Genomic DNA, 66,277 nt, shown 5'->3' with positions numbered 1-66,277 from the left:
TTCTGTCCCAATCTGGCACCAAGCAGAATACAGGCATCAACAGTGTCAGCAAGCTCAGCCTCAGTCTGCTGAAAGAACTGTATTTTCCACGAGCCACAAATTCTGCTCTCAGAAAAACTAGGTAATAAAACAGTGTGCCTCAGTCCCTATATGCAGTGGGATCAAAAAATCTAAAAAGCAAGATTGGCTGCAGATCAAAGGAAGGCAGGATTTAGGTGGTAACGTGTAAGTCTTTGCCAGACATACACACTCTTGCAGTATGAGGATTCCTTTTGTTCAAATTCCCCAGAGCAAGCGTTGCTCTGAGTGGCTGGAGAGAGCCACAGTAAGAGCAGGAGACTGAACTTGAGCTGAAATATTGCCTGAGCTTGAGAAAGATCATAAAGAACCAAAGGAACGACTTGCAGCGTGTACAGACTGCTGGAGGGAGCTCCTCAATGAGGTACATGACAGCTCAGTTGTACAGCAGGCTATAACTAAACACAAAGCAGACCAGCACAAAAAAATGCTCGTGCAAGGTGAGATACCCTGGGAGGCTGTGCTGTTCAAATTGAGCCAAAAAAATTCCCCACATTCAGGAGAAACTGTGCACTTCCACAAGAGCAGGACTACACTTCAGAGCAGGAACATGCAGCCAGGACCTCCCTTAGAAAACACTACTCTTCTGATGTGCTGGTCATGCATAATACCAGTAAAATGCTGCTCTAAACCCCAAGGTCAAAGCAGCCCCAATGTCTTGAATGTCTTCAGGGTCAAAAAATATGACTGGGTCATTTAAATTAGCAAGTTACCTTTTGTTTATTCTTCTCTTCTTATGAATAGCTTTAATTATAGCCTTCAGCACAAGCCTCAGTTACCCTGGGAGGTTCCACGCAGCATTTGCTGCCCACAGCTCGCTCCTGGGGCTCCTGCCAGCTCAGTGAAGCAGCACGGTGCCAGTCCTGCCTCCCAAACTCCCAGGCAGTGCCATGGCAGCGCTGCAGTGCTGCACACTTCCCTTTGAACTGCACCTCTGTCCGTGCAGTGATGTGCAGTTGCATGGGAATTTTCCTGAGGCTGAACATCTCCTCATCACTCCCTCTCTGCAGCACATGATTTAAGGAACTGGAGGCTCCTGACCAGTGGTACCTGTGCTGCACTAGCCCACTGCCCCATTTATTTTTTGGCATGCATTTGCCCTCAGGGACTAACAGTGGTTGTGCATCAGGGCAGTGGGAGCTGCGAGGTCCTGGCACACACAGCTCTGTGCTTGCTGCTCAGCCTCCCACCACTGTCTGCCTGCTCCTTGGAAAAGGCAAGCAACAAGGGAGAAATATTGACTGCCTCACATGCTACCAGCTGCCCTGGTTCAATAACTAGGTCAGCTAAAGGTTAAACCAGCTGAGGCATAATCAGCAAGTTTAAATTTAACAAAAATTAAAAAAAAAGAGAGAAGGGAGAAACAAAACCAAAGCGGGGGACTGGCAATCCACATCACAGCCATTCACACTGAGCCATCTCATGTCTAGGGGGCTAAATGCACCTTAGACACAAATCAGTGGCATTAAACCAGCAATGAAATCAGCCTGTTTCCTTGATGTACCCTGCTGTGATATATTAATAACTTTTTGCTTTCTGTAGTAAATTCTGTCAGAAATCATAGTCCAATTCCAAATTATACCATTTACCAAGCCTAATGCAACTTTAAGGACATTACACAGTATTTTGTCTAAGTATTTTAAATCAATCATGGTTTAACATGCACATGCACATTTTTTAATTTTCCTGGTGGTGTGTAATTGCATTTGAAGCTTAGGATTTTGCTGCTTTGGTGGGAAAGACACATCTAGCTTTCCACATTCATGTAGGGCATACATACTTTGGAGATAGTGTAATGTGAAATTCCTCCACTGAGAAAATCAGAATGACATCTAAGGAAACTGCCTGTAGATTTCAGAGCCAGGTTTAAGCACTGGAAAGATATTTTCTAGGCTAACACTGCCACCCATAGAAAAATAAGAGACACAGTCATTGTATGTCCCTGTTTTTATCTCTTCTTCCCTGGTATGCTGCAGTGTTTTCATGGATATATTCTCATTAATAAAGTCATGTTATCAGGTGAAAATTGTAAATAAATTAAACCTAAGTGGTAGGTCAAATATAGCTATAAACCAGAAGATAAATTCTCTCTAGAACAAAATCAGTGATGTACAGAAGTCTCCCTGTGAATGGTGACAGGGAGCAGCTAAACCCCTAGCACAAAAACATGACAAGTAAAACCATATACATCATCAAAGCCCTGATCCAACAGAATGCCACCAGCTGGGCTCTTCCTTCCACCCTGGGAGAGCTGCACTTGTCCTTTGTTAGAGGGAGACTCTCCCTCTGACCTCTTGCTATTATCTCTGTGTTCTTATACCTGTTTTATCTCCTGCCTCACTAATATTAAAATCAAACCACACGATTGCTTTTTGCTTAACATGGTTCCTTACCTTGTGGTGGAGTGGTGGTTTCCCCTTGATGCAACCTATAGTTGTTTCCTTGCCTGGGCTGTGGGAGGTTTCCTTATCTTCAAGTGTCCCTGGTTTCACAACTTCTTCCCCGAATCATGCTTTTACCATTTCCTCTCACAAATTATTAACATCTATATCATACAACAGCCATTAGCAGTGAAACTCTTGAATCATGCAACTTTACAATAAATTCCCTTGCACAAAGATTTGATTTTCGTTATTATTTCTTGCATTTCCCAAGAGCTACCCCTGCACCTACAGTAGCAGGAACTAAATTTTGTTCAGGAAACCAGCTGCTCTCTCTTTCCCTAACTCACCTTTTGCTGTGCAGTCCTGCTTCCACTCTCAGCTTTTGGTCAAAGTTATTCTTGTTAGTAAAGCCAGCATGAGGTACATGAGGGATGTAAAGGCTGTCCTTGGATCAACAAAAAGACCCAAGGAGACCTTTCTATGAACTTTGCAAATATGGATTAAAATGTTTTTAAAAGACAAACTGTCATACAATACTTTAAAACAACGCTCCTTCTCTTTTCCAATTAGCAAGGTTATTAGCAAAAACTCAATCTTGCTTATGACAAAAGTAGTAAATCACTTTTTTTAACACTTATAACTTTGTTTTCTTGAAAGTGAAATTAATTATGCTTTTCTATTGAGAAACATAATCATATAAATTAAGGTTTTGTGTGCTATATGAACCCAGGGTTTTATTAAGTGACTGCATCTCCTCTGCAAGTAGAGATGAAAAACTTACCAGGATGGCACAGATGGAAAGGTCATTAACAGAGGTAGAGAAATCCATCTGCAAATCTCACTCTGTAAAGGGTTTTATGTAATAGCTCAATCTCACTGAGATGTTATTGAATAACAGGCAGCATGCTGGAAATCTTCTAATGCTTCACACAGCCCGGATTTATTGACAGGGGGTTAAATCATTGTATTGCTTATTGTCTGAAGGATGAAGAATGAAGAGTTCTGGACTGGTGATTTATTAAATATGGATGCTGTTATGATTCTTTCAAAATGAAAAAAAAAGGCAGCTAAAATAATGATTTATTCTTCATTTAACACGGTCTCAGAAATGAGCAAGTCTCCAGAAGCTCTTGAAAAATTTAAGGATTAACCATTTTTCAGTTAAATAGCAACAGAAAAAAGTGAGATGACAAAGGCAATAAGAAACTGTTTGGGTAACTAAAGTTAGCTCTGTTTCAGTTAAATAGCAACAGAAAAAAGTGAGATGACAAAGGCAATAAAATACTGTTTGTGTAACCAGAGAGTTAGCCCTGGACAGCTTTAGTTAGGACTTCCCATGCAATATTTTTACCTTCATAAGAGAGTATGAACTGTTTCACAAGACAAAAGTTTATGAGCTGTGTAACCAGTGTCAGTTATCCAGTTCCCCAGCTGATGGAAAGTTCCTCCAAGTCCAATGCTCTCTGTTGTTTTATGATCTGAGGTTGCAGAACTTCTTTCCAGTTCTTACCACAGTTCTGGCAAATCTAAGATGCTTAGCGGCCACTTTTTACTCCTTAGCTGGATTCACTTATTCTCTCAGGTTATCTAAATTTTCACCTTATTTACTAATTTTGCTAAATACATGGTAAAGGAAAGAACTGCAGCAATCTGACCACTAAACTTGAGCAGCACAAAATCAGAAAATCTCAATGGGCAACAGCAAAAACTTACACAACTTCACTGCTGGATTTCACTGTATTTGAGAAACCTCTGTGCAAGCACAATTATCTTTGCTTTGATTAGGCTTCACACAATTGTTACTGTTTGCAACTGAAATTCTCCTTAAGATACAAGAATTGCAACATTGTTTTCCTACACATCTTGATGCGAAGTTGATCATTCTTAATGATTTGCATTCTCCCATTCTTCCCTTACTGCCCTACAGAGATGTACATTAATTTTTCTATGTAATTTTGTATGCAAGGTTATTGGAAAAATGGTGCTTCCAGGACTTAGGGTGAAAAACTAAGACAAAAATTTAAATAAAAAATTTTAATTACTTGGAGGAATGAAAACAGTCTCCTGGTTATGTCCTATTAGGCCAACCTCCTAACACCTCACTTAAATTTGCATACCCTCCCCAGTTTATTGTCAGCAGATCAATTTATAATACAAAATCCTTCTCACCACAGGCAAAGGTGTTTTGTCTACTTGTAAAATATTATTCCATCTATTCCTCAAACAGCCATGGACCTCACTCTAATGCAAATTGCCAATTTAAATTCTGTGCAGCACCTGCCACGGAAGTACATAGGTATTTTGAAATACTCCCAAACAATGTTTATAAAAATATTTGAATAACTGCTGAAGTGCAGGGATCAAATATGCTTGAGCCTGGGACTTCAGAGCTACAGAGAGAAATGAAGGTGTGTGCCACCCCTTGTGTGCAGGAAAAATAAAAATTATGGACTTAGCCACATGAATCCCTAGAGGACAGATGTGGTTTCGAATACATGTAGCTTCTACTCCTAACTCAAGTAACCAGAAACTTTTAGCAGATTTTAGCAAGATTGGATTTCTGGTATCTCATTAATAGATGGTCAATAAAGCAAAAACTATTTATAATAATTAACTTATAATAAGTTAATTCCCAAGAATAGTGCTGATAAATCAAAAATGCATCTCCAGCAACTCCATATACAAGGAAACTTAGCAGCAGAAGCTAATTTAACAAGGAATAATATAAATTTCCTTGTTAAATTTAAAGATTTTCAGAACAGTCTGGATTGTTGTCCCAAATTTACACAATTATTCCAACATCAAAGAGAATCCAGGTACACAGCAGCAATGGCATTTCTCTTTTCTTTTGCTTTTTCACTGGCCAGAAGAAACCAATAATTTGAAAATACTGAACAGAAGGATTCTTCATTAGGACTAGAAAGCAGCTGAAAATACTGGCAAGGACTTCTCCCCATAGCTGGATGCCCAGAACCATTCTGTGCATGTACTTGAGTGCAGGGGTAAGAAATTGCAACTTATCCATTGCTTGGACATTTAAATAAAGCTATAAAAGCTGAGAAGTTGACCTGCCATTTCATGTGTCTGCTTTTGAAGTGAAAGTGCTCTGTTTATGCAGAACACTTATTCTGTTTACTCTGTGCCCTCAAAACAACAGACAGACTCACAATCTGTGAAAACCGTGGACTGAATGAGGAGAAACTGAGTAGTAACTGACTTTTTTCTTGCCTCAGGCCACACTCCTGCACAAGGCAATTACTAAAGGATTATTAAACAGAAGCAGGCACAGACAGTTTTATTTCCTGTCATCTCTACTCTTGTCTTAACATGCCTTAAGTTTCACAACAGCCCAAATAAGAAAACCGGGTCATGCTCAGGAGGAGTCATATTTGAGAACATATTCATCACTAGATGTGGGGGGCTGACCTTGGCTGGGTGCCAGGTGCCCACCAAGCCACTCCATGCTTCCCCTTCCCACAGGGACAGGCGAGATAAAATAAGACACAAAAGAACTTGCAGGTTAAGATAAAGCCGTTTACTAAAACAAAAGCAAAAGTTTGTGTGTGCATAAACAAAATTAAAAAAAGAGAAATTTTATTCTGTACTTCCCATGAGCGGGCAATGCCCAGCCATTCCTGGGAAGCAGGGCTTCAGCATGGAAGTGATTGCTTGGGAAGGCAAACACTATAAAACTGAATGCAACACCTTCCTCCTCCTTTTCTTATCTTTGATATCCCAGCTGATGTCCCTTTGGTCAATTTGTGCCAGCTGGCTTGGCTGTGTCCCCTGCCAGGACCTTGCCCACCCCCAGCCTGCTCAGGGCAGGTGGGATGATGGAGGAGACAGGGCTGCTGCTGGGCTGCACCAAAACACTGCTGGGCTCTCAGCAGTGCAAAGCACAGCTCTGTGAGGGCTGCTGGGGGCAATGAACCCCAGCTCACACACCCGGTACACCAGAGTAATAACCTTTCACACTCATTTCAGATAGTCCTGTTCAAATGCATTACTTTGCCCTGAATGCATATATTTGAAACAACAGAATGTGAACACCAAGGCAAAACTACCAAAGAGGAATACCCAGGAAAATATCAGTATCTCCTTATTAGGCTTAGGTTATTATTAATATTGAATATAGAAGCACTCCTCGTTTTTAGGAATCAAAGTACTATTATAGTAGTTATAAATAACTACTATAATTAGTTACTTTAAAATTACAGAGTTCTTGGGAAAAAAAAGGTTGCTATATATTTCTGTATATGATATTATTGATCTGTACAGATAAAGAATCCTTATTTGAATACTACAAATTATTTCACCATATAAAACAAATAGTAGAAAAGACCATAAAGCTTTTAGCTTACAGAAATGTAACTATAACATGTACATTTCTCATATTCTTACTGGAGGGCTGCAATTCATTGGAAAGTTGGGAGATTCATGTTCTTCTTCCTTCCATAGAGAACATCTAGATTTCATTACCAAACTCCTGCTTGCTGATGCTCACTTACCACTACGCTCAAAAAACATGAAGTCCTAAGGGGACAAAAAAAAGGCAAACCAAACAAATAATTACAATTCTTAAACGTGGTTCTTAGTTCCGAGATCCCCTGGCTGCATTGCACCTGATGTATACCTTCCTCTAAAAACCTGAATGAGTGAGAAGAAGGTGGAAGCACATTTGCCATGCCCTCACCACCTGGGTCTCTCAGAATGGGACATCCACAGAGACAGAAAGATAGTGAAAGATCAATAGGGGAACTTTTAATTTATCACTAGCCAAAGCTATGCTTCCTTTACTCGGGATTTCTGCCCTGATTTTGTTCAACCTGACTTATTCCCTCTCATTTTACCTGGAGCCCATCACAATAATGGCTATCTTGAGTTTACTGGTGGGGGCTCCATTTCTGTGCCCGAAAGCCCAGGTTGCTCCCACCTGCTAATGCTGCACTTAATGCACTTGGTAGCACAGGAACACACACAGCTAAACAAAACCCTGTTCTTGCTCAGGGCTCTCAGAGGTTGGAGGGACCTTTCCAAACTCAAGGTGCTTCACATGCCCCTTTCCTGCCCCTCAGCAGCCCAGCCAGCACAGAAGCAGTGCATGTTCTGAAATGGTGCCTTGATGCAGAATTGTACTGTTAGCTGCAAACTGGAGCATGTTCCACCCTTTTTTCAAAGAGGACAGTGAGCTGCACTGCATTATTGACTGTTGCTGAGAAGTGCTCTGACAAGTTCACGAGCTTAGCCTGCACACTAGTCGCTCCATTTGGAAATTACTGCTCTGAGAGCATTAATCCTGCTCAGTTCAGTGTTTCACGTGCTTCCAAAGAGGGTTGGGAGCCAGTGGCTGCAGCATTCAGCTGTCCACCAGCCCAGCAGGCTGCTCGGGCTTTGGATGGGTCTCTTGGCTATTGCTAATCTGTATTTTTCTGGTTTCACCACCCATAAATTTGCTTTCCTCTGCTAATGAGTCTGTAAGAAGTCTTCCCTTTCCCTTTTTTCAGTCCCACCAAATATGAAACTCTTATTAAATACAACTAGCTCTGCATGTAGTCTAGAATAAGCTTATTGTCTAAAATAATTCTGTGTTTCCTTTTGTGGTCAGCTTTACACACAGAAGTTCACAAGCTGTCACCCACTTGAAGGAGCTCAAAATTAACTCCTTTACCATTACAATTTAAACATGGAGATGAAAAAGTTAATGTTCATGTATTAGTGAATAACTTACGATCAGGAAGCAAGCACCAATCATGACAGCTTTCATTTTCACATCAAGGTCCATTGGGAATGAGATTCCAAAGTTATCTGAATCTGTAAACATCTCCCGCACAAGACCAGTCCACTGCTTAGAAATCCTCCCAACAGGACAAGTCTCATCCAGAGACTTCACCTATAGTTTAATATAAAATTTTAAAAAGCATCATCAAACCTGTCATTCATAATATTCCCAAATCCATTTTGGAATAGATCCATTTAAAAGCTTCAGACTGTTATTTTAATTAATACAGTTATTGAGTGCAAGGGTTTGTACCAAAAGGCAATCAGACTATCAAAAAGTTGGTCTAAAGTATTAGAGGCATGAACTTGATTCTGAATCTGACAGGGAAGTTAATTCCTTGATGGTGCTGGGGTACACACTCTGCTGGAAGTGGTGTCTTTTAGCCAAGACAGTGAATTAGTTTCTCCTGTCATGCATCAGAAACCACCCAAGTGAAAATTAAACAAATTACATTCTTCTGTTCAAAAGCAAAGGTTAGCCCTCTGGCAACATTACGTTTTCTAAAGATAGAGCCAGTCTTCTAGGTCATGTGAAAGATTAGTTTCCAAAATATAATTATAGAAATTTGCTGTAGTAACTATTTGCAACATAATTTTAAACATTAAATTGTAGCCTTATATCTTAATGTGCACAAAAATAATGTTGCTTTAAACAATATTATTTTAAAAGGAAAGTTGTAACTCTTCATTCAACTCTATATTTCAAGTCTAAATTATTTTAACTTACTAATTCATTGAATGATTATTAGATGATTAAATAAGTGGTTGAAGGAAGTCATTTTAAGAAACACCTGATACAGCTTACTATATTTTTCTTAGAGCCTGACATAACAGATTCAAAATTATTTTGCTGCTAAATATATCAATTAAGTAATTTGTGTGCAGCCACAGGGAATTCTCAGTGATCATTGATGAGTGGCTTTAACATGTAACTTCTAGAAGTTTTTCTGGTTTATCTAGAGTAATTTAAGTATCTAGAGAAGTAATTTGATTATACCAGCATTAAAAGATGATGTAGAACTTAATATATACTACAGTTCAATTGGTAGGTAGTGAATTGAGCAACAAACTAATACCAAACTACTATCTGAAAACAGGTACGTGCAAACAATTTTTACATTGCATACCTCAAAATGAATGTCCTCACAACACCGGCACACAACACATGGGCCAGTAATTTTCAGAATATCCTTTCTTTTCTCATCTTGAATGGTAAACTTTGGCAGGCAGACATGCCAGTTCTGGACAACATAACCAACTGTTGTTCCTGGAGGCGCCTGGACTTCCAGCTTCACAGGGAAGAGAAAATCTCCAGGTGAATGATCATGCTTTCCTTTGCTAGTGAGACAAAACCCACACCAGCACACAAATGAAAAACAACCTATTTTTCCTCAACAATCTGGCCTTACAAAGCATTTTGCTGTGAGTGTTTTCAGAAGACCACTCAGAGTGCAGACCTCTTATTCAGCTTTTGCCTTCAAGAAAACAGTAAGAGACTACTCAGGCTTTGGAGCACACAAGCTATGCATCTACAATATAAAGACCAAAGTCCAGTGAAAGAAAGGCAGTGAATATCCCAAAAGCATTCCGTGAAGGCATTACAGGGTGCAGCTACTATAAATGCCTCAGAGGAGCTCTGAGTAGGCTTGGATTTAGAGTTTCAGAAGTTGTATCATTCCAGAATTATGTTAATATTTAAAAAACCTCATACTCTTCTATGTTGAATGCCATTATAGCTTTCAGAGCTGTAAGATGAAAACTGTAGCTGTTATTCTATGAAAGCTGTTGCCTTACTCTTCCATTCCAAGTCCATCCCCAGTGCAGATTTCAGCACCAGCCACAAGTTCCCCGCCATGCTGCTCAATCAGATTTTTCATTACCACAATCAGAACCGCCCAGTGAGTCCAAGAAGCACTTCCTTCCTCCCAGACCAAGAACCCCACGCACAAATCCCACACGTCTCTCTTCCCACACCATGCTGGTGAACACTGGCTCATTTCACCTCACCTTGTGATTGGAGACAAGGCCACCTTAGAGCTGTGGCGGCAGAAGGCAGGGAGGGAGAGCAGGACTCACCTCCTGCAGGCAGCAGGGGCAGCAGCAGTCGCTGCAGCGGAGGGGCCTCTGCAGCGTTATCACCTCGCGGCCCAGGTTGTCGATGATCCTCATGGTGAAGGGCCGTGAGGGCCCGCAGCAGTTCCTGGTCAGGCAGTCAGTGTCCTCTGCTGCAAAGTACACCCTCTGTCCCAGCGCGTTCTTCAGCTCGTACTTGTTGTTTTCTTCAAAGCCAGTCACAACTGAAAAATGGGAAGAAACACGCTAAGTTCCTAAGAGTGTCTAGTGAGAAAATCCCCGCTCTTTGGGAAGGCAAAGCCCCTCTCAAAGTCTGTCAGAAGCATCTCCTGGCAAAGGGAAATGATGGGAAGGACCCTCAAGCAGTGAAGCCTGATGGAGAAGCTCAAAGGAAAAACCCACCATGAGCAAGGACATGTGGAAAGAAACTGAAATTCCCATCTGTCCCCAGTTCCCCCCTGGCCACAGGCACCAGAATAAGCACCACCATTACCAGAAATCCAACAGGGAAGGTTCTGAGGGGAGAATTGAGTGGATAAGAGTAAAAGAGAGTTGTGAATTTGGGGGTGAAGCCAGAAAAGGGCACAAATATGTTCAGAATAAGAAAGCCACAAAAAACCCTCTCAGTCAAGATTTACAGCAAAACATATCAAAAGCAACAAGAGGCAGGACAGAAATTTTAATTAATTTCTATAACAAATGAGAGCACTCTTAAAAGTTTTAGAAAGAACCATAAAGAAAAATGCAGCAGCAGCATTAGGGGTTATCTGGGATGTATGGTCCATTTTATTCCTTCTATTTGAAAGACACTGATAATACAACTTGGATATTTTTAAAGCACAGACTGAGGAGAGAAGAAGAAAACCATTCAGTTTGCTAAAACTTCAGGATTGCCTGTAAAAGGGATCAAAGCCAAATGCCAATCAATGAATTAGGTGGGATATGACAGGAGAGAAAACAAGATCTTTAAGTAAGGAAGAGAGAAGAGTAGACATCATTAACAAGCAATACTGGAAATGTGTGACTTCATCTATAACTAGCTATATATCAATTATAGCATTTATAACCAAGATTATTCAGTTGCATTGCTGTGTATCTTTTGAGATATGGAACCTGCTGAAAACCTTCTTCCCTCCTATTTTTCCTTCCTCTCCTCCACTTCTTCAGGACTTCTGCAGGAATTGAGACAGGTAATACAAGAAAAACAAAGGTGGTAATAACCTTAAAAACAGTGTCAAAAAAAGCCTAAACTTCACTGTTCTTGAGATTATTAGATTTAAATACTTTGTACTTACTTTCAAGAATTTCAAGTTGCTGATGAATTAGTATCTGGTCAATCTGCTCATGGTTGAAAAATTAAACAGAATAAACAGTTAACAAGTTGCAATTAAGAAAAACTGTAGTTTTAAGAACCACTAAGGTTTCTTTTTAGAATGAAAATGTATCGATCAATACATAGTGTAGAGGCAGATTATCTCCCAGTTAAGCTATGGAATAGCTTGCTCACCTCCTTGGCCTCTCCTCTGCCAGGTTAGCAGAAGAGTGTTCCATGGCACTGGAGCTGATGGGGGAGCTGAACCCAAACTGGTCTGGTGACAAGCACACAGGGCTAACACACCTGTGCTCCTTCCAGGACTCAGAGCCTGAGAGAGCTCTGACATCATGTTCCAGAGACTCCACACAGACAAAACCATGAAATGGGGGTATTTTGGAGTAGAAGCCCAGCTACTGCTCAGCTCTATGGAAAATTCAGGGGGAAATCAGCCTCTCCTCACCAGTGCTTTTTTTATTTTGCCTTTTTTTTTTTTTTAGCTTTGCAGAACTGGTAACAATACATCAGCATTAATCTTTCCAGTGCTGAGATGAACGGTGTGTTACAGCACAAAGACATATTCAGTAATGAGGAAACAATTATTATTTTGCTATTAGCATTCTCTATGCTGTGAAGTCTGACTGACAGCTCTACTAACAATATTAAGAGGTGTGAAGAAAGTATCATATGGAAAATTAAGTGCTTCTAATGTGCGAGAGTTGCCCATATTATAGGTATTTATATGCACCTTTCCAAAGGACATTACATCTCACAAAGAGTAACTTCAGAAATGGGAAGGATGTATGACAGCCCCCTGTCTCTCATCCTTTAGCACCCTACTTGGCAGGAAGGTACTCCATGAAGAAGTGCTACATCTCCAACAGGTACTTCTGCATTCAGACAATACAAAAGGCCTCATTTAGCAGCCCACAAGCAGCAACCCATGCCACTGCAACATAGCCAGATGCTTTATTTAGCTATTTCATGGATGCAGGCTGCTTCCCAGAGCAGAATGCCTCATCTCTGAGGAAGGAGGAAGGGTGCAGGTACCTGTGTGAGGTACTCCAGTCCAGGAGGGCAGTTGGGAATAGAAGGAGGGATAGGCATCCAGATTGTCCCATCCATGGTGGGCTGGCTCTGGATAGGTGGAGCAGCAAATCCTCCTGGGAACCCCATGGGCTGTGCCTGGAATCCATAGTTCCCTGTGACATTTGGCATGGTAGGAGAGACACGGTTATGAAAGTCTGGTTATCAGTAAGAACCTGCTGCACACTAACTTCAATCAGTAACACCTGGCAAACCTCCCTAGCAAACTCCCCAGAATGACCACTGAGGAACACCTGACATTTTTAACTCTTATCACTGTTGGTACTGCTCAGCACATACTAATGTGTAGAACCACAAAGGAAAGAAATTACTTTTCAGCAAAACAGAAGTTAAAAGAAACTCTATAGAATTAATAGCAGAAAAGCAAATTGGAGATGATCACCCTTTTACAGCCCCATATTCCCCATGCTTATTTCCTAATGGTCTCACAGCTCTGTAACCAAGCCACCCACCTTGGTAGGTCCCAGGGACCTGCTGAGGGGAGCCATAGGGCATTCCAGGTGCTGTGGCAGGTGGAGGTCCTGGAAAAATGAAAATATGAAAAATGAAAATATGGATCATTTCCTCCTGCCCTGGGTGAAACATCCCCAGCACTGACTCCTTTTCCAGAGCACACATAGAACAAAATCTAGGCAGCTGTTTTCTGTATAGCAGAAATACACATCAAGATCATATTTATGAGCAATGCATGCATCAACAAAACTTAGTGGAGTTCTGGTCCTTAAAGCACAGAAAAAAGACAGGTATGGCACAGGATGTCATCAAGATGTCACAGAATCACAAAATTGTTTAGCTTGGAAGGATCCCCTGAGATCAACTAATCCAAGCCCTGCTCAAGCAGGGTCAGTTCACTCTGCCCGGAGCAAAGATGCTTTTGTTCATTGACATTTAGGAAGAGGCTTGATTTCAAAGCATTGCCAGGAAATGACAGGCTGCCTTCCAGTACAGAACATAGCAGTGAGCCACTCCCCTCTGTGTAAAACCTTTTCTCCCAGCTTCTTCAAGTTCAGACTATACTAATGCCCCACCAGCAGATGGAGAGTGTTATGGATTTAAAAACATTTACCAGCTTGGGTTTGTAAGTACAAATAACTTGGATTTCAAGATTACTAAATTATTTATTATTTTTACTTAACTTCAGAAATCAAGACCTGAAAATGTAAGCTCTACATTTTGTAAAGTATTCCATTTTAAAATGTAAATAATTTCAGGTTAAAACATTCATACATATTTCATATAATTAGAAGGTAAGCTAATAGCTAAGCTAATATTGCTTGAATGTGCTGTCTTTGATGTTAGCAAAAGTTGACATTTTGGTTATATTTTACTCACCTTGCATTGTCGTAGATCTGCTTATAGTTCTGCAAAAGAACATTTTTGTCTCATGATTTTTTAAATATTTAATTTCACACAAGAGCTATTCAGAGTTCTATATTATTGATATTTGCCTTTCTCAATTGTCTGCAAAAGAACATTTTTGTCTCATGATTTTTTAAATATATAATTTCACACAAGAGCTATTCAGTCCTCTATTATTGATAAAACATATCTGCCTTTCTCAATCGTATGGGAAAGCGAAATTACAAATACAAGCAAAAATCAACTTAAATATCTCAGCTTCCTTCTAGGCTATGTCTCAACTACTACTCAAGTCTGACTTTTCTATGCCCACAGTGATGCTTTGAGTATCCTGAAATCATCCCCAACTCAGAAAAGCATTGGGATGTGCAAGACTCCACTGTGCAGCCATTCAGAAATATCCTGTATTTCATATTAACAATTTACTGCAGTAATTTAAGGGCAGCTGGTTCAGTGTATTGATGTTGACCACAAAACCTGCTCAGGTAAACCCTGGAGCAGCCATGCTTCCAACTACTCTGTTCTTTAAGCTATTCCATTTCTCTAGTGGTACTACTAAATAACATATATCGAGGACTTGCCTTCACAGGATAACAAAGTGTGGTTACCAAGAGGAATAAAAAAAAACAAAAACCAATGAAACAACACAGCCCACAGCAAAAAAAAAAACCCAAAAAAACAAAAACACACAAAACAATCTAACCCAAAACAAAACAAAATAAAACTACACACAAAAAACCCCACTTACTGATACCAGCTTAAACCTTGAGAGTTATCTCTTTCTCTGGGGTAATGAATGAAGCAAGACAACAGCAGCAACTGCTATTACAGACAGATCCAAGACAGTAGGAAATCCAAACATGTAACTCTAAAAAATAATGGAAAGATTTAAAATTTAAAAAAAAAAAATTAGTTCTTCTCTAAAAATAATCCAATTCAAGTTAAACCATGAATATAATTTGTCTGTCATGATTCTTCTAATTACTTCATTTCAATGAAGACGGTTGGTCAAAGCTGGGAATTGAAACTGAAAGCAATTTCTTCCTGTTTTTCACTCCCTAAGTAAAAGCAGATTTCACAGGGCAATGACTGATGCTTCTGGAATGTCATGCAGATTCAGTTGCTCTTAAACCATCCCTTTTTAATACACTTTTTCTTCTACTTTACTAACTCCTCTTTACTAACAAAACCACCATCCTGTTACACACACTTTAATTGGGTTCTGGTCATAGAGTAGATTAGAATGTAGTCACTGTATGAATGTAAGAATATCACAAATTATAGAATAAAACTAGAAAAGATCAGTTTATGCTGTGAGATGTTCCAGCTACATGAACTTCAATGAAATACTGAGAATTACAACTAAACTCCCTGGTAAAGGGAGAGTAGAGACATAATCACATGATTTATTTAAAAGAAAGGCTTTGTAGTCTTCCAGAATCTTTCATTGTCCCTACAACCACACACATGGGCCACTTTACAATCTAGGATTTAGAAAAGGTCAATATGCTCTGTAGTAGGAAGCAATAAAGATTTTACAAAGCTCAGCCCTCATTTTATCCCTAGATCCTTTTTTATGAATGTCCACGTTTCTTTTCAGTCACTTTCTCATTTTCAGAACTACATAAACCAGCTACATGTCCCTTAGCCTCATGCATGTCACTAGATATGCTGCAAGTAATTCAGACATGTCATAATTATGTTAACTATAGGGCTTCTGCTCTTTATCAGAAAAACAGAATACTAGTATGACAAGTAGTTTCATTTTTTCTCCACTCACTAAAATATTGCAAAGAGCACATTAATGTAATGAAAGCTCACAAGCACAAACATGCTTAATTGTATAACAAGCCACATCCTTTCCAAGATTTCTAAGAAGCTGTAATATTAAAAAATAGGAAGCTGAATAGCCAGGAGGCATGCAGTAGTTTTCTTTTTGAGGCTATTTTTTTTTTTAAGTTACATTATATTAAACTGTTCAGCCCCTGGATTTGAACCCTTATCACTGGAGAAACAGCATGCTTAAAAATCATTGGTCTAATTCAAGGAGTTGCTTTGTCCAGTGTTAACAAAATGTTATTCAGAGAAGGAATTAATCTCTTTTTTTGTTCTGATGGAGCAGGATAGGTCTCTCTAAGGGGAGAGGGTTTCTCCCAGAGCTGGCAGTGCCAGCCCCGGCAGCCGCAGCCGCTCACCGCCCGGGCTCAGCCGCGCTGCTCCGAGCGCGCATCGCCGGGCACAGCAGCGGGACCAGCCCGGGCAGCAGCACCTGCCCTTAACGCAGCCCTTGCGAGCCAGATCCTCTTCTAAAGGATCCGTTCTAACCCAGCCCGCACTGCCCAGCCGGACGAACGCGGCTCCCCCCCGCCAGGGCCCTGCCCCAGCCCCGCGGATCCCCTGAGGAAAGCCCCGGGATACCTGACGGGAGCGCCTGCTGGGAGCCCCGCTCGGTGAGGGCGCTCCGCGGTGCCGTGTCCCGCTGTCCCGCTGTCCCGTGTCCCGCTGTCCCGCCGTGCCCGTCCCGTGCCGCCCGGGAACTCCCAGCGCTGCGGGGCGGGGAGCGAGGGCAGGGCTGGGCTCCGGGCAGGAAACTGCTGCCATCCCTGCCGAGAAACGCCGCTATCCCAACAGCTTCGCTGCTCGTGACATTCGCTTGTTCCATTTCTATCAGCAGCAATGCCGATTCAGTCCTCTTAAAATGAATTAATTATTAATTAACTTAATTTCTGCCTTTTAGTCAGGTTGCATACAGGTGATAACGCCAAGATCTATGTCCTCCCTGAAAGCAGAACAAATGTATTTGGAACAATTTCACCTTGCTTATAAGGCCGGACCTCAGGAGGAAAAATGTATTTATGTGCACTTCATAGTTACAGGAAGAAGAACATACAATACTGAATTGTTTGGGAAACAAGGGACTTGGAGAAAGTTGGCTCACGCCCTGATTAACAGCTCTGATGAACAGATCTTCTGCATCCTCTTGTGTACATTCATGTACGTCAGATTGGAGCTGCTGGTGTCCACATATGCCAAGGGAAAGTTTCTTCAAAGAAACCTGTATTTTATGTAAACCACATAAATCTGATCACAGTAATAGGTGCATGCATAAAACCCAAGACTGGGGATTCAATAAGTGCAGGTCACCTTCTACATCCTCGGTAGTCTTTGTCTTCTACCTCCCAAAATACGGTCTCCATTTCAATATTGAACTTTTTCCATTAAAAATATCAAACCAAAAAAAACCCCACCAAACTATTGTTCTAGCCCTGCACTGGATTTCACCTAAACACCAAATTTGACAGGGATTTGGGGATTTTATTTTGCTTGTTTCCTCAGGTACAGAAGAATCTAATCTAAAGCTGACTAGCATTTTCCCACACATCTGCACTGAGTCCACTAAGAGGATTAATAGCAGACACCAAGAAATAGGTTTTTAACATCTCTTAAGAAACAGGTATAGAATTATTTTGACATGGTTGGGAAATTAGAAATACATGGTATCTTTTGATACTACCCTTCTTTTTTACAGAAATATAGCATAGTTATATTTAGCTTGGTTCAGATTTATACACTGAAATTCAAATTGTATTGCCATGCAAACATGACTTTTTGACATAGAGATGAACTCTACTTCTTAGATGATTATATCATTGTCCTATCAGAGAGAACAAATCTAGCAGCAAATCTCTTCCTTTCACATGTCTGTAAGTAGGGAAAACCTTATTCACCTGCAGTGACAGAAAAAAAGATGCCATGATTTACAAAATACAAAGTAATTTATCAGTCTTTCCCAGATCAAATATTGTCTTTTTTTAATCTAACTAGGATCATTGATGTAACTGAGAGTCAGTGTTTTTCTGTTAGATCAGGGGGTTGATATGGTCAGTACCTTTTAATTTTGTCCAGTGTGCAGATTTAATCAGCAGGAGAATGCCTAGAACATTAAGAAAGAAAGTTGCAATTGTTTCAGGAGAAATAAGAAAATGACCATGCTCCTAGTAATTTAGTCTTTTAGGTTTAAGCATGGTTACCTGAAAAGAAATATTCTTTGTAGGTTCTTGACCCCGATTTCTAGGATTTCTATGTCGCTTATGGTCTGGATATTTCTACTGCTTTAAATTCTGATGCTCCTGATGTTGGGACTCATCTGATCCTCTGGTGCCCAACACCAGAAGTGGGACCAGTTCCTCCACCTGCTTCTCATGCAGAGGTCTCCAGTAACCTGGAGTTGGGTTGATGAAAGCAGCTCTCATCCTTCTTGCTAACATCCCCTAAGCAGCTCTCAGTGCTCAGGCAGGACATCTGTGTGGGGGGACACAGGAGGAAGTTCACTCAGGGCTCTATATGAGAGCAAACCACCTTTGTGCAGCTCAAACTCTGTTTCACCTCATTTAACCTCAGGCATGGCATTGTTTGCATTGCTAAAGGAAATAAAAGTGGTTACCATGGGGCTTGCCTTCCATGCCTGTGGACACAATCCCACAGAAAACTCCCTTCTCCGGTGTTTATAATCTGGAAAGCAAACCTGGAACAGCAACAGACATGGGAAATGAAGAGGAAGATAAGCTGAGAGTAGTTGTCTTTATAGAAAAGACACAGGATGTGAGGTTTGAGGCACAAAATTGAGTGGGCTACCAGGAAATAAATTAAAAGAAAGAACAAAAGAAAAACAAGGAATAGAGGGGAAAGAAAGAGGGGACAAAGAAAAAGAAAGAAGAAAACAAGATTCCTCTCAGTGGCAAGCCAGGAAAAGCTCCTGAGCTGCACTGGCTGGAGCACCAGCCTTGGGGTGCAATTTCTTTTTTCTGCTGTTTGCCATCCTTCTCTTGTGCGCATTTTGGGAAAACCTTTAATTGTAACAAACAGTGATAAGTCCTTTATCTTCAGCTTACAGTGCTTAGGCCTGTACTCATGTGTGCAAGTGGTTATCTTAGCTTTGGAAACTGTGGGCCTCAGCAACACTGCTGGAAGGTGATTTAAACATGCAGAAGAATTGGCAGGAACATTTAGCACATCTGTGTGAGTTTGGGGAGATGTAATGAGTCTGAATCAGTTAAATAGATTTAAACTCTGTTCTCTAGCTGTGGTGTGGGGGTTAGGCAGAGAGATCTCCCTCATGCCTTGTGCTGAAAATAAAAGTGATTCAACTTTCTGAGACTGAGATTACAGCATTAGTTTTATTCCTGACTTTTGATGACAAAGTGATAATGACCTGATACAATTTTCACAATATTTAGAACTTGCTTGGACAGTTTAGATTTTAAAAGACTGCCTCCCACCTAACTATTCATATTTAAGGAACCTTCTCCAGAATCAGTAAGTTATTTTCCTTCTTTCCATTTATAGTACATGTTACATCCAAACTAGTAGTGGTTTTGAAAGCAGGTAGGCAAATAACGTAATGCTTCAATAGGCAAAATCTACATTTTGATACAGCATGATGAGTCTAGCATGAGCACACCACCAGTGTAGCAGACATGATCTACATGAAGTAAAAGGCAGTTTAAACCCAAGCATTTTAAGAAGAACATAAATTTAGGTAGGCAAATAACGTAATGCTTCAATAGGCCAAATCTACATTTTGATACAGCATGATGAGTCTAGCACGAGCACACCACCATTGTGGCAGACATGATGTACACAAGTAAAAGGAAGTTTAAATCCAAGCATTTTAAGAAGAACATAAATTGCTATTCTTGGTATTACTATCACTATTTCTTTGATATGGAACGGAAATGGATTCAATCCTGCTAACATTTGACAGGCATCTGACATCCCCTGAATCTCAGCGTAGTTCTCCTTTTGTCTTGGTAGAAAGGCCTTCACTAATTTAATAGAATATGCATTCATGATGCCAGAAGAATCATCTCTGTATTAAAGATTTCTAATAGTGAAATTGTAAACAGGCCTGTTCACTTATTTGATTTCATTCAACAATGTCAAGTCAGTCATCAAGCCTGCAGTCCAACAAATGAGGGTTAGGTTTTCCTTGAGAGGGAAACTGGGTGAAAATGGGTTTAGTGTTGTAATGTCTTAGTGAATTCAGCATCCAGATAACATCAGTGGACAGTTATGAGTTCCAAACCACATAAAGTAGCATCCCTTATATTTTTATGTAACCTGGGGAGCAACATGTTCCCCTGTGCTGTCACTAACAATCGTAACAATCACTCACAGAGCAAAAGCAATTCCCGCAGAGAGCTGTCAGCCATCACCATCAGTCCCTCCTCAAGATACTCCAACACAAGGGGAAAACAACAACTGAACAACAATGGAAGCAATACCACACATTTGGTTTTGCTACTAAATGTTTTTGTGCCACAGCAATTTCTTTCTCAGACTGAGAAGGGAGCTAAATAAAGTTTTACTGCTGCCAGTCATGCAAGGTTTTGAATGTCATTGCTCTGGATGAACCAGCATAAGCTGCTTTGCAGTCAGAAAATGGGATATTGGGAGGAAAAGAGCAACTCAACATAAAGAAATAGGCCATTACAGTTTACAGCATGTAGGATTAACTGTGGTACCAACAGTTTAAAATGCAGCTTGTGTAAATCCTGTTTTCTGCTAAAGGGATATTGCTACTGCAAACAGGTACTTACAGGGAACATTTTCCTAGGCATGGTTTTGTTCCTAAAATAATTAAAATAATACCAGCCTAATTAATGAAATACACCAAAAAATCAAGTCAGGACAATCCCATCCTGGGCAGACATCCAGCTCTGTATGTCAAAGCTGGCACTCTGAACTCCCAGGCTGCTCAGTTATCTTTGTGTTTTTTGAGGGAGAAGGGAAGCCAAGTTCGTTCATTTAAGCACTGAAGTTGAATGTTGAATCACAGTGGGCCTTGAACTCTCCCTCCCTCCTTCCCTCCAATGCCTTTTCTCACAAGCACACACCATGTGTGGGTGGATTCACCGATCAAACTGCTCTAGACCAACATTGCTGCACCGCTGTGGATTTGGAATCATAAAAAGCATTTATGGCAGGACATCACAGGCCTTGAACTGACACTCCCCTTTGAAAATGAACATAAAACAAGCCTGTAAGCAGCAGCCCTTTGCCATGGTGCACAGGGTGCCTCTGGCTCGAGGGCAGGAGTGCCCTCTGCTCCCTTTGCCCATCCTCTGGAACCCCTGCTCACCAGTCACACCTCTCTGATCACAGCAAAGGATGTACTGCAGCACCCAGCCCAAGCACTTTTATCAGCATGAGGACAATTGGAGCAATGCTGATACACAGAACCAGGCTGAGCAGAGGATGTTTTTAAAACCAGTGAAGTCCAAGTTAACATGTTTCATAACAGACTCATCTGATAAAAATGTACTGGGTCCTTGAGGCTTCTGTTAATTAAGAAGATAATTAAAAAGTTGTAAATGTAGGACCACTAGATCTGTAAGAGTTTATGAGGTGAATTTACAGCTCAATTAAGAATGAAAATTGAGGAAGCCCAGCACTAGGCACTGCTTCTTACACAGACAGCTGGGGGCTTTCAGGAGGTTTGGAAGCTGGAGAGGAGAAAACATAGGAAAAGGAAAATGTAAAATATTTACATCAGATATAAATCCTGTTCACTATTAAGACTTAGTCACCCATGTCAGGTACTGTAAACTCTTTCCTCACACTGATTACCTGGGATGTGGAATAATCACACATGAAGAAATTGCTCATCAAGGCAGTGGCCCTCATGCTCAAACCAGAGCCATTTCCCAGAAATCCTGAGCACAGCTTTCAGGAGGTTCACATTTAGTCCTATTATTTCCTAAATCAAGTTTGCCAGATTTGTTACTCCCAGCCCAGAAGGTTTTTCTCCCGGGTTGCTGTATCATGAAGCATTATAAATTGTATTTGCCATCCAATCTCTGATTCAATTTTTTAGTGTAATTGAGCTGCTGGCTGTTACTGATCAGGTAGTTACAGATGCCCTCTCCTCCCTTCTCCTCTCCCTTTAACCATGTCTCTGCTGGCAAGGCACCAGCAGCACATCCATGCTGCCTGTGCTGATGGGAGGGAGCTCCTGGCCAGGCTGGCAGGTCCCTTCCAGCTGTGACAGCTGTGCTGTGTGCTGCCAGAGGACACCATGCCATGGACACATGCCAGCAGCCAGCCCTGCCCGGATCTCCTGCACTGCTGCAGGACCCACGGTCCTCCTGGTTCTGAGGTTCAACCCCCTGCACTTGCAGCTCCTGCCTGCTGGATGGGGTAAGGTGGCCTACAAGGTCTATGCAGGCAGGCTCTGCAAGTTTCTGGAACCAGTGTGTTCCTGAAGCAGGTTTTCAAAATTGAAATAGAAGTCTTTTTCACACTTACAATTATTCTATATTCTATATAATTGTAAGAATTCTATAATTCTTACAATTATATATAGAATAATATAGAATATATTCTATATTCTATATTATTCTATATATAATTCAGTGACCTTTCCCAGAATTTCAGAGCATGTGATTTATGCCTAATCAGATCTATATTAGCATTAATCAGCATTCTCTATGGCTTTACAATGAATTTTTTACACCATTTCTAGTTATTCTCTCTGAACTAATTATATTACATACTTGCTGTTAGAGCTGTCTACAGTTGCACTGGACTCATCTGACAGAAGGCCTTATGACCTGATCCAAACCCTAACATTTGTTTTATTAGGCTTTTGCCAAAACCCTGTGTTTTAATGCTTCACTGAGGTGCTGGAACTCTAAACCCTACTACATCCACCATGACTGTAGTTAAGATGACATATTTACTTTAAAAATTAGACACTGAACAAAACTATTTTAAAAAAATTACTTTCTGGGCCATCATGGGGAAAGAGAGGAGTCTAAGACTTTTTTTTTTTTACTATCTCTGCAATGATATATCTGGTTCAGGGAGAGCTTCTATTTCAGTTTATTATAATGGTTTTAGATTAAAAAGTTCACCAAGAAAGCTAACACATATTTGTAGTAATCAATACATATGGTGCTAAGCACATCAATGCTGCATGAGGCATTTTGCATCTCTGCAGATTTTCTAAAACATTTTTGCTCTCTTAATCATCTTGTACCAGTTACATTCCTGATGTACAAGATAAAAGAACATTTTAGCCCAAACAGATCAGCAATGCAGTAAAGAATCATGACTTCACCAAGCAGGATCAGCAAGCTTATTTTTAGCAAAGATCCATAATTTTTTTCCACTGAGAATCTATTTGTAAAGACCATATTAGACTTCACTTCTGATTGAAAACATTTACTCTTAGAAATATCTTATTCTCCTTGTGTCCCCCTTCACCCCCTGTTAATTTTTGTTCCCATACTCTTTCCTTAGCTCATGTTACCCTGATTTTGCAGGGATTTGTTTCCATCAGACTTCTCCTCTTCCCAAGCTCCACAATTATTCGACCTTCCCCATTTGACAAGGCCAAGGCTCTTACCCAGGGTGGTGACGGTTCAGCTAAAACCTCACGTTCAATGAAACCACTCAAACACAGCACTGGCAGAAGAGAATTGCAAAAGACCACAAGAGTTGAGATAAACCATTTCATGGGGCTGTTTCAAATGAGTGTGTTAGTTGGGTCATGCATGTATATTTTTTATGCCCCAGTCATAAAATCACACTTCTTTATGACAACAGCAAGCTGTATGGAAGTCCAAAGCACAAAGTTATGGGAGGAGGTGAGTTTATCTGTTGATAAAACACAAATCTTGAACAGAACACCTGGTCCCACTGGCTCAAATCACTGCAGCTAAAAGCAAACAGTTTCACCTTACAGAAGTTTTCGTGGATCACACGCACGTGCTTTATTTAGGGGCCACGCCTGCTGGCACAGATGATCTTGGCATATCAATTGCTGTTTCTGTGCCCTTATTGAACAAAGTATTTGCCAAAGACACACCTGCCTGTTTGCACAAAGCTTCTCTCTACAGCCCTGCCTAGATTTAGAGTCTCTTGTCCTTATTTTATTGCCCTGCAACCTTCGCGTCATCTCCTGCCTCACTGTTTGCCGTTATTGAGCAAAGCATGGAGAAAATGCAGCTGTTACCCTTTTCCCTCAGCAGCAAGCACAGAACCACCTCACACCTTGTGTTTGTAACAGTGCAAGGACTGGTTTGGTATCACAATGATGAATACTGAATGAGCATCCACAGCAGACAAAAGACATTTAGTGACCCACCTTGCACATCAGCAAAAGGAAAAATATCTGTTAGATCTTCTATTAGCCTCAATTAGGAAAGTGATCAAGCTGTGGGACTGCACTGACTCTGCAAGGGCAGTATCCACTGTGTCAAGGAGGATGAAATACACTGTACACGCCAATTCAGTGGTGTATTTCAGAAGAGTGGTATTTCACTCTTCTGTGAGTTTTTATTTCATTTTGCATCAGGGCCTTGAGAGTCTGAAAGTGATAAAACCACTGTTTCTGTCTCAACTGTTGCATTTTCAGAGCATTGAAGTGATGCTGTTCTCTCATTAAGGCTTACTTAAGTGAAAACATTTCAGAATCCAATATTTAAAACTGTTCCAAACTCTAAGGAGTTTCAAGTGCACACAGTTCTTGGCTTAAATACCAGTTCTTAAAAGTCCTTTGAATTTCAAACCATAACATTTGTAAACCAGTCTTATTTTCAAGGGTTGCAAGGGCAGTGTTTCTGATCCAGTCCTGGCTAAAGAATGTACCCCCTGTGGGTCTTTAGCCAGGTGTTCTGAGCCTTGATCTACAATTATTTGAAACTAGAGATAGGAGAGAAGATTAAATAAACAAATTCTACAATTATTTGGTTTGGAATGGACTTAAAGCTCATCTTGTTCCAATCCCCTGCCATGGGCAAGGACACCTTCCACTATCGCAGGTTCCTCAGAGCCCCATCCAGCCTGGCCTGGGACACTTTCACAGATGGGGCAGCCACAGCTTCTCTGGGCCACCTGTGACAGGGCTTTACCACCCTCACAAGAAAGAATTTCTTCCTTGTGTCTAATGTAAACATGCTCTTTATCCATTTAAAACCATCCCCCCTTCTCTTGTCACTACACGCCCTTGTTAAAAGTCCCTCTCCAACTCTCACGTAGCAACTTTAAGTACTGAAATGTGCTATAAATGTGCTGGGCCCTTCTCTTCTGCAGACTGAACAACCCCAACTCTCTCAGCTTATCATAGAAAGTACTTTGGATTATTAATTATCAACAAATTTTTTTTTTTTATATTTTCCTACTCCCATCCCATACACATAGCACACTATCCTATACATAAGAGCCAAAATATTAACAGTATTTTGGCACTTCAGGTTCTTCAGGGAGGCCAGAAGAAATATTTTTTAAAAATACTCAAAGCTTTCTCTTGAATTCTAGAAAAGTGTGAAAACATACAAGACACTATCCTATACATAAGATCCAAAATATCTCCCCTGGATTTGCAAAGTAAATAGGACCTTTTTTTTTTTTTTTTTTGTTCTTTTTAAATAACAGTATTTTGGCACTTCAGGTTCTTCAGGGAGGCCAGAAGAAATATGTTTTTTTTAAATGCCCAAAGCTTTCTCTTGAATTCTAGAAAAGTGTGAAAACATACAAGGTATTTCTAGTAGTGATCCTTGTTCTGATGCCAGGCTATATTTCTTTTCTCAGTTCTTGTTGGTATAAATGGACATTATAATGACAGCTGCTTAAAAGACACACAGATAGAAAACTAATGCAGTCATTATGTCCAAAATTTACCCAATGTTCTGCAAATAATCTACAGATGACTAAGAAAAGACTTTTGAAGTAATACTGGACCTTGACACATGCACTGAGATATTTCCTTTAGGGCCTTGGGCAACGTGGTCCAGTGAAAACTGTCCCTGCTCATGGCAGGGAGGTGGAACTAAGTGATCTTTAAGGTTTCTTCCAATCCAAACCATTCTGTGATTCTATGATCTGGAGGGGGCAGAAAGAGAAAATGCCCATGGTCATTTCTAGATAGAAACAGGAATTTCTCATAGAGCAATGTCTGTAACAGAAGCTTGCAGGATGCTTTGTGGTTTGGTTGTTGCTGTGTATGGGTTTTTCTAATACAAGGCATCAGAAATGTAAATAAAGCACTTACCTAATGTGACTGGAACAGAGAAAAACAAGTCCTTCAAGTGAGTGTCTTAAAGTGGAAAAGCACATCAAGTTAATGAGTCCTGATGAAATGACTTGCAGGTAATTTTTCCTTCAATACTCACCTTGAGTTGAATTAGACTAGGATTTATGATTTTAACATAGAACATAACATTATAATTGAAAAAAAAACAATACAAGTGAGGGTCAGAACGAGGAAATTTCTTATCTTTTTTTTCCCCAGACAGCTTCATTTAGACAACTCTACCAACTCCATTAGAAAATGTGCATTTTGGATCATTTCCAGGTTTGTAAAATCCAACAAATACCCAAATTGACACAGAAAGATTTTTATTTTTTTTTCAGACAGACAGCAAAGTCTATGAACAGAACTACTTTTGCATCCACCAAATTATCAGATAACCAAAGAACCTCAGAACTTCAGCAACTCTGCGTGTTCACTCTCTTACAGGAAGGGTCTGATGGGCAAAGCAGCTCATCCTGATGTGCTGGTGCCACCTGGGTTTGTGGCACTACAGGGGATTTCCTCCCCTCTGCCCCAGCACACAGGGACAGACCATCATGACGTGACCTTTTACCACAGAAACCTTGCACCTTTCCAGGCACGCAACTACACAGCACTCTCCTTTACACAACACCTGCTTCTGCAGAAGGTGGGGAGTGTCCTGGGGCTGGGGCTTCTCCCCTGTCAAACTGCAGAAGCTGGAGAGATGCTCCAGATGCAAAAAACCAGGTTGGGTACTGACCAGAGGAGCTCACTTTGTGGTAGACTGTATTCTGCCCATGCCCTGACCAGATCTCATAAAATAACTAATAGTTCAGCTGTAAATTGCAGGAAATAAAGATAATCCAGTATTGTGTGGCAAAGGTTTAATATCAGACAGAGAAAATTTTTCAGTTAAGAGTAGAGTTTAATTAGAGGTTAAAGGTATGTTGAACTTCCATCAGCATCCTGGGTACAGCTCATGATGTGTGAAAAGCTAAATACTGTCATAATGAGCTGTTGCTGCCATCTATTGAACACAAGGAGTGTGAACTACACAGATTTACAGTTTGGCTACTGATTTGAAATATTTGCTTGGCTGGATTAAGTAAAATTTCTGTTTCTTTAGAGCAATCGTGTTTCTTTCTAGATGATATCCAGAACACGATTTTGCCTTAGAAAAAAGCTGTGACCCTTTGGGAGATTCTGAATTCTCCTTTGGGACCCACTCCTGGCCAATGGGGGAACGGTGAAAAGTGAGCACACATAACTCCCATAACATGAAACATATTGCTATTAATAAGAAAGAGTTATTAGTTAGAGCTGCAGGGTTATTAAGATCTTGGAACACATTAGCTCTTCTTTAGCAATATCATGCAGAATCCATAAACTCTGCTGAGGATGGATACCTGCCCCATGTGGCAGCTGTGGTTTAGATGAGTGATCTCCCAGCTGGAAAAGCACTGGCAATGGCACTAAATTTCCACCAGGATGCTGAAGGGTGGCACAGAGGTCAAGCAGCCTGCTGAGGGAGTTCCAAGCACCAGGAGCTATCCCAGCCCCACTGCTTGTTTTATCCAGGGGATGAGTCTGTTCTTTTATGTCCCAGAAGCTGCCCCTAAGTGTAAACAGAGGCATTCAAGCATACTCATATACATACACATTAACAGCAAGAAACCTTTGTATTAACACAAAAAACAGCAACAAAGTCACTAAATGCAAGAAATCCAGTGTTATCATAAGGTTGGAATTAATTGAAAATTATATGCAGATACTGCTTACCTACAAGGTATATACATGGACACTCACAGCCAAATTCAGCCCTGTGGGTAAATAAAACCTTATTTTGTGTTGACTTCAATGAGGCTGGACACATTTGCTTAGAGATGTCTTTGGCTTGTTAAGGGCCACAAGAAGACTGGAAATGGCAGGGGAAAAGTGGAACATAGGTGGGGATCCTGCTGATCTTGGGGCACTGAATACAGTGGAGTGTTCAGACAGTGCACAAGAGCCAAGATTATGAGCTACAACAGCAGTGACTTCTGTCTAAGGTAGCAAAGGGATTTAAAGAGGAAAAAAAAATAATCTGGTTCTTTTTCTCAGTCTACAGTCACGCACGCGGGAGCTGCATTTGAAAGAACGACACCAGTGTGACATTAGCCAGAACAGCAAAAAGCATCCTGTATTCCTCTGCAAATTCCGCATTCCTCTGCAGATTCCGGGATTTCCACACGAGGGAGCTTCTGGCCCACGAAGCTGGCAGGGCGCTTCCTCCTGGGAAAGGCGGCAGCAGTGGTTCCCTGCGAGCCCCCAGTTCATCAGCCTGATTGCACTGCTCCGAGCCACAGCGAGAGCCAGCAGTGAAATGGTTAACAGATAATGATGATTGTCAGAGCTTGTTAACCACAATTATTTTCAAGACATATGTAAATCTGTATAAATACCTAAGTGTGGTATATAATCTTAAACATACTGTTTAAATCTATAAGCATTCCTGAGTTAATTTCACTATGGGAACGTTAGTTGCAACTTCCTGACTTCACTGTGTTTGAATTCATATCCATGAACATTAATTTAAAATTAGTCTAAATATTTGTTGAGAAGTAATCACCTGATAAATTTAGCTCTTTTTCATTTTTATGAATTATTCATTATCTCCTCTCTTTCCGTTGATGTGTTGGTTGTTTTCAAGAATTGAATTACTGGTTGATACTAAAAAAAAAATAAAAAATAAAAAAAAGGCAGCATTTCTAGTGATTTGTAAAATGTTTCCCTTAGAAACTTGACTGGTGACTATGAGAGCAATTGGGTTTGCCACCAATATTTTATGGTACTGGTTTGTTTCTAAAAGGGAGTTTTTCAGAGGCATAAGCAAGCTCATACAGCAAATAATTTGCAACAACAGCAAAAAAATCTGTTTATGTCTTGTATGTATATCATTCCTACTAAGGAAGTTTGTATTAGCAGAAGTTGGTGGAAATGTTTGGGAACAATATGATGAGGCGTGGCTGCAGGAATGAACAACCATGTGAAACTGCTGAACTGCAAAAAGCTCCTTCTGCCCAGTCATCACAGAAAATACCTGAGCTTGCCAAAGGAAAAGAATAATTCTGTTCAAGAATGGCCTCAGGCAAGTCTGAATGAAAAATTACCAGCCACCAGATATTACAAAGAGGAACAAACCTTTTCAGGAAAGCCTTGAGTAGATGGCAGCAAGGATCCTTAACACTGGCTAGTACAAAGGAAGTGACTCGAGAGCCTCTAGCACACAGAGGACCATCACTCAAACTTTACCTGTGGCCTGCATTCAGTGCAAATAGTGGAAGATCAGATGTTCAGAATAGAACTTACATTCCCAAGTCTAGGGCTGGAAGCCTAATTTCTGTCTGCCACTCATTAAAACAAGCTTTGTCACAAAATTAATTTAGTAGCAAACATAACTTCCATTCTTCCAACTCACTGAAACAGATAACATCTTCAATTTCCCATCGGGTATGTCTTTATATTTGTTACTTTCAAATCAGTTTGCTACTATTAATTAAATAACAAATCAGAAAATTACTTCTAAAATTATAAAAAAGCAAAACCCCTAGAACACACCCTCATGTGGTTAGAAACCGGTACCAGCACTTGCAAAACATCAAAGGCTTCTCTAAACATAGACTTTCATCAGTGATGCTGCAAGCCTTCATCTAATCTTTCATGATTTCCCATGCAGGAACATCAAAAGAGAAAGAAGAGAATAGCACTGTTCCAAAGCAACAGTGCTCTGTGTGAAAAGTATGTGTTTAGCTATAACACATAAAAAATATGTGGGAAATTATTATTTACATGAGACATATTTTAATAAACATCATCATTAGCTCCCTGTCTTTTCCTATAAGGAACAAGGATTTTTGCAGTTCAAAATCATGTCCAAAGCTCAAACGATTTCTGGAAGAAAATGAAAAAGAATTAGAAATGTATAAGCCTTCAAAGCAGGAAGATCAATTTATGTTCATTTTTACCTACTGAAACACATTCTGCATATTTCATTGTTTCTGTCATCTTGTTATAATCCATCCAAAGAGTTTTCAAAGAACATTAAGTCCTACAAATAAACAAACTGTGCATTAGATATGGAAGGCACAAAAATGCAAAAATTACTATCAAAAGTCTTACTTGCAGACTTTTGTTACATGAAGTATTTATATTAGTCAATCACTTTTTATCGCTGCCACTGAGAAACAGTTTTGGAGGGGGCAGTCCGAAAATCTTAACTGTCATTTCTATCCTACTAAAAGCAAAATTTCTGAATTGTTGTTGGAATTTTAAAGCAAACACTTTTCAGTGAATAATTAAAATAGTATTATAATTTTGGTTTGTAGTCTCTGATATAAGTATCACAGATTATTTTGAAAACATTTCATATTAACACAATTATGTTGGCAAAAGAGCTACACAGCAAATATCAATTTCTAATTCTAGAAAACATGTATCTTAACTTCATCTTTCCCCCTAGCACTGAGTATTCTCCTTCTCATATAGTTCTTATGGTTATCTTCATGAGAAAATATTTGTAGGAATTTTCATATGACCTGAAGATCTTACGTGCAACACTCAACAGAACAGTTGAATTGGTTTGAAATTACCATTAAAAACAACATAACTTTTTTTTTTGGTTCATACACGTGTTCAAGCAAAATAAGGGCTTTGGGGGACTTTGGTAGGTTTGACGTGTATGTTAAGATTTGATTCTGCCATACAAAATATTGAACTGCATGTGTAATACTATTTAAACTGTTTAAGTAAAAAAAAATTAAGAACATAAAAAAGGCAGACATAAAAATTAAAATTTTCTAGTTTATTTATCTTTTAGGTATTTGGTTTTGTTTTCCAATACACTTGCATTTTTGTAGTTCTCAGCTGACAGCAAGGGCCCATTTGGTCCTGTTTGCACATCTCTATAGGTCTGCCCATCCACCTTGCACACTTACAATGAGGAAGCAAGCACCAATCATGACTGCCTTGATCCTCACGTCGAGATCTACAGGGACCTGGATCCCGAAGTTGGCAGTGTTGGTGAAGACGTTGTTGACAAATCCAGACCAATACTTGGAAATTTTGCCAATCGTTGTCATCTCATTGAGAGCTTTTACCTGCACAAAGGAAAAACAGGCACAGACATAAATGTAAACAAATCAAGTGCACACTGATGACATCTCCACAGAATTAATGACTGTGTCCTGACATGTTGAGTATGCTATAGTTGTCAGGTTCTCCTTTTATTCTTTTTGCTGGGATGTTCTATTAGTGTCAAATTTCCCTTTATGAGTGGCACGCAAGAAAGGGTCTCAAGTTTGGAAGCATCAGCATCTTTACAGCGGACAAAAAGCGGGAGAAAGCAATCTTGAAAGTCTATGCCAGCTTTGCCTTTCTTTCACAGAGTTGTGGGTTTTTTTCCTCTCTCTTGTTTTTTATATTCTCCTAGCCCCACTGCTGTGGACCACTGTCCCCTCAGGGGACAGGAGTGTTCTCAGTCATGTAGCCATCTGCATGTTTCTTACAGTATACTGAAATTTCACACAATATCCACTGGAGTCTTCTAATATAGCTAATGAGCTGATAAGTTGATAAACCAAAAAATTCCTTTTTCTTAACTAAGTCAAAGCACCTTGTTCACATCAGAAAACTCTGTTCAGGGTTTTATCAAGTATCTCACATTCTCCCTCTCACCTGAGAAATTTATTCAAAGTAGAAAAACTTTTAAATCGTTAACACTTGTACAAAACATACCTCAAAGTCAACATCTTCAAAACAGCCACAGGTTGCATATGGGCCAACTATTTTTAGAACATCTTCTTTGCTTTCATTCTGTATAGTAAACTTTGGCAGAAAAGGGTCCCAGTTCTGTACAACGTACCCAGCTACTGTGCCTGGTGGGGACTGAACTTCTAGCTAACAAATAAAAGAAAACAACAAAAATGTTTTTAGCTGATTTTATATTAATGTATTTTTCCATGATAGAGTATTGTTTATATAATGACAAGATATATATCTACTGAATATAGTAACATATCATTTTACCAAACACTGGTAAATTGCGCAATTGAAGAACTGTCTAACAGTATTATTAAATACAGTGGACAATATGAAACTCAAAAGCTGCACCAGAAACCAACATCCTACATACAAAAACAGACTTTATAAAAGCTGTAAACTGGAAAAAAAAATATTGTATTAAGGCAATATCCTACAAGCTTATTTTAAGTAGCTGTACTACCAAAGGACCATTCCTTTAAAAAATCCTGACAAGGATAAATGCTAAGAAGGTAAGTGGATGAGCTAACCTGTAAAACATTTTCATAACACAAGAAAGATGTCTGAATAAAGGAGAGACAAAAATTACAGAGGAAAGACCTGAGGCTCTATGGGATCTGCATTTTTCACTCCAAGCAACTTGCTTCCATGTTCTGCCATTTCCCAGAGAAATATAGCCCTGAAGATACAGATCTTCAGGGCTCAGCCTCCAAAGAGATCTGCTCCCAAGACCCACCCCCAGACCCCAGTGGCCTTCACAGTTTCCATCTTTCACCCTCCTGGAGCTCAGTGGGTGATCTCTGCCTGTGTCAGTGCAAGTAGTGTCTTGGGAGAGACATCACCAGCCACCAAGGCTTTGAGTGGGATGTCAGCAAAGCCAGGTGCCATGGAAGGGCACAGAACTCATTCATCAGGAGTTGTGTCTGCCCAAAGGCCTCCCCGGGCCGGGGGGCTGCGAATTCCTGAATTGCTCCCTGCCACCCTGGAGGAGCTGCACAGTGAGGTGCTGGGAGACAAAGGGTGTTTGGGACCCCTCACCTGCTGCAGGAAGCAGGGGAAGCAGCAGCTGCTGCACCTCAGGGGTCTGATGACCCGGATCACCTCGCGGCCCGCGTTGTCCGCAATCCTGATGGTGAAGGCCCTGATGGGCGAGCACAGCCTGCGGTCAAAGCAGCCGTTCTCTTCCACTGCAAAGTAAACTCTCTGCCCCAAGGGGTTTTTTATCTCGTATTTGCTGCAGGTCTCTGTGCCAAGTATGGCTAATAAAGCAAAACAAGCAGAACATTAATATAATCTATGTTATTGCTTTAGTATAATCTTAGTGAGTGTGTATATATATATATATATGAGCATTTATTCTAGAAGTCTATGAAAAAAATTGTTTAAAAAATTGTTTTGAAGTAGCAACACAAAGAAAATATACAAATATAAGGAAATAGTAGTGCCAGGTCACTGTTTTGAAGGAATTAATACAGACTTTGATTTGTTGTACACTAAAGTACATATCACAACAGAGAATTCAGATCCTGAGTTTGTTTGGGTATTTTCTTGCTTTATCATCTGTGAAAAGTAACATCCTGAGACTACCCCACCTCAGAGATAAAGCTTTCGCCCAGCAGGTTATTTAATAATCAGGCTAAAACCATTTTGAATGGGAGAAATACATTCTACAGTATTTTACTAGTAGTAAAGTTTTACAGTATTTAATACTTGTCCATTACTTTGAAATTATGAGAAACTAAATAAGTAGAAAATCTTTTGCTTCATTTTATGTTTTCTGACCTTCTTTTGCTATTTGCTTTGTTTCTCATAGTATGTTACTTATTGTTAGATAAATTTTTCCATGGATTGGAAAGATGGTTAAGCTTTAATAACACTAAGAGGAAGGTGTCTGAGGGAGAGGACTGTTGGAGAGACTACTCACCCCTCAGTGGTTTGCTACAGAACAGGCAAACAATAAAGTGATCCTTCCCCACCCTATCACTGCATAACAGCCTGACACGAGGGCAGCAGGAGAGTTCACAACAACTTCAGTGAGCTGGGGGCAAGACCTGGTGCCTTTTGGGGACACCCCTGTACTAGCACTGTTAAAGGGTGACAAGGATTGCACCATACCTTCCAGAAGATCCACTTGCTGATGGATAATTATCTGGTCCAGCTGCTTAAAAATAAAAATAAACAAGATGGTGGGTCTTGGACAGGTCTGGGGCTGCCAGTGGTCACATGTCTATTTTCATTGCTCATCTCCCTGTAATTAGGACTTCTTTCCTTACAGAGGTGCACAGGTTGGGTGCCTGAAGGACATCTCAAGTCACACTTTGGACTTCTCTCTGAAATTATGGCTGAGCAATGTGACATTAGGTGCTGTGGCCATGTAATTCACTCACACGCTTGAAGAGAAATAATCTTCACTGAGGGAACAAGGCAGACAACAGCAACAAAAAGCAGAATCCACTCTTGCTCCTGTTGCTCTCTGTCAGAGGGGAAGCTCCTCACCCCAAATCCAAGGTTGGTGCTGGGCAAGATGGCAGTGCAGGAATGAATGAGCCTGGGCTCAAGCTTGAAATGTGCAGTGGCCACATCCCAAAGGATGTTGCTGGAGCAGCCCAGCAAGGCAGTCAGGGGATGCCAGCAATGGCACACACCGGCTTTGACACTCTGATCTCAGGAGCACAAACATCCTAAGTCTGCTAAATGGTCAAGCCAGAGTGCCAGAATGAGCAAAACAACAATGAAACAGCTGGCTGAAAATGTCTTCCCCCACAAGCTGGTTACAAATGCAGGAGAAAAACTGCTTGCCACGATACCTAGCTTTGCTGTGCTTATCGTCCCTCCAACATTGTCTTTCTTGGAGAACAGTTGTTAGCATTACAAAACCAGCAAGATTTAATTCCAGTCTACCTTTCAGTTTTATGTGACTTTTTTATGCCTATTTTATGTGACAGTTTTAGGCTTTACCAATCTCTTTGCAGTAATTTTTCTGTAAATTCCTGATGAACAAACGCTTGGCACAGGGTTTTGCTGTTACTCACAGCTGCAGACACAAAGCACACAGCGACCTTCTGAGACCACCAGATCACAGCTCTCCAGAGCCTGGATATTTTAAAATTGATAAATCTTGCCTGGTATGTATTCAAACTGTTGCAGACATTTGTCACTTGTTGTCAGCTCCTGCAGCTAGTTCAGGCTGCAAAGAGAAGCTGGTAAAAAGCAGAACTTCTTTATCCCTTTCATTAATCTCAGAAATGTGCATGCCAGTAATTGAAATAATAAAAAATATTTAGACATAAAAATATTCTCCCAAGAATCTTTGCTGTTTGTTGTTTGGGTCTTATGAGAGAGCTCTTGGAGCTCATAGGAAGGGCTCTGCTGATGGAAAGAGAATAAAAAAGTTAAAGATGGTAGAGCTATTTTAATATTTTAGTATTTATTTTAACATGGATTTCTTTTTTCCATGTAGACTTTCACAGGAAAAAGAAAATTAATGACCCTGAATTGTTAAAAGCTTTGAGTGATTTTGGTCGATTGGTTTACTGTGCACAATGTATAAACAATGTTAAGACAACACAGCAGTACCACTTGTTATCCTTGTTTTGCCTTTCACTGGTTTCTGCAGGGCATTTATTCTGATGCATTTTTATTGGGGCACTTGTGGATTGAGGGAATTCTGCACTTGCATTTGAAAGCACTCCAAGCCCTCTGGCTTAACAAGGGTCTGGTCCTCTTGAGCTCAGATATGTTAAAATTCCTTATACACAGCTAATTCTCAATATTCAGTTCTGTGGGGATCAAATTTACATCTGATCTGTCTAACCAAGCCTAAACAAAGAAGCTTTTTACAACAGTTAAACCTGACTGGTGGCACAACATGCAGTTGAAATACTCAGAAAATTCTTCTCCAAGGTTTCACCTGTCTATTCCTGCTGTGGGAAAAAGTTCATTTGATTTTTGTTATAGTCACTGAACTACTCTTTGAGCTGTGGCTGTAATTTGAAAGACAGTAATGAGGTTTAGGTAACTTTTTTTCTGCAGGAAGTTATTAAAGAGTGGTAGTCTTAGAAATCTGATGTATTTACTGAGGCAGAAGCAGTTTCTTGTCCTTCTCTGGTGCACCTCAAAAAACTGATCAGAATCATTCCTTCACCTGAACTCGCTGCAGGGTGTGGATCTGCAGAGTGAAATGTTCCCGGCTGGCCTTTACCTACAGGACACACGTTTTCCTTTTCTCTCATCCAATCCTTGGGTTGCTATTTAGAACAAGATTGTAGGGATCTCTCTGAGACTGACTAAATCTGGATCCTTGTGTCAAACATGTCATGGTCTTATTGAGAAATACATTCAGCTTTCTCAAATCTATCCAGTTATCTTGCCCAATCCTGCTGGAGAACATAATTTCTATTTGTTATTCTGTATTGATTCACAAGCACTCTCTGTATAATCTTTCTTCTAGTAACAAAATTCTATAAATTAAATATGTCTCTTTCCCACAGTTTGTTTACTCTCCTAGGCACTCAGTATGGTTCCCTCTCCAATACTGTTGCTTTTAGTCTACAGATAAAACAGATGGAGTCTTGTTTTAAAGGAGGTTCTCTATTCCCTGTGCACTTCCAGTAGCACCTCTCTGTGCCTGTTTCCAAGAGTTTGGACCCTCTTTTCCCCAACGTACACAGCACCAGAATGAAACACAGTCTTCTAGAAATCTTCCCAGTAGAATAAATAATTTCCAAGTTCTGCTAGAAACATCTTCATTCAAACATTTAATTCTGTGGAAATATCTTAGTCCATAAGCATAAATCCCAAGGGATTACCCTAGCAGCTGTGAATCCCACATGCATTCTGCAGGCAGCCCTCTCCCTGCTGCCTGTGGGACCTCCTTCATGCTCCCTCTATCCTGAATGAGCCCCTTTCATCAGCCACACGGCCAGCGTGGCTTCAGCATCACACACTAAAATGTTCTGCAGCGCACAGAAACTCGAGCTGTGGGAACATGCCAGCCAGCAGCACTGCACACATGCTTCCCACTTTTCAGACTGCAGAGAAAACTGAGAATCCTTAGCAAGAGCTGTGGCACAAGCCAAGAATAAGTATGAATGAGGTCTTCAGTTCCAGCTGTAGCTCTGAGAGTGACCTGCTCTTTTTTCTTAACGTCAGATGTAAAGCTTCTATAAAATGGAGTGATAGTATTTGCTTGCCTACGTTGTCTGGGTAAATCTGAGGTGTAATTCATGTTTGTACAGGAGCCTGAATATGTAACCTGCCAAATACTGACTAGCACAATCACTTTTAGACTAGAAAATGTCTTCCACGGTCTTTAAGCAAATGCTTGTGTAATTGACAACACATATCATTCTGTGCTCAAGCATCTTGAAATGAAAGTCATCACTCCACATGAAAGACTGCTTCTGAAGAGTCTCTCCATTTCATTAGCTATCTAGGTAGCTTAGCTCCAAATATAAAATACATTCAATTTCTGCTTCGATACAAAACTAGCAGAAACGTGTGCCTAAAATACACATCTTCAGTGAAGTGAACATTTCCCAGCATCACCAAAATGCAAACACAGCAGAGGAGTATCAGAATTATGATCTGACTATGCTGGGGGCCTGATTCTGTCCCTGCCCATACCAGGCAGGGCATTGACATCTTACTCAGCATGTAAGAGTGGCACAATCCAGCCACATGTAAAACACAAACCTCCGTCAGTGTCAAAGCAACAGCAGGGAGTGACTCTCCTGGTAAAAAGGTTCAGGAGAAGATGAAACTTCTGGAGCAGAGCTGCAGACCACCTGAGCTCCAGGAGCAGAGAGATTTCACAGAGCAAAAGGGACAGCCACATGTTTAGCAGTAGGATGGAGAAGACTTAAGCATTCATTTTTCTTCCCCACCTATGACCTCTGCCTCCATTTTCAAGCATTTTCCTCTCTCAGGCATTAGCAGTTTCTTCCTCACACAGAGTTAATGCAAGTTTGTAGACACTCAGCCTTATGTTCATCTAATTTCTATAAAATGAATGGCAACAATGAAGAAAAAGCTTATCTCTCCTATCTTCCTTATCTCAATAGAATCAAACAACAAAAAAGTCTCTCCATCTCAGCCTACCCCGTTCCCAAGAGGAAAAACCCAAACAACCTCATCCTCCAAGGCATCAAAGCAACATAAAAGGAAAACATAACAATTCTAACAGTCAGAAAGATTCAGGACCTGGTTCAGGTACTCCAGACCAGGTGGCAAATTATGAGTGTGTGACGTTTGCTTCCAGAGACTTGTTGGTTCAACAGGCATATTCTGTTGAGGAATGTCAGAAGAACCAGGGAGATAATCCTTAAAGATTAATTTGGTTTGTCCCTGAGATTCTGCAGGGGAAAAAAAGAGAGAAAAAACACAGAAACATCAGGACCAAAGAGCAGCTGGAACAATAACATCATTCTGCACATGACTGTATCAGTACTTCAGGTCAGGACCCAAAAGGAATCTCATGATTGTCCATACATTGAGCACTGACTATAAAGCTGCCTCAGGATGTGCAAAGGGGAATCACTGCAAAGGGGAATCACTGCAGATGAGGTTAAATCAGGAGATGTGGTCTTGGAGGGCACCTGATCTGCTCTGCCAGCTGGTGAGCACAGAGCCTGTGTGGCGAGGCTGGAGCTGGCCTGGGCTCACACACAGGGTGGCCAGAAGCCCCTCAGCACAGGTTGCCCAGCCCTGCTCCCTGTGAGCTGCCCTGTGTGCCAGTGTGCCCTGAGCTGCTGAGGGCTGGATCCCAGCAAGATGCTTTCCAGCATCCTGAGGGCATTCATAATTTCTCTTAATTAGAGATAACCTTTCCAGGGATCTCAGATTCCCCAAGCTGGATATTACAACCCTGATATCAAAGTCTACACAGCCTCTTATAGTGTATTATTCATTATTATCTTAATGAATGGATCAGATATCATTATGCTGTGTTTTCTGGTTTGCTACCACAAGAAGTCCTTTAGGGCACAGTGATGGTGACCTTGGCCAGTGTTGTGAAGGTAACGAGAGCATTACTGCCACAGGCACCTGTAAATCCACACTGCTCCACAGGCACCATCTCCCACAGCTCCCACAGTGACCACCTTAACCACTGGATTGCCAAAAAACTCCTGCTAGTTTTTCCAGGTACATTGCTCCTCAGCCTTCAGCAGCAATGGTTCTGCAGGAACCAGAAGGAGCAAACTGAAGCTCCCTCCACCCAAATGGCAAATCCTTGTATTGAGCTGACCCCCTGTGATTTGGCAGGAAAGCAGTCCCCAAACTGATCATTTTTAGCTCATGTGTGACAATACTTAGACACAATGAGGTTTGAGGTCCAGAAGGAATTTTGGCTCTAAGTCTGAATCTCTTTTTTGCTATTGTGGGTTTAAATGAGATCCTTTAGTATTATTTGAACTCACTGTGAAAGATTCATCATTCAATCATATTTTGATCTTAATTTGGCTTTGCAGCCACTGCTTTCTTTCAAAGTCTGAGACCACAGGAAGAACTAACCCCTTTGAATTTGTTGCTGGCTTTTAAAAATGTATAACTGGGTAATAAATATTTTATACGCTCTTCTGCATCATTTTACCTCACAGGGTTCTGTTACTGCCGTAACTCTTGTTGTTACATGAAATGCCATGAAGTAGCCCAGTGTTAGTGTTATTCTTGAATAATAAAGAGGAAAAAAAGACAACAAATTGCAGTTCTACCTGTCAAATCTTAAGCTATACAAAAAACAAACAGTAAATACATTAAATATTAATGACAATTTGAGCTAGTCTGACACTTTGTCTATTTTGGTGTATGATTCCCATTTCATTACTAGTATGGAGAACCTTAAAAGTTATCATATGATACAGTGAGTATTCTGTACAAACATAATTTGTAGAGTTGCATATTCCTGAAAAAGGTGAATTGTCAAGTTTTTTCACACTAAAAACCGTATTCCACACCATTATAATTTAACCATTTCTCCTAAATTATAAGCATCAAAAATATGCAAAAGCAGATTTCTCTTATATGGCTAAAACTAAACAAAATTTAAAACAAAAAGCCCTATAATGCATGAGTACAACAATGCTGCAAAACTTGCTTTCTCCTGTATACCTTTCAGTGCTCTAATGCAGAATGTCTTGAGTGTTTTGAGGGCAAGAAGGAGGAATAAAATATTTGGCAAACCTAGACAGACATTGCTGAAATTCCCTGGGCCAACATGTGCCTGTGCACATGCCTACAGAATGACCTCTGTGGAGTTACACTCAAGAGAAAAAGACATTTGTATCCTTCTGCTTAGTTGAAGCATTTGAAAACCTGGAAAAAATGAATTGTGAAGGCTGCTTAGATCAAATGCTGCAAGTTTGCTCATTGCTCTGAGTACTCAATGGGCTACTGCTAAAGTCAGTGTGTGACAGACACACCCAGATAGGAGTAATCAGATTAAATTCAGTTATTATTATTCTTCACATGGGGTTATCAGGTCTCTGGCCAGTTTTGAATGTGGAAAGCATTTGCTGATGTAGTATTTTCAAAGTGAAACAGGGAAGAAGTGTGCAAAAAATAGTGGTACTCTTGGCTCAATACCCACCCTTGCCAGGCATTCTGTATGGACAGGTTTAAACACCAAGGTACCAACATTAAATTTTCTGACTGAATGCAGAGGCTAACATTTTATAATGTATTTTATTCAAATAACATCCTACTATAGATTTTAGTCTCCTTAGGAGCTTCTTGGATGCTAGATGCTTAAAAATTAAAGGAAGACAAAACAACTGTGCTTTGACTGATGTGGTTTTATCCTGAAACACTCATTTCATCAGGCTGCTGATTGCTGGAAACCCACAAGACTGTAGTTTTCTGTAAACACGATCTAAAAACACAGACTACAGATGCACTTACCTTGAGAGGCCATGAAGCTTCCCGAGCTACTTCTTCAAAGGGAGCGGGGTTAAAAGAAAAGGCTTTTCTTGTTGCAGCAAATAAAAGAGGCGCACAGCAGGCACAGAACTTCAGAGGGTGGGTGTCTCTGCTCGCTCCCAGCCCGCAGAGCGCGGCAGCCGCGGCGCTGTCCGCCCGTCCGTGCCGGGGAGAGAGGGAAAGAGTTCAGCCCAGAGACAAAGATGCAGCCTGCCCGCTGCCTAAATGAATGCCTCAGGACTAAAATCCTGCTTTACAATGTCTGTGTTTGTTGTGAGAATACAAAGATTCTGGGTTTAGTGCAGTGTTTGTGTCACCACTTCTGCAGGCTATCCGGTAAAGACAGAGCTAATCAAGTTGTACATAGCTCATTTCATTTAAAGCCAGGCTGGATGGAGCTCTGAGCCCCCAGGCCTAGGCAAAACTGTGCCTGTCTAAGTCAGCGGGTTTGGAACTAGTCATCTTAAAGGCCCCTTCCAACCCAGGTCACTCTGTGGTTCTATGATTTCCCTACAGCTGACCCCAGCCAACATTTTCCATGCACAAAGCAGGAAAAGCTGTCTTGGATTTCTCACTGTATTCCATCCATGTAACATTAGCCAGAGGATGTCCTCCAAGGGATGTCATGCCTACACCCAGTCCCATAAAATCATCCTGTACATTCATTCCCCCACCACCATGCCCCCCAACACTCACACCCACGCAGGGTTCTGCTGATCCCGGTGAGGTGTTTGAACTGGATTTGGAGAACTAAAACACTCTGACACTGTTTGTCCTACACAAGCACTGTCCAAAACTGCCACATATAATAATTAACCCCCTTGCACTGGGAGGAAAAGATGAGGAGAAGAAGGGAGAGTAACCTTCACTTACCAGCTCATATTCCTGCCTTGAGTGCCCAAGTTGCTGTGGAAATCATCAGGCAGGTGTGATCTGCAGGCAGCTGTGATGCACGGCTGAAAGAATGGCAGAGCCTATGCACAGAGCCCAGCAGAGCCAAGGGAGGTGCTGGGGACCATCTTCTGTCCTCTTTGCTATTGCAAGTTGCACTGTTTTGAATCTGTCTGAAGTATGGCTGAGCAGATTAAATTCCAGAGTTTTCAGCTCAGGAAGATGCTGATGAAGATTCTCTGAAGGAAGAATACAGAACACCCATCCCAAAATAAACCCCAAATTATATGGAAGCTGATTTTTATAGACTAGAGTAGCAAGTGCAAAAGCCTCAGATCTACTTATGGGTTTGGCTACATTAAATTTCCCAGGAGTTTATCATTGCCTGCTTGAGAACTCCCTGGGTGCAGTGGCAAGCACAGGCCAGCCCAGGAGCCAGACCCTGGAAACAACCAGAGAAGTGACAAAGATTTTGGTGACTGAAAAATGGGTACTGAACAAATCCTTCTGGATTAGGAAGAAGTTTGACACAACTGGAAATAAAAATTAAGAATGACCAAAAGTTTTTGCTTTCTTTCTCCCTGTTAAGGATGGGCTTCTTTGGAGCAGAGGCTCTAATCCAGAGAGCAGACACAAAGCCTACAAAAAGAAGAAAAAGTACAGGGAAAGCTCTGGATAAATATAGTAAAACTATCTTTTAAAATGACAGATGAGAATTCAAATGAGATGGCACTCAATTATCTCTAAAATTAATAGACTTATTTTACCTCCCAGAAAATTACAGGGCAAAAAAAGTCCCAGCAATTCTGTCAATGCATAAAACAATCATAATGTGTTAAGAAAAGTGCCTCAAACAAAATGTGCTGAAAGAAGACATTTCAAACATTTTAAAAGCATTTTTTTGAGAAGTCCAAGTGATTCATTTACTGACCCAGGCTCTGCCCAAGAGCTGCCCTGGCAGCACAGGCAGGCTCCCCTCCCTGCAGGAGCCAGGTTTCATTTTCCTGCTGCTCATGAAATAAACATTTCCCTGCAATAGTTCTGCCCCAAATAACTTTTTTTTTTTCTGACATTATTTGCAAAATTGCAGTAAATAGGTAACAGAAAGAAATACAACTCAGCTTTAAGTACATTTTGTGTGTTGGTTTCATTTTTTTCACAAATTTTTACATCTTTTACAATGTCCCCTTTTACCTTTTTTTTAAATAAATACTCATATATTGGTCCAAATAGGCTGCTGCCATGATTAAATCATTCTCACCAAGATATCAGGTACAGAAGACCTAATCATATTTATTCAGGCACAAAGCCATTCTTTTGGTGCCCTTTAGATATGCACAGGAGGAACACTCAAGAAATGAGGACAAACATTTAAAGAATTGTGTACTGCTACTTCCAATCATATTTTAGGGCCTTCAGAAAGCAGAGCAGCAGCACCCAAAGGAGAATTTCACCAAGACACCAAACTGGCTGCCTCTGCCCCTTGGAGAAGGCCCAGGAGAGCCATATCACTGCCTGCAGTGACTCAACCAGTCATAGTCTCAGCACTAAAATAAAGTACCTGCCTTCCTCTGCATGAATGTGCTGGGCATCTGAAACACATTCACAGCTGTTAAAAAGCAAAACAAAAACAAACAAACAAACAAACAAATATACATACATATATTCCTGCTACCTCTAAAATATTCTTGCTCCATCCCATGCTGGAAAGCTGATAAAAATTGATGGGCAAATCCTTAGAAGGCACAAGTTAGCATGGATCCATCAAAAACAATGAGCCTATCCAGATCAGGGCAAGCAGTGCTTGGCTGGAGGAGTTTATACATCTAAGACCTTCCTTTTTTCCTTAAAGAAAAATTGCATCTTTTCTATAACTACCAGCTCCACAAAGGCCCAGAGATCCATCCCTGCTGAGCTGAGGTACAAGCACCACTGCAGTTAATGGTTATTACATAAATTACTGCAGCCTGTAGGAAACATATCCACGGACTAAGACATCTTTGTCCTCAGCACAGAAGCAGAACACAGATTTTCCTCCTGAAAGCATGTAGTAATAGTCAACCAGGTGGATCAAGAGAGCAGAAATGTCACATGGCTCAGCATAGGTGCCATTTCTCAGGAGCCTAATCACTCTTCCATTTTCTACAGGCGCCACAGCAGGAGTATGGCAATGGTTTCACAAAAACCACCTTCACAAGAGAAAAACAGAAGACAGTAACAAATTTCAAAGTATTAGGAAAAGCTGTTTGATTTCTTGTCCTGCTCCCTGCTGTTCAAAAAACTGCTCTGAAAACCTGGTATTCATCCCTGTACTCAGCAGGAGAAGATGGCCCTCCCCTTTCCCCACTGTACCACTAAGGGCTCCTCCAGGTGAGAAGAAACTGCCTCTCCCCTTGTCCCCACAATCTCCAGAAGTTCAGGCAAGAGAGCTCAGCCCCTCCCCACCTGCCCTTCCCGAGCTCCAGGCAGCCAGGGACACCCTGTGCCATGCAGAACAGGCTGAGAGCAGCACACAGGCATCAGGACACTCCTGAGCATCACCAGGCAGAGCCTGAGCGCCCCTGCTGCTGAGGGGTCATCACCAATCACTGCCTGCATTCTAGACTTCCCTTCCTCGAAATATCAACCAGCATTAAAATGCATTGTTATTGCCATTTTTTAAATAGAAAATATCATAGTCTTCTTTCTTCCCTTTTCTTGTCTTCCCTTTAGCACAGGGAGAAATGCTGAGAGCGATCGTAACTATCAGACTGTGACCCCATGCAATTACAAGCCCCAAGTTACATTATTTCACCCAGTATTGCTTTTTGCACTGGAGAGAAAAAAAAACCCCAAACTCAAACCATTCCTTAAATCAGCCAGCACCTAGTAGGGCTCTCACCTTGAACTTTTGTTTGTGAGGCGTCTTGCTTCAGCGGGTGCCTCCAGGAGCTCCTCCCCTGCAAGGACATCTGCAATCACGCTGGAATTCCGCAGGCAGCTCCCGGCGCCGCCTCCTCAGGTAGCACTGCCAGGGAGCTGCTACACAAGGTGTCTTTCGTGCACCAATTAACAGCAAAACGCTACCTTTAAAATAGCAGCTCTCCAGCAACCTGATCCTTATTTTGCATTCAACTCCGCTGGGAGAAATGGGATCAAAACAGCAATCTCAAAGTGGTTGTGTAAGGGAAGAAACCTTTCCAGCATTTGTGGTTAGAGATGGAACGTGGTACTGAATACCTATCAGAGGTTTTAATGCTACCCCAGCAAGCACTGATGTGGATCAGAAACTAAATATAGATGTCAGCAAAACCAAACAATCCACTGGAAATTCATAAAGCAGCTTCCATACCAAATCTTGTCACGCAAGAAAGAGAAGCTTTTGGCATAGGGTTTGTCTGTTTAGGGGTTTGAGGGGAACAGGTGTGTTTGGTTTCTGGTTTTGTCAAGGGTTTTTTCTGGTTTTGTCAAGGTTTTTTTTTGTTAGTACATTTCTGTTGCACTGAGTTTTAAAGTTTTTATAATAATCTCTAAAATCTTGTTCTTATGCAAATACAGCCTTTGAGGGGCTGTGGGCACTGCCACTAAGCTCATGCATGTCCTGGTTTCCTACCAGTTCTGAAACAGGAGCACAAAGTCCAAATATCTGAATTGATCCCCAGACCCAAATATTTCAATTTTAATCACATTAAGCAGGTTTTAGAATAAAAAGTAGAGGAAGTTTAGCCATCAAGAGACTGATTTATGTAAGCAGACCCTGTGATTTAAGCAAAAAATAAGGCAAGGATGCAGCAGCATAAAAGACCTGGATATGTTTTGCACCAAAACCTGTACCAAAACTGACCACTGGTCATGAAGAATTTTCCAATACTAGTCTTTCACTTCTGAGTGATTTTGTTCTAAATAATGGACACTCTGAGGGAATCTTTTACATCTATCTTGAAGATCTATTCTGCTCCAGATAAATATCCTTTAATGTTAATTGGGTTTGAGTGTGAGAAAGAATAACTTTGTCTGTGGCAAGAGCACACTGGAGGTCCATAGTTTACTTGATCTGACTGTACATTGGAAACAAAGATATTTCAGGAGACTTTTCTGCTTACTTTAGTAAACTGTCATTAATCTATTCTGAGAAACTGAAATTAATTTCACCTGTTGTTATTATTTTTACTTTTGCCTGAAACCAGTTGCCACGTTCAACTGAAATTTGCAAAACATCTCAAATTCTGTCTGCTGACTAAACACAAACTGGACAGTAACAGAACTGCATCTTGCCTGTCCTTCCATGCAGCCAATGCCTCTGAACACCTCACAGGCTGAAAGCAAACAGCAGACATTCTTCCTGGGAAGGCAGAAGCTTTCACAGGACCAACCAAATGGGAGAGCACAGGAGGGGATCGGTCCTGACACTCACACGCAGGCCACTTCTAAGATTTTTGGAAATCAAAGATATTCCAAGATTATTCACTGATCTTCTCCACATTTTCAGAAAAACGCTATTCAATATTCTGATTCTAAATTCAAATTAAATAATTTATTTTTTTTTTACTTTTTGAGAGAAGGAAAAAAAGAGAAGTAGATAAGACATCCATAAGATTTAATGGCATAATGGTAACTCTATTAGGACAGCAAAATTAATTTCAGTTTCCCTGAGGTATCTTATTTTAATTAACAAATCCATGATCCTGCTCTATTAATTAGCATACTGAAAGAATAATAAGTTTTAGATGAGCTTAGTTCTGATAAAGCTTTTCATCCCCTAAAAAATAACAAAAGGAACTAAGAATCTAAATCCAATTTGTTTTCTACATTTAGTATCAATGTTTTGAAATCCTACCAATAGTACAGCACAACTATTAGTGTTTTCTTTTAATCTAAAAATGTTTTGGTTTTGTATTTACTGCATTTTAGACATTCTACCTGCTGAGAGGATGGCAGTGGCCCACTAAGTAATCCTTGCAGGATTCCAGGTGATTTTATTTTTCATATTATTTCCTATTGAAAAACACATGGGAAACACATGGAATTTATTACAATCCTCATCTACTGTGGATTTTCCAGAAAAATCATACAATAACAGTTATCCATTAGCATCCCAACTGGGTCAAATAAAATCCTAAGAACTTATCTGGGACACCAAGCTACAAAGTAAGTGTTCTGTGCCTCAGTTTGCCAGGACCATTCAGTGGGCACCAAGTAGCCACTTTATTACTGGTCCAATCACTCATTTTTATAGACGTGTTCATGCATTAGGCTGCTTAAACCATATCTGGAAACCTGATGCTTTTTTCCCAGGTTTGTTTTATATTCCACTCTTCCTGTATCACAGGTCAATTACTGGCCAAATTTTAAAAAAACCCAAAAAACAACCAAAACCACAAGTTTTTCTATTTGTTCTTGATCCTGTGAACAACAAATTTGTCCTTTTGATTCCTGCATTTTGCAGACTGGCTGTTATACAAAGTAAAAGAGAAGAGGAAAATGTTAGCAAATCACCTATGTGATTAGGTAAGCAAAAAAAGCTAAGAAGAAAACTTGTGCATACGTGAAAATGTAGAGATGCTCAGAACCTCAGAACTGCTTGTCCTGCAAGACAGGCTGCTTCTTTGACCCAGCACCATCTGTAAAACAAATGAGAGCAAAAGTGAACACTAGGAGGTTGTGTGTGCACAATTTTTCTAATTAGTATGTCTTGACAGCATTTTGCTTTCAAACTCCCAGGCTGTATATTTTCAATGTTTTACAGAAGTACAGAAGCCAAAACAGTTACTGTGTAACAGAAAGACAATTACAAGAACAGAGTTTGTAGAAATAGGTGAACAACTTAAAAGTATATGCTGTAATGGAAAAGCCATGTGACTTTCCCTAACACATCTGCCATGGCTGCACAGCTCCTCTCTCCCTCCTCCAGCACTCACAGAGAGGGGAAAGGCAGGAGCTGCTCTATTCCCATAACAAGATGCTCTGCTAGAAGCTGGTCCTGCTGTCTCCCCATCTCAGCTCCCTCAGGGTTGATCAGTTCTGTTGTATATCCCACGAGATCCCAAAGTGACACCGTGGTGCCACCCTGCCTCTGATGTATGCAGAAAATGACAGAAACTGTCTCAGATATTGTCTCGAAGGACTTTACAACCATGGACAGTTCATTGTCATAGACAACAACTTCTTGCAAAGCTGTCTAAATACTTCAGCTTTGTTTGCTTTATTTTTATTTTTATCTCCTTTTCATCTCCATGTGGTCCATCGAGGAAGCCTAATTAGCATGTCCCCCTCATATCTTTGTTTTTTCTTCAGGCACCTAATAGCAATTATTGTCTCTGTTTATTTCCTACTGTTTATGTCCCAGGCATGTTAAAGAAGGATGAGTGTCAGCAGAATTATTAACATGCCTTATCATCACTTTATTATGCATCTTTTTGAAAGGCTTTGTAATGTGTTTGGCAGTTTACTCAGAAAAATACAGAAGTTTAGAGAAACTTTCCCCTCCACACAAGAAAACAGGGCAGTGCTTTCAGAGATTCATTGCTCTAAAATTTTATCTTCTCAGAAGAATCTGAATTGTGGAAGACTAAGACCACAGAAGCAGGGAATATCCTTATTTCATATTTTATGTCTTTTGATTAGGGTTTCAACATCTCAGGATTGAAATTTTTGTTGCACTGGGAATAGGCACAAATAGATTTTTTTTAAGTAATTTTTTATTAATAAGAGTACTAAATTAATGCTTAATAATAGACTAAATAACATCTTAATTAGCCTGTGCTTTCCAGTCTCATACCTCTTAAGTATCAGGTAATACAGAACCAGATAGAGAACTCCAAGTTCCAGATTTGTTCAAAAGAATCCCCCTCCTGCTAAACACACACACACCATTTTTATGTAATAATTATACTATTTTACTCTGATACTTACAGATTGAATCCAGTAGAAAGCCAGAGAGAGACTTGGCATGTCAAAACCAGAAAATGTATTAATTATAGCAGCAAGAAATGAGAATAATGAAATAGTGGAAGAAATTCTACTCTTGTTTATTCCAGCACAATAGTTTGTTCTGGTGACTAGTATATGAGAGTGGCATATATATATATATATATATATATACATACACACACTGAACTATACATTACATTTTATGGACTCCAACATTTGGTTAATGGTTACTAAATCTGGCATTTACAGAGACATTAGGAAAGACGGTATTTATTTGCAATTTTATTTCCCTCAGAGTGAGACATGGAATCTATACAGCTGTACAATGAAGATGATTAGAATTGCCAGAAATGAAGGCCTCCTGGGAAAAAAAATATATCAGTAGCATAGTTTAACTACATGAACCATAATTGCATTATTAGCTCTGCTGTGCTCTACCACAGGAAAGCTAATGACATGATTCTGAAGAAGCTTTATAGATTATGGAAAACTATATAACCTCTTGCTCTCCCATTGACAACACAACTCATTTGAGATCCCTGTCATTAAGGGAAAGAAAGCTGTCTCATTTTTCACAAACCCTGTGAATATGTTTTTTCATGGATTTTAAACTTTAACTGTATATATGCCCATGGACCAGCAGCTGAAATAACAAAAAACACTTGTAAAATCTTAGCTGTGGCAATTTTAGCTGTGAAATGTATTTTCAGTCCCAGTCCAACACATAAATGACTGTTGCAGAAGGAGTGAGGAAGAGGCATTCCCTGATCCAGGTATGGACTTGGGAGTACCTGGAAGGTAGCAAGAGGATTATTATTATAATAATAATTACTACATTATATTATTATATATTATTATCATCATATTATCATAAACTGGAAGCAAAATGAAATGTCTGGGGCTTTTCAGAGTTCTAATTGTACTTACTGTTTAATCAGTCTGCCTACAGGTATCCAGGTACCAGGTATCCATTTTAAAAGCAGAAGACCAAAGTAATTTTCATTATGTTTCATTATTCAACATGCAACAGTTATTGCCAGTGAGTGACCCCCACTTTGTCCCTCCCAGCCCCCACGTTGCAGTGACATGATAACCATGACTTTTTCAGTAATTACTGAAATAGAAATGCGTAATCAATGTTATTAAGTCTTGAAACACAAAACGATCCAAGGCAAAATCTTCAAACAATTTTCAAACACTGGGCCTGGGAGAGGTCTCCTCCATCACATGACACTAAGCCAACTTGCTCAGAAGTTTCACTTGAACACGTTTGCTCCAGGACTCCTTGGAGACCTGCAACAACCCTCAGGGATCTTTCCTCACTTTACGTGTGCACTGATAGTCACCTGTGGGTCTCCCCCGAGTTCTCCACCATACAAGGATCAGCCGTTTCTTTTTTCTCTGGGAAGGCTTAAAAGTGAATTGGTGAGCTCTCTGGGAACTGAAAGAGAACCAACCCTGGGGTATTTCCCAATCCAGATCTCAAAGGTGGGCATTATTCATTTAACCCAGTTTAGGTCTTGGATCACTTCACCCTCCAGGACAGGGCAGAACAGCCGGGCACTGCCCTCACCCCACAGGGTTGGATGGGCAGGTTGGATGGGCAGCTTTGCTCCTCTCCTGGCTCTGGGATGCTGCTCCTGCCCTCACTGGCACCACAAAGGAACCGAGGGCACAGGAGGGAAGCCTTGCCTTTAAATGGGACATGGGGTAGCAGGGTGAAAAACGAGCACACTAATCTATCAGCAAAGCGTCCTGCCATTATTTACACATCATCTCCCGCACAACCGACTGGGGGGACCCCACTCTGCAAACCTGCTGTGCCCAGCGCTGCTGGAGGGGCTTCCCGAGGGACCCCAGGAGGGGAAAGGAAACCCTGCAGCAAGGGAATTCCCCAGCGGACATTCCACCCGCACCCACAGCCCACGGTGGAGGAGAGCCTTGAGTGCGTGTCCCGTGCCCGTGCGTGTTCCCGGTGTCCCGCGCTGTCCCTGGCACCCCGCACTGTCCCTGGCACCCCGCACTGCCCCGTGCCCGCGCTGTCCCGGGTGTCCCGCGCTGTCCCCGGTGTCCCGGCCCTGTGCCCGGTGTCCCGCGCTGTTCCCGGCGCTGTCCCGCTCCATGTGCGGGAGGATGTTGCCATCCAGCGGCCGCTCCCTCCGCTGCAGAGCGCTCCCTCCGCGCCGCCCGGCCCCGGGGCCGTTCCCACCCCGAGCCAGGGCAGAACCCAGCTGCTGCCACAGCGCTTCTGATCCCAAGGGCTTCCCATCTCCAAAAGGAGGAGGAGATTTAAAGCGCCTAAATTAACGGTATCTGACCTATTTATTAATAAAATCCAGCCAGGTGGTTTTTACTCTCTAGCAGAGGAGCATAACATATAATTCTGATTCTGCTAAGAGAAGGTATGTAGGAAAGCATTGCCCTTAAAGCTGTTGTACATACTGCCTTACAAACCATAGGGGGCATTATGTTACCATGGTTTGTTCTTCTCATTTATCAATTTTAAATTATGTTCTGCTATTGTCATATTCATCCAGCTCTCAAAATTCCTGTCTTTACACCAATGTAAGAAATAAATGCAGAAAAATATGTTCTACGTAGTCTGCTGTTTCAAAAGTCCTTTTCAGGACATTCAAAGCATGGGATATGCATTTTTTTTTTATCTGCAACTTCATTTAGATCCATTTACATGCTCTGAAATGTGCAAGTTAATCTGTAAAGTGTCATAAATCTGTTACTGAGTGAATGTACAAAGAAAGCAATGGACTAACCTTCAGGAAGAGATGAAAAAGGTCATTTAACACTCCTGGGCTCTGCACAGCACGGAAGTATTCCCTCATTGTTTACCTGAGAGGAAATGCAGCTGCAGGTTGCACAAACTAACAGGTAGAGAACAGTGCCTTCCACAAACCCTTCCCAGTCTGTGCCCCAGTTCAGCTCCCACAGCCCCTGCCAGGTGTCCACAGAGGGATGCTCATGGCTTCAGGTGCTCCCAAAGCACAATTTATAGCCTTTGCAAGCTTGCTGCAGTAAGAAGGTTTGAGGATCCTGTAAACAGCAGAAATAAAGGTAATATGAAATCAGGCTCATAATTTTTCTTACAGGAATTACCTCTCAGGCAGCAAGAAGGAAGCCTTCAAAGCATAGCAGTCACTGTGATTTAGCCCAAATTTAGGTAAAGAAGCAGGTGTTAATTAGCAGGTTTTGTGTTGAATCTAAACTTATTTTAAACTTTAGTCTGACAGGAAAAGGTTAATTGAAGAACAGATCCTCATCTTGTTTCCTTTATTAAGAAATACAGGGGAATAAAAGGCAGATTTTGTAGATTGTTTTAACAATTTTAGACCACTTCAGAATAAATACCAGCCTCTTAGGGTGAGATTTGATACCCTCTATGGTATCAAGAGATCTGCCCAGTTCCTTGTTCAAATAAAAGCTTGCCAAAACAAAAACCTGAAGTAATGGACAAAACCTACAGTATTCGATTGCAAAATCACATTGAGGCTTGGGTTTTGCAAGGGGAGAAATGAAATATCAGTGACTATTAATAGGAGTCTTTAAGAAATTTCAAGTTTTTAGTATTGATAAATTTACTGCGTAATATGGACTCTGATCCTGAGAAAAAGGATAATATGATGAGAAAGACAGAAACATTTTGTGGTAAAATGTATTTTTCTGAACCACTTCTAGGAACAAACTAACAATTTGATCTAAGGTGGTTCTCCAGAACTGCACTCTGTGATTAATTTTGAAACAGTTGGCATTGCATCATACCATCCAGTTTCTCTCCCATTCCTTTCAGCACAGAGATCCCTCAGATGCAGAAAGGATGCACTGATACTTCTTGGTCTCACATCTCAGCCATTAAATGCTGCCAAAAAACTTCTGCTGAAGAGAACAAAGCCAGCTAACAGCAAATAGTGCCTGAAATCTCAAATACAAGGAAGGTGTGTGTGTGTGATGACAGCAGTCACCATGGGTTGGATAGCTGACAGCACAAAGCAGTGATGCAGCAGAAGACAACCTCTAGTGCAGGAGGAGTGCCAGCTCCAGGAGATTTGGGAAAGTGCTGCACAAAGACACCAGTGACTGAACAAGGGGAGAGCCCAGTGCTCCTGACACCTACAGAAACACCAGCCAGAGAGATGGGGCCATCTGATTTTATAATATTAGTAGAAAATTTGCCTATTGCAGAGAGCCTGTGGCAGCTGCAGGTGGAGATTTATCCATAGGTTTCCCATTCCTCTGAATGGAAAGCAGCAGGGGCTGGGCTCTTGGCATCCCATATAATGGCAGACACTTCAAGCAGCTACCATGCCCTAGGCCCCCATTTTAATTTTGGGGAAAGGATATGGGCTCACCTAGTGCCAATTTTAGGGCTGTATTCCTTATTTTCAGAGCTGTCACAGGACAAAGAGGAGATGAGCAAGGAACTCAAAATTCTTAGGACTACTGGCCATACAGACCTGTTCTCTGGAATTTTCCCTTAAGATGTATTCCCTATTGAGTGTTTTTTACATGAGATGGTAAAAGAGAGCTGTGCCATTTAAAATTCAGTACTCTAAAATACCAGCAAGTGTAAAGACAACTGTTGGTAGTTTGAAATAATAATACATGTCTACAAAAGCCTTCTTTGTTATTTTATTTATGCCTCAATTATATCACTTCTAAAAACACAGTTTGGAAAGAAGGGCACAGCTCAGTGTATATCCTTTCACCTCCTTCATGCATATGAGTACACAAAATTCACCTCAGGGTCAGAAATCAAATGGTTATTATGGCTTCAGAAGGAACATCACACATGCCGTGCTCTGTGGTATCTCACAATACAGTCTCTTCATCTCCTCAGTTACCATCCACTCTTTATTAATAAGCAGTGAGCTCAAACAGAACAAAGCTTTAATCCTATACTTCTTTTGAGCAGGATGGCATGCTATCCTCACTTGTTACAGCCTTCTCTTAGTGGTACCCACACACCATATACTTATAGCGATATTTACTTTCTTTTCATTTCCATTCAAGAGTATATTTTTCCACATCTTCCCTACTGTATTTTAATCACTTGTTGAGCAATGCTATCACAGTCTGACTGCCTTGGTCCTACCATGCTTGGTGAGCTGCCAGAGCTTCCAGCAATAACAAAAGCCAGTTGCAGCCATTCCTATTATTCTGGCTGCCACTAGGAAAAGCTGGCAGCCTCACTTTGTCACTTTTGCAGCTGGGTGGCATTTATGAGGTGTGTTTCATGTTTTCACAGCACCAGCTTGCAGCACAGAATAGCACAAAACTTTAATTTTAATTGGAATGATCATAGGTATCATTCTTGCCACTGTATATTACGTTAAGTTAATGAACTCAGGGAGATGCACTTGAACACATCATTGCCATCAGCCCAATTCATTACAAACCTTATGCCTCATTTACATGGGTTCCTGGCTTATTTTACTGGGGATGGGGAATATGCATCCACTGTTACCAGTTCAACTTTTTTCTCCCACTCACAAATTATTACTTCTGACAGACAGTCTGAGGCAACAAGGGAACCAAAGAAGCATAAAAAGAATAAACAGTACCCCAAATCAGCGCTGTACAGTCAGGATTGGATGCTAAATATGAAGGAGGCATATAGTAAGGTTTTGCAAAGCTGGTTTTTTTTTGGTTTTTTAAGGGGGGGGTGGGGGGTGCAGGGTGGGAAGGCTTATCAGGATTGGATGCTAAATATGAAGGAGGCATATAGTAAGGTTTTGCAAAGCTGGGTTTTTTTTGGTTTTTTAAGGGGGGGGGTGCAGGGTGGGAAGGCTTGCTTGGTTTGGGGTTTTCTAATCCTTTTACTTGTATATTTGTCATGGGAGAGTGAGGCAGCTTTTCCTACCATTCAACAGGACTCTGCAATTGTGCTTTCCAGCAGACTCCATGCACAGGAGGAAGGGCTCCTACCTTGCAGCTTTTGGTTCTTGTTTTCCTGCCCCCCTTTCTCCTTAAAGCTCATCTTGATTTAAAAAGAAAATAATCACAGCTGGCTTAGAGTTAAAATTAGCTTGAAGGAAAATGGAGCATCTTAAAAAGAAAAAAGGAAAAACCACAGAAAAGTCACGCTCCCTACAGCTTTGTCTGAACAATCCCTTCTGTGAGTTGACTTAGGAACTCTCCTATCTCATTTTACTGTTGTGCCATACATAGGAAGCTACTTCTGAATGAGAACACACCTGTGTATTTTTATTTACTGTAGCTGACACTGTTCCTGCTTTAGAGCTTGGTGCAAGGCCATTCCAGGGACAGGAGCAATGCTCTTTTCTCTACCTGCTGGTTTTCCTTGGAGTTGTCAACCAGTCCACCTAGAAATTCTTTGCTCTTGCATTACTTATTTACTTCATGCATTTTTCTTTTTATATGAATCCAGAAAACAGCAAAGACTTTGTAGCTTTCATAATTTTTACATGTGCTTGTTAAAAGTGAGCATTTAAAAAATACAACTGTGGAGAAACTCAAAGCTCCAAGGGCAAATTTTTTGGAGCAGTTCCAGGGAAGCATGCACGAAGTACAAAAACCCCAAATTTCAAGGTCTCTTTCATCAGAAAGCCTGACTCAAGCCCATGGTTTGACAGAATTAGCAGATAGCCCATGCAGTACTTCCTAGTAAGTCTGTCTGGGAAGATGGTGACAGCACGCATCTAGTAAATAGCTCACGTTAACTAAAGCTGGCAACTGCAAATCAGCCAAAGAATATTTTGTTCCCAAAACCAAGAATTTTCCTTCTAGTTTAGTCCACTCAGTCATTGTCTTCTGATTTGCACATAGCCACATATCTTTCTCCTCATTAGTACATTAATACATTAAAAATGGACAATTGTAATTAAGATCATCAAAATTCCCATTACAGTACAGATCACATCTCTCTGTTCTGAGGATGAACCAACTGCAAAACCCAGAAACATTAAAAGACCTCAAGCTCTTATCACAACTCTCAAGCTATAAGAAAGCTGAAAAAATTGTCAAGGGAGAAAAATATATTCTCTGGTGGGAAGCAGTGGAGCCTGTAACACTGCAGTGTTGAGAGCACATATCTGTGCCCATCCCAGGCAGGAGGTGTTCCAGGGGTGCAAGGACTGATGCAGGAGGTGAGTACAGAACCCTGAGATATGTGAATGAACACCAGAGACACTGTGCCAATACCCAAATCTCAGCTGCTGTCAAGTGCTCTGTCACCCCGAAGGTGACTCAGGCAATCTCAAACGACAGAGATTTCAGCAGATTTTGACTTCTGCTAATCTTACCAGTGAGGCAACACTAACGTCTATTTCTCAAAAATTTCTTATCTGCCCACTCTTGCCCCCTTTGCAAGTTTTCTACAATGAGAAGATGAGAATATTACTTGGCTGTAAGAGAGTGGGTGGATAAGAGTAAAAAAAATATTAAAATGGATGATGTGAATAATTAAAACCACTTTTCTATATACTGAAGGAACAGAAAGCACAAAGATGAAAGTGAAGTTCCCTTGTTTTATAGTTGCCTGGCCAATCAATACCATCAGTCAGCAGCAACTGTATAAACACATCCCCTGAGCAGAGCCTTTGTAGAGCCACCTGCAGCCTGATCCAGACTGAACCTCAGTGACATTTCAAACATTCTCACGAGAAGTTTTCTTCATCCACTGAGTACAACATACTGCGTGGTGAGCAAATTACTGGAACATATGCAGTGGTAGTTTAGGATTTTCAAGCAGGGATTGGAGTTGTTGGGAGTTTTTCTAACCAGTTCTGCTTTTTAACATCAGAAACCCCATATTCATTTCCACCCACATCCCAAACAGATTTGACAAAACTTTTGCACACTTTGCAGCTTGACTCACAACTGCCAAATTCCCCAACCACAGTAAATCAGTTTAGCAGCAGTGAACTCAACGGAGAGAGGTGAATTCAATCTAGCTGAGGATTTAGCTATTGCATTTTATAGGGAAAAAAAAGAGGCATCTTGAGCAGTTATTTATTATTGGGCTATCGGGTTTATTTGGTTTTTGCAATGTTTGACAGTGTCATAGGAGTGAATTGTCACTGCAGTAAGCAGGGGGTTATACATACAATTCTCATTAACAGTAGTATTTTTTCTGGGGATTTTGCAATGCCAATGCCACCTAATCAGTCCTAGCTTTCATGCTTCTGCATGCACAAAGCAGAAGGAATAGGACTTAAGGAAGGTGAAGTGAAATTACTATGCCAAAAAAAAAATCCCATCCTGATTTCATCACTGAACTTCACAATCCCCAAGCAATGTGAACCATGATACTTAATGACATTTTACACTGAATTCAAGTCAGTCATTACCTTAACCAGTCTGCTCTCAGTCTCCAGGTTTGCTCTCTGGAATGTTTCCTTAATACAGACTTTAATATAAAATGTCTATTTTGAAATTCTATTAAAAAGTCCATCTTTACATTAAACTTCTGCCGTAACAAAATTTATTTATTGAACATATTATTTACTCTTCTCTTTAGGCCTGAAATCAGCAGGTGTTTTGTGATTTCTTCAATGATCAAAAAACATAACCCACAACTGCTTTAGTGCATGTGAATAAAAGGGGAAATCACATTGCTTCAGTCTCCTCCTGATATTTTTTCCAGGGTGCTATTTAATTTTGTTGCTCCATTCTCAATTGGTGAAGTGGTTATCTAGAATCAGGGTAATTCAGTGTACAGAGGAACAACAGAAAAGAGAGCTGTGGCAGGAGCGATGTAGGACGAATTCCCTGCTAGCATTTCTACTTTCCTCTCTGCCCAGTTGTATGCACGGATAGTGGTGCTATGGATTCACCAACATTTAACTACTTCTTCTTACACAATATTGGCAAATTCCTCACCAAAACTTTTCAATCAATTAATTCTCAGGTGCTAAACAGCATTGTCATTGATAGACCCTCAAGGTAGGTGACACCACAATACCAACAGTGACACTGGGACATAGAGGGGACAGAAACCCAGGGAGAGAATACGGGCAGATCTACCAAGCTTTCATGTGAAACTTCCAGTATTTCTTTATATCAGTCATGAGACAGCATTCATTTGTCTGTTCTCTCTCTGCCATCAAGACTGGGAGAAGGAAAAAAACAAGCACAACCAAACTGAAAACAGTAATTCAGAATCAATTTTGGCAAAGGAATAGGAAAATTTCTTCACCTCCCCTGTAAATGAAATAATCAATGAAGTATGGCATCAAAGTTCTCTAACTGAGATTTATTACTATGATAGAAACTGCTGTAGTTTCACAAAGCAGACAAAATATTTGATAACACATCTTCTGCTTCCTAAAAAAGTGTAGTTTCACTGGAATTGAAATATTCCAAACAAAAGCCTGCACAAAGCAGTATGCAGCATATCCCATATATTTCCATGGGAAATATTAAAGGAGTAAAGGGGGTTGAAGCATAAAGAGCATGACAGAAGATTTGTTTTTCCAGTAAAAGCCAAAGGAATTCATTGTCAATACAGTGAAATTATGAAGCTCCACACAGACTAGTTAGGCAACCCTATGTGCCTTGCCTACACAAAACTTTTAGTGCAGTAACCACCTAATAATTCATTGGTAGATGTGTCAAAAAGCAAACAAACCAACCCAAAACAAAACACCCCTATAGGCAGAATATGTTAAGTCTCCTCATAAATCAGTAATTATCTTTCTCAGTGCACTTCCCAGAACAGAACAGCATTACTGGAAGCAGTGACTAAGCAAATACCTCACATTCCAGCCTCTTTCTGACCTTACCAAAAGTCTAATACACCATAATAGTTTGTTTGCTTTTTTTTAATTTTCTTTTTTAATTTTTTGCTTGCAAAAATATTGTGAAAATGGCTTACTGATATTTAGAACAGCTTGCATTTTAGCTTGGGAGTCTTTGAGCAGCGGCCATCTCTTTATTTGGGGCTCAGTGTTCACCTGTGTGAACCAGTGCCCAGCAGCTCACATGGAGAGCCTGGATTGTTCTGCCGTGGGGTTGGATGGCAGAAACAGCACTGGCTCCAGAGGAATATTTTCCTGCTAAACCTATTCTTAAGTTTCCACTGCAGAGCTGAGGAGTGCTCAAAATCTTATGTTCTTCTAATGAAATAAAATAAGCATCAGGAAAAAGCACTGAAATATATTTTTTAACCGGAATGAATTCAAAGGTGCTGCTGTCAAGATCATACACCACACAATACAGAAATGTGTCTTAGCTGATCACATCCCACTGTAGTATAAAATAATTTTGAAAAGGCACCTTTTTCTGTCACCTTGTCTGACAAGCTTTATGTATTTTATTTGTATGCAAGTGAATGGCAGTTTATTGTGTCCCAGGGGATGAAGTATTAATGATCATTTGCTCCCTGCTGTGTGGCCTGTCATAATTTTGAAGAAAGACTGACAGAAGTAACAACCAATCAGTCTGGTAATACTCACCTGACAGTGGCCGCTCAGTCCCTTTTAACCAAGGTCCTTTGCCAAATCCTTAGGTAATTTTCATTTTAAAAACACAATTTTTGATAGCATCTGCCGATTGCTAGATAGAAGCAGACTAAACAAACTGAATATTTCTTTTGTGCAGCTGTCAGACTTCTATCTCAGCAGGTGTTTTCTAGAAAAAAAGACTTCCAATCTGAAAGCCCATTTTGGTCAGCAAGAATCAATCTCTAAAACATTTGGCAATTTGTTATATCAATATCTTAACATGGTGAATTCCTTACAGCATATAAGAATTAAATCCAGTTCTGACAAGTAAATAGAAGGGAGAATTTTTTTAAATGATAGTACAAAGTCAAGTGTCAAAAAATCCCACAGATTTATACAATGTGTTGTCATTCATTTCTCTCTTCTCTGCAATGCTGCCTGCTTCATTTTACCTCGAGGCTTGTGGAAAAACCCAGATAAAGACAGTTGTTACCAACTCTGACATGGAAATAACCCTACATTTTATTAGTCATTTTATATCTACAGCCTCACGGTAGATGCACTCTGAGCTATTAAAAAAAGTTCCAAGGAAATGATTTCTGAGTGTTTGCTGAGAACAAGGTAGAGATGATTATGGAGAAGATTAGCAGATGTTGGTATCGACAGACAGTTGCCATGTCCCCCACAAAAAGAGCTGTGCTCCTTTCCAAGCAACTGCTTTTCATTCCTATTCACACTGAAACAATATGGAGTCCCAATACCCCTGCAATCTGTCTGAAAGCTAAATACTGATATAACTGATCTTGGTGAAAAACTGCTGTTGGGGAGGAGGAAAATTAACAATGTGTGTGTGTGTGTATGTGTGTGTGTGTGTCAGTGACAGGTGCACATCAGCTTGAGGCAAACCCTGCCTCCTGGGTGACAGATAGGTTGTGACAAGGTGTGACACGGCTGATGGACCCTACCTGGAGGAAGCAGCATCACCCACTCCCCTCCCAGGGCGTGCTTCAGAGACCTAACGACAGCCAATGTCACTCAGGTGTTGCAGCAATAACATTTTGATGGAAATTAAATAGATACATTGCATCAAAGGCATTTGTATAAATGGCATAAGAAAGGGAAAGAGACTTGTTTGCTGCCTGCTGTTCTTTATATGCAAATCTTAATATATTACATGGCAACATACTTGCCTTCCATAGCCACATAAATGTTTTACTGTTTTATGAGATGTTTGCAATAAATGTGATTGATGATGATTTTTTTTTCATAATTGCCTATTAGAAATACACTATTTTGGTGACAAATCCTTAAGGGATATCTCAGTTTCAAAACTGAAGAGAATGAGAAGTACCTGTGCTAGGAATGGGGTGGTGCTGCTAACAAATGTCAAAAGGCACATTCAATCTGCTGGTTAATTTTACTCATACATTTCTTTAAGCTTGTTAGCATCCTTTCCAGGTTTAGTGAGTTTTGCATTTCAATCAGATACAAAGATGTATAAAAATACTGCTACCGTACCTTAGGGCAGGCAAATAGCTTTAAGCTACACACACAAATAGTCACAAGGGTGAATAGCTATAATTATATTGGAGTGCATCCAAGAAACCAGCTATTCTGTTTATACTTCTTGCCTCTTTGAATTTATGTGCACTTCAAGCAAACATACTGTAAACTGATTTTAATACTAAAAATGTTGACCTTAGTATTGCAGCTTCTTGACTATTTTTCATAAGATTGCTGTTGTGCTGGAAAAGATGTGAATGTCTGGATAAAAATTTATAGCAGGAAAACTGGACCATTTGTAAAATAATCTTGGATATCACTAATAGTCACTTTAAATGCAGGAATGTTAAAGATCTTTGCCCTACAGATTTAAAGCCAAATCCTGTCCTGAGCAATTCTGAAATTGATCGAGACACACAGAAAGAAACCAACTCCATTATGCTGAGGTACACAGGCATTTTGAAATCCTGGGTATCCGTAGGTTTCTTCCAGCACAAGCCACATCAGAGCGTGGAGACAGCTGCACGAATGCTCTAAAGGTCATACATGGATTTGCACTCATTAGTGGCCCTTGTAATTTATTTGTCAGAGGTTTGGCTCCATTGTTTACATTAGACCTCTCACATGTATTGAGGAAGTGGCAGGAAAGCAGGACTATAGCTGTTGGCATGAAAAATATGAATTATCTTCCCTGAATATATGCAACTATATCCCTCTTATCCATATCCTGTCCACACAAAATCAAAGTAGCAGCATAGGCAATTATTATTATTGTGTGGTGCTGCTGAGCCCACTCCCAGTCACAGCTTTGCTTTGGCTTCTGTGGGGACTTAGAGCTTTGGTTTTTGCAGCATTAAGACATGAACAATGAGAACTCTTTCTGTACCACTTTGAGTTCTAGCAAAATTGCCAGGGATACACTACACTACAATTTGCTGATGAAAATGCATCATCCACTCATTAGCAGTGCCCACAAAATATCAGTAACATATCAAGGAAATCAACTGGCAAATATAATACTCAGTAAGTATGCAAATAATCACTTAGGACAGAAAAATCTTCTGCAACATTAACTGACAAAAAATTAATTTGTTATCATTTATCAAGCTTTTCAAAAACATACATGGTACAATGGACTTTTTTAAGTTAAATTATAGGAAACAAAAATAGCAATTGTAAGCTAGTAAATGAATGGAACCAAACCCAGGACTTTCACATCTGTGAATTATTAGTCCCAGATTTCCATAACAATACATTTTTTTTCTTCTAAGTTAATTGAATTAAGAGGAAATTTGTCCAATTTTTTGCCAAATAAATTAGATTTAATATATTAACTTGGGAAGACATCAGAGGAAATTTACTGGCTTCATTAGGCTTAGGAAATTAAGTTACACAAAATTGTGCTTCCTTGTAATGGACTTAAGCAGTAATATTTAGCAGTCTGCCAAAGATACACATTGCTCATACAAAATAGATATCTTATAATCTGAAAGAGCCACTACTTCACAGCACCTGCAGTCATGATATGTAATGGAAAGATTATTCCTACTTCTCAAACATCTACAGAACTCTACAGAATGGCAAACAATGTTAATTACAACCACAGAAATGAACCACTTGCCCATAATTAGGGGTAATGGCAAGGGGAGGTTACTCTGAATGACCAAAAAACTTGGGTAACCTGCTGAAGAAATCCCAGGCAGACACTCCAGGATCCCTGCTCAGCTGTGCTCACCCTCAGCACACGCAGGGAGGGCAGGGAGCTCCCAGCCCAGTGCCCAGCCCGGCCTCTCTGTGGCTTCTCCAAATTCACAGGAAGATTAATCCACAACCCAGACAAAACTCCCATGATAGCAAATTCATGGCTTGGGAGGCTTGGGACATATTCTAGTGGAATGCTGGTGCACCCAGGAAATGTAGGATAACACACACAACGCTTCATGGAAGTGCTCCTACAACACCACCTTGAAGCATTTTCCAGTGACAAGCAAGGTTAATTCACTCCATAATTCCACACAGAGAGAAGCAACCCAGGCAGAACTATTTCGTAGAAACTCTTTTTGTGAATACATTTTCTCCTATTAAAAAATAGCCATGTCAAAGAAATGAGAACAGGTAGGAAATAATCATCACGTCTTGTAAGGAGGGAAGGACCAAACCCTTCTCCAAATGAGGCAAAGGAAGAACCCCTCCCCTCCTGTGGTTGCATCCATGGCTGTGACAGCCCAGAGCTATTCCTAACCTGGATCAGGCCAAGGAGCTCAGTAACTTATGTGGTTACAGCCATTTCTGACAGCTCAGAGGGTACAACAAGAGAGACATTAAAACCTCTCAATCTAATCCCCAGCCTGAATAGGAAGAGAAGAATTTAAGATGCTGAGTTCTCCTCCTGAGCAGGATGACACAACCACCTGGGTTGTGACCTTTTAGGAGAGCACTGTCAAGTCTCATTAAATTCCATCCTAGAGGTACAAAGATTTTCCAAAAAGTATTGGCACAACTGTACCACATTCCTACGAATGCTTGATGTTTGAAAAGTTACCTATGGCATGAAATTTTTTAAAGGATTAAAAAATTCTGAAATAGTACTGCCTTCCACATGAAACAGGAACTAAAAAGGTTTGTCATGATCACCCTTAATTCTAACAGGGAGGATATTGCTCAATATGAGGTCCTCCCTACCAAAGCAATTTATTCTGTCCACATGAAGATTGATCTGAGTGAGAGAATAAAGTGGCAGCCTCCTTATATCACAAGCATAGTTAAAACTCATGTGAAATGTAGTCTAGTTGGTAGATAAATTTGGCCAAAATGCCACAAATTAAAAACTTATACTGGCAAAGAAGCATCAAGGGTTACAACAGTAGTTTCCTAATCTAAACACTTTGATAAAATGGAATCACGCAGTCACTAAAAATCTAACCCAAAAGAGCACTGCAGACTCCGCAGAAAATCCTCAGTTTCTACTGCATAATTCACCCACCCAACTTCAGGAGCCATTGTTGGTTCCGAAACAGAGAAAGACAAAAGTTTTTCAGAGGGTAAAATAAAACCAACTCCCAGTAACTGAAGGTCCTTATAGCAGACCTTCTCAATAGCCCTTAAATAAGCAAGGCTGCTCTGGGGCACCACTGCAGAGCCTTGCAGCCAAAAGGAATGGAGCAAGACAGACCTGTACCACTGCACTTGGGTCAGTGTTTGTGGGCTAACATCCCTTTCTTCCAGGGATATATCAAGTGAAGTAACTGGAGCTGTTACTACTTCCCTGCTCTTTGCTTTCCTTTCTTCACACAAATTGTCTTTTGCATCTTATTGCTCTCCCAGTTAGCAAGCAGATAATTTGATTTGCAGAAGAACGCACAGAGGACTCCTTAAGTGGCTTATTCCAAACTACAGGCACTAACAAAATAAGACTTCCATGGGCAACCCCAGCTCCCAGAAAGGTTTGTGTGATCTTGCAAGTATCAAGCAAATAGCACTTCATCAGAGGTGCATTAAGATGGCATTTAAAGAAGTGACTTGAGCCATGAGTTAAAAATTCTTTATTTGGTAATAACCAATAGTAATATTTTGATGATTGAGACATTCTGTTATATGATACTGGTGTAACTGCTAAACAACAGAGCAGCAGAAATGTGGTTTGGGAGGACTCCTTTATTCTTTTTTCCCTCAGCAGTATTTCTAAATATTATGTTTGTATTTTCATCATTGCCTTTAAGCACAGGCTGCTGGATGTAACCTCTGGAATATTTGATGATATCTAGAAGCGTCTGCTTTAGGAGATGAACAAAAATGGGTGAGAATTTCTGGCTTTCTTTCAAATTCTGGCACTGAGAACTAACATTTGAGAAGAATAAAATGAGAGGCAACAAAGGTAGTGGATTATCCTTTGTGGTCGAAGGCTCAACTCAGTCATATTCCACAGACATGCTTTTTTTGTTTTAAATTATAACAGATTGAGTGTATGGTTAGAAAGCACAGGGCTGTAAATACTTTTATATATAAAACTACTTCACCCAGCAAATAAAAAAAGTATTTTAGATCTATGATGATGCAAAAGCAAGAGTAACAAGGGAATGGGATTTTCTAGGAAGAAAACCAACTAAGGAGACGTGAAGGCCAAATTCTGGCAACCCTCTTCTTCTGTTATATTTCTCTTAAAAGGGTCAAAAGAGTCAAGACAACACAAGCAGCTTAGCAACCAGGACTATCCTACCAGGATATGCTAGGATATTTGACCACCCTAGGGTCTAAAACAAGTATCTGGACCATGAATAAGCGCTAGGAGGCTTTGTGTGATTCCTTAGTGTCTTGTGCTCAGATAACAAATAACTGGCAAAGAACAGCCCAAAACAGGAAGAGAAGGGAAGCCAACACAGGGTGCCATTTCATAATGGGGCTGTATTTTGGAACCAGGCAGGTACAAACTCTTACACTGGAAGACTGCTCCAGTAAATTATCATGTGCATTGAACTGGCTCTTTGAAGAATATTTCCTGTCCCATCTACCACAGAGGGTCCCTTCCTGCTTCTCTGATCCCAGCTGAGAGACAAAGTTTTGTATCTTGCTGAAGACATCCAGTAAAAAACTTATTTTTTTCAGCTAAAAACTCAAAAGAAGGTACATGCTTACAAGTGCCAGTTGCACTGCTGAACTTTGTGAAAGGCTTTCTTGAAACTACTTAAAACACCAACTTCAGCCCATATAAAATATCAGCTCTTCAGCATTTACTCCTAAAGCTTGTACAGCTGGGACTTTGACCTTAGTGGAGCAGATGGTGTACATGGCTTAGCATATATTCCATCAAAATATCCACAAAAATGAGAAGCACACTACCATATGAACTTTTTTATTATTACTCCTCGTGGCATCAGTGGTTGGTTAGAGAGAAAAACAAGACCTAAAGATTCAATTTTTCCAGACATTTTAGGGGTGTCCTAGAATATATACTGCAGACTATAAAACCATTCCTCACCTTTGATGAATACACTTAGAAGTGACCATCTGGAAATTATCAAAATTCACAGGAACTAGAAAATATATACACAGTGTGGTTTCATTATTCCCCACACTCCCACATTGACTCCCATATTTAGAAAGACAGAACTGCTCATTTATTTATTTTTAAAATTCTTGAGCAGATTAAACTCTTAGAGAGCATGACTAAAAGAAGAATATAATGAACCAAACTGGACAATAGGGCTTTTCTACTCTTGGCCATCTCCTCCTCCTTCCTGTACTATGTCCCTATTACACAAACAAATTCCACTGTCCCCATGCCCTGGGGACAGGCTGTCCCCCAATGCCACTGTCCCCATGCCCTGGGGTCAGGCTCTCTCACAAGACACCCTCATCCCCGGTGAGCTCAGTCTGACACTTTGCCCATGCAACTCCAGCAATCTGTGGCCTAATGAAGGCTCTGCTTTTTCTCCCTCTAATTATCACATCTTTATTGACATGCAATGGGAAGCATGACTCAACCTCCCCACTCCCCAGCTCTCCTAAGCCTTTTTTTCTTTCTTCTGAGGTTTACAAAATGCCTGGCACTACTGCAAAACATCAGCTAAGCCAGTGAAAAGTATAATTTCAGTTTGGGGCTGTCTTTTACTGGAATGAAAAAAAGACCAACAGTTTTCACACAATTACCTAAGGCCTGTGGGGATTGATTCATTAAAAAATAACTTTGTGGCTTCCATGG

General features: G+C 40.5%; 2 protein-coding genes across 4 annotated transcripts; both read right to left on the bottom strand.

Annotated features, from left to right (window-relative positions):
* Positions 1-5,982: 5,982 nt before the first annotated feature.
* Positions 5,983-16,864, bottom strand: LOC120508632 (phospholipid scramblase 1-like). The gene is given in 11 exon segments (XM_039722420.1): positions 5,983-6,967; positions 6,969-6,995; positions 8,191-8,352; positions 9,368-9,529; positions 10,317-10,537; positions 11,609-11,651; positions 12,676-12,827; positions 13,185-13,253; positions 14,065-14,093; positions 14,840-14,959; positions 16,510-16,864. Coding segments are annotated over 9 exon segments (873 nt in total). The 5' UTR covers positions 14,072-14,093; positions 14,840-14,959; positions 16,510-16,864; the 3' UTR covers positions 5,983-6,937.
* A 12,451-nt stretch (positions 16,865-29,315) lies between these two features.
* PLSCR5 (phospholipid scramblase family member 5) lies at positions 29,316-44,688 on the bottom strand. Of its 3 annotated transcripts, XM_039722454.1 has the most exons (11): positions 44,634-44,688; positions 43,428-43,941; positions 41,735-42,391; positions 40,844-41,009; positions 38,147-38,298; positions 34,061-34,103; positions 32,984-33,204; positions 31,922-32,083; positions 31,123-31,284; positions 30,158-30,236; positions 29,316-30,079 (listed from the first exon to the last, which is right to left on the bottom strand). In XM_039722454.1, the coding sequence occupies exons 4-10, from the start codon at positions 40,854-40,856 to the stop codon at positions 30,198-30,200; spliced, it is 792 nt and encodes a 263-aa protein (XP_039578388.1). In that variant the 5' UTR covers positions 40,857-41,009; positions 41,735-42,391; positions 43,428-43,941; positions 44,634-44,688; the 3' UTR covers positions 29,316-30,079; positions 30,158-30,197. The 3 variants fall into 3 exon arrangements, with proteins under 3 accessions (XP_039578388.1, XP_039578387.1, XP_039578389.1); XM_039722453.1 differs by having other exon boundaries at positions 29,316-30,236; XM_039722455.1 differs by lacking the exon at positions 43,428-43,941 and having other exon boundaries at positions 29,316-30,236; positions 41,735-41,991; positions 44,634-44,683.
* Between the last annotated feature and the right edge of the window lie 21,589 nt (positions 44,689-66,277).

This window comes from Passer montanus, unplaced genomic scaffold, assembly GCF_014805655.1.
Source record: "Passer montanus isolate IOZ18808 unplaced genomic scaffold, ASM1480565v1 scaffold48, whole genome shotgun sequence".
In the NCBI taxonomy this organism is placed as follows: Eukaryota; Metazoa; Chordata; class Aves; order Passeriformes; family Passeridae; genus Passer; species Passer montanus.
The sequence above is the reverse complement of the archived record's forward strand: the minus strand, read 5'-3'. Positions and strand labels throughout refer to the sequence as shown.

Bases quoted from the DNA above. Each gene is read 5' to 3' on its own strand.
- PLSCR5 (XM_039722453.1), bottom strand. The intron at 32,084-32,983 runs GTGAGGGGTCCC...TTTATTTGTTAG, and splicing joins TCCCCTGCTTCCTGCAGCAG to CTAGAAGTTCAGTCCCCACC. The intron at 31,285-31,921 runs GTATGTTTTGTA...TCCTTTGTGCAG, and splicing joins TTGAAGATGTTGACTTTGAG to GTAAAAGCTCTCAATGAGAT.